General features: G+C 39.3%; 1 pseudogene; it reads right to left on the reverse strand.

Annotated features, from left to right (window-relative positions):
* Positions 1-70730: 70730 nt before the first annotated feature.
* Positions 70731-72089, reverse strand: part of LOC114023982 — a 16420-nt pseudogene continuing 15061 nt past the window's right edge.

Raw genomic sequence — 72089 nt, forward strand, 5'->3', positions numbered from 1 at the left:
GCCTACCCATAAGCAACAGATATTTTTCCAATTATTTAGATCTGACTTTGTGTGAAAAGTATTTTGTAGGGGCAGCTAGGTGGTGCAGTTAATGGAGCTCTGGCCTTGGAGTCAGGAGGACCTGAGTTCAGATCCAGTCTCAGACACATAACGCTTACTAGCTGTGTGACCCTGGGCAAGTCACTTAACCCCAATTGCCTCACCAAAAAGCAAAAAAAAAAAAAAAAAAGAAAAGAAAAGAAAAATGTTTTGTAATTGTGTTCATATAGTTCCTGGGTTTGTTTTGGCAGGTAGGCTCCCAAATATTTTATACTGTGTACAGTAACTTTAAATGGAATTTCTTTTTCTATCTCTTGCTGTTGGGCTTTGTTAGTAATATATAGAAATGCTGATGATTTATGTGTGTTTATTTTAAATCCTGCAACTTTGCTAAAGTTGTTTATTATTTCAAGTAGTTTTTTACTTGATTCTCTAAGTATATCATCATATCATCTACAAAGAGTGAAAGCTTAGTTTCTTCTTTGCCTATTCTAATTCCTTCAATTTCTTTTTCTTCTCTTATTGCTAAAGCTAATGTTTCTAGTACCATATTGAATAACAGTGGTGATAATGTACATCCTTGTTTCACTCCCCATCATTTTACATATGATGCTTGCTGATGGTTTTAGGTAGATTTATTCCTATGCTCTTTAGTGTTTTGCATAGGAATGGGTATTGTATTTTGTCAAATGCTTTTTCTGCATTTATTGAGATAATCATATGGCTTCTGTTGATTTTGTTGTTGATATGATCAATTATGCTGATAGTTTTCCTAATATCAAACCAGCCCAGCATTCCTGTTATAAATTCCATCTGATCATAGTGTATTATTCTCATGATTAGTTGCTGTAATCTTTTTGGTAATATTTTATGTAAAATTTTCATATCTATATTTATTAGGGAAATTGGTCTATAATTTTCTTTCTCTGTTTTGAGTCTTCCCGGCTTAGGTATTGATACCATATTTGTATCATTAAAAATAATTTGGTAGGACTCTTTCTTTGCCAATTTTCCCAAATAGTCTATATAAGCACTGGAATTAATTGTTCTTTAAATATTTGGTAGGATGTGCTTGTAAATCCATCTGGACCTGGAGATTTTTCCCTAGGGAGTTCATTGATGGCTTGTTCAATTCCTTTTTCTGAAATGGCTTTATTTAAGTATTATTTCCTCTTCTGTTAATCTGGGCAATTTACATTTTTGTAAATATTCATCCATTTCACCAAGATTGTCAAATTTATTGGCATATAGTTGGGCAAAATAGTTCCTGATTATTGTTTTAATTTCCTCTTCTTTAGTGGTGAATTCACTCTTTCCATTTTTGATACTAGTATTTTGGTTTTCTTCTTTCCTTTTTTTTTTAATCAAGTTGACCAAAGGTTTATCTATTTTATTGTTTTTTTTTCCATAAAACCAGCTCTTAGTTTTATTTATTAGTTCAATAGTTTTCTTAATTTCAGTTTTATTAATCTCCTTTGGTTTTCAAAATTTCTAATTTGTTATTTAATTGGGGATTTTTAATTTGTTCTTTTTCTAGCTTTTTTAGTTACATACCCAATTTACTGATCTCCTCTTTCTCTGTTTTATTCATGTAAGCATTTAGAGATATAAAATGTACTCTAAGAACCGCTTTTGCTGCATCCCATAAGTTTTGGTATGTTGTCTCTTTATGGTCATTCTCTTTTATGAAGTTATTGATTGTTTCTATGATTTGTTGTTTGACCAACCCTTTCTTTAGGATTAGATTATTTAGTTTTCAGCTAATTTTTGGCCTATGTTTCCATGGTCCTTTATTACATATAATTTTTATTGCATCATGATCTGAAAAGGATGCATTTAATATTTCTGCCTTTCTGCATTGGATTATGAGGTTTTTATGCCCTAGTACATGGTCAGTTTTTGTGTAGGTGCCATCTACCCCTGAGAGAAAGGTATATTCCTTCCTATCCCCATTCAGTTTTCTTCAGAGGTCTACCATATCTAACTTTTCTAAAATTCGATTCATCTCCTTAACTTCTTTCTCATTTATTTTGTGGTTAGATTTATCTAGTTCAGAAAGGGGGAGGTTGAGGTCCCCCACTAGTATAATTTTGCTGTTTATTTCTTCCTCTAACTGCCTTAACTTCTCCTCCAAAAATTTAGATTCTAGACCACATGGCGCATATATGTTTAGTAATGATATTACTTCATTGTCTATGGTGCCTTTTAGTAGGATATAGTTTCCTTCCTTATCTCTTTTAACTTGATCTATTTTTGCTTTTGCTTTGTCTGAGATCAGGATTGCTACCCCTGCTTTTTCTACTTCAGCTGAAGCATAATATATTCTACTCCAGCCTTTTCCCTTTACCTTGTGTGTATCTCTCTGTTTTAAATGTTTCTTGTAAACAATATATTGTAGGATTATGGTTTTTAATCCATTCTACTATCTGCTTCCATTTTATGGGACAGTTCATCCCATTCACATTCACAGTTATGATTACTATCTGTGTCTCTTTTTCCATCCTATTCCCCACCCTGGTTGTGGTTTTCTCTCTCCTTTCTCCCTTTCTCTCCTCAAAAGAGGTTTCTTTTTTGTTTGTTTGTTTGGTTTTTTTTTGGCTTTTGACCACCACCTCCCTCAATCTTCCCTCCCTCTGGCAGCCTTCTCCCTTTTCTTTCCCTTTTCCCTTACTACTTCTTCCTTCCCTTCTAACCACCTCCTCCCTTTTCTTTACCCTTTTCCCTCATACTGCCTATAAGGCAAGTTAGATTTATATACCTGAGCATGTTATTCCCTCCTTGAGCAAAATCTGATGAGAGTAAGGTTCAAATAATGCTTATCTCCCTCCCTTCTTTCCCTCTACTGTAATGTTTTTGTGCCTCTTCATCTGATGTAATTTACCCTTTTCTGCCTTCTCCTTTCCTCTTCTCCCATTACAATCCCTTTCCATCCCTTAATTAGGTTTTTTATCACAAATGTGAGCTATCCCCAAGTGTAATAGGCTGCCAAGGGAGGTTCCCCAATGCTGGGGGTCAAGCAATCGCTGCATCCCTACCTATCTGGAATGTTGGAGAGGAGATTCTTATACAAGTATGGGTTAGACTCAATTGAGTTATTGAAATGCTGTGATAAATTTCTGAAATGTTGTTGCCCTAAGTGAAAGAAGAAAATAGAAACTATTATTATAGAAATGACAATAAGAAGTTATACATATTACAAATGAAAGGGTAGAAATTGTGCAGCACATCATTGTAGGTTGCAAAAATTTAACCCCTACCAGATGCCTAGAAAGGCACAATCAACTAGCTAGAATTATACACTAGAAGTTCACTCTCCTGTAGATAACACATGACAAATCTCCACACTCCGAATATAAACTCCCAAGTCACCTTGAGAATTCAGCAAATAAGCTGTCCTGGAGCCAGAACATCATTAGAGACAAAACTCTTGACCGCAGTGGTCCACACATAATATGGACACCATTTTAAATAGATGTCACCATACCAAATACTCATCATCTCTAAACTGCATAGGCTGAAAAAGCTTTCCAAATATAGAGACCTAGTGGAAGAGATTAAAACCATGTGGATGTATATGTCATCCTATCATCTATCTCATCATCCCATTATCCCATCATCCCCTCAGGGCGCCTGTTACTGATAATATCCCAAGGATGATTTCAGTGAATCTACAGAAGATTACCTTGTATCCCTGTGCTCATTTTCCAATTACAAAAAGCAATCATTTTATTTTCTTGCACAATAGGTCACAGAACATTAAATATATGGAAATAATAGCAGAATTGTCATTTTGCCATGAATGGTTTTTATCTTTACTCCATCAAGAAAGGATCAGAAAAACTAGCTAACAGTAATAATAATTACAATAACAGTAGTTAAATATCAAAGAATAATAGCAGTATATCAAGTTGTTCTTGGTCTTTTTCTGTGTTAAGTCCATTGCAAAAGATGCAACAAATGAGATGCTAAGAATATCTGACGGCACTTTAGGTCTGCTATGTTCTTTCTGTACATCTTACTTGAGCCTCAATACTCATGGCTTTATTATCTCCACTTTACAACAGAAGAAACTGAGGCACAGAATGTTTAAGTGACTTTGCCCTAGGTCACATAACGAGTGAGAGTCAGAGCTAGAATTTCCACCCTCATCTTATTGCCTCTAAGTGCATTGCTGTATCTGTTCTGCCCATATTATGTAATTAGAAAAATTCAGGCATCCAATTGTATGTCATGCTCCAGTAATTCTACAGCAACATGAGAGGCCTCCCGCACACTTCCCAGTGCTGCCTATAGATCATATGCATGAAGCAGAGGCCTGGTCTTTACCCTAATTTGCCAGCCCCACCACAGTAGTGAAGTTATTTCAAGGCCTTGTGTAAAAGTCCAAGAAAGAAAATTTGTTGTTCAGTCATTTCAGCCATGTCTGACTCTTCATGACCCCGTTTGGGGTTTTCTTGAAAAAGGTACTGGATTGGTTTGCCATTTTCTTCTCCAGCTCACTTTACAGATGAGGAAACTGAGACAAACAGGATTAAGTGACTTGCCAGAGTTACACAGATAGTATCTGAGGCTGGATTTGAACTCACAAAGACGAGTCTTCCTGACTTCAGGCTCATAGCTCTGTCCACTGCAGCACCACCTAGCTGCCCCGAGGAAGAAAAGTCACTTCATTTTGAAAAAGAATATGCCACATGACAATTTTTTCCCCAGGAGATTTCTTTTCTTGTTTTTTATTAATTTATTTTAAACCTAAATATGTAATAAGAAAAGAAAAAGAAACATTATTAACTTAAATATTAAAATTTAAATACGAAATAATAAAAGAAAAAAAGCATTGCCACCTGAACAGCAGAACATAAGAAAGGATTGAAAATCTACAGCAATAAATTTCCAATTCAATAAAGCCTATATAATAAATACTAAACACTGTTTTCTGATCTGTCCATCTTTTCTTCCTTGTAATTTTTCTTTTGTTCTTTGCTGTACACTTTATGCTTTGTTCTTTTTTCTCCCTTCCTCCCTCCCCCCCAAAGACTACAATTAAGCATAGATATATAGATAGAGATATAGATATATACACACATACATACATATATATACATATATACACATATATATACACATACATACATATATGTATATATATACTTAGATATCTATAATCATTATCATATATAGACATATACATTCATATGGATCTGTGTAAGAGTGTGCTATATTTGTTTGCCCTCTGTTTCTCTGAGGATGGATAACATCTTTTTTAGTAAGTCCAAGTCTTTCCATATTTTTCTAAGTCCACCAACTCATTTCCTACACCTCAGCAGTATTCCATCCTTATACTGTCTAGTAGTTATTTTAAATAGTCTAAAACAATATTGATTAATATGGCTGACATATAGTGTAGTTTCCCTATTTTTCTCTTCTGATTAAATCTATTTTAAACTTTGTCTGAGATCATGATTACTGCCCCTGCTTTTTTCCTAATAAATTCTACTCCTGATCATTATTTTATGTACCTATCTTATTTCCTATCCCTCCTGATTCCTCTACTTTACTTCTACCTGACCTTGCCCTCCTGTTACTTAACCTACCCCCCCCAAAGTTCCCTCTCTTATCCTCCCATTCCCATTAATCTAAACACCCTTCTATATCCCCTTTATCCTATTCCCTCATTCTTTTATTTCTTTATAAATTAGAAGATTTTTATTCCCTTCTAAATGTATATATTGTTCTCTCTTTAACCAGATCTGTTGTGAGTAGAGTTTCCTCTGAAAATCCCTTCCTTACCTTTTCCCCCCTCCCTATCCCATTATCTTTTTCTTTCTGAATTTAGACTTTTATACCCTTCTATATATACATGTATTATTTGCTCTTTAACCCATTCCCAATGAGAGTTGGGTTCCAGAACTACCAGCCTTCCTCCCCCATCTAATTCCTCTGTGTCAGTCTTCCTCTTGCACTTCATTTATATAAGATAATTACTCTTTTTATGTTTTCCTAAATGGTTACTTTTAAAAATCACATCATATTCATGTCTACCCCAATCTTTCTTTTGAACGACCTAATTACTAATAGCAATCTTAGACATTCGTCTTACATTTCCTCATATAAAAAGTAAACATGCTGTCCTTATTGAGTCCCTTTTGATTAGTCTTTGATGGGTACCTTATATTCCTCTTGGATCTTGTACATCAAATTTTCTATTGAGTTCAGGGTTTTGTTTTATTTTTTTCTTTTCTTTTTTTTTGTAACAAAACCCTGAAATTCTAGCAATTCATTGAATGTCCTTTTTTTTCCATTCAGGAATTATGCTTAACTTTGCTGGGTATGATATTTTTGGCCACAACTCTAGTTCTTTTACTCTTTGACATATGGTGTTCCAAGACCTACAGTCTTTTAGTGTTGCTGCTGCCAGGTCTTGTGTGAGTCTAATTGTGGCTCTACCATATTTGAATTGTTTTTTCTTGTTGCTCATAATATTTTCACCTTGAGCTGAGGGTTTCAGGATTTGACTGTAATATTCCTATAGGTTTCCTTGTAGTATCTCTTTCAGGTGGTGATTGGTAGATTTTTTTTTCTATTTCTACTCTCCCCTCTTGTTCTAAAACTCCAGGACAATTTTCTTTAATTATTTCTTGTATTGTATCAAGATGCTTTTTTTTATCATGGCTTTCAGGTAGTCTGATTATTCTTATATTTTCTCTTCTTGATCTGTTCTCCAGATCAGTTGTTTTTCTTGTGAGGTGTTTCACATTCTCTTATATTTTTTCATTCTTTATAGTTTGTTTTACTATTTCTTGATCTCTTTTAACTTCACTGGCTTCCCCTTGCCTAGTTCTGATTTTCAAGGAGTCATTTTCTTCCTTAAGATTCTGGAGCTCCATTTCCAATTGGTTGACTTTCTTTTTATAATCTTCTTTTTCTTGGATTTTCTTATTTTTAAAAAAAGTTTTCCTCAATCTCACTCACTTGCCTTTTAAAGTCTTATTAAAGTTTTTATATGAATTCTTTTTGGGCAGGTCACCATTTGATGTTACTTTTTGGGGTAGGAAAGGCCTTTTTTTGTTTCAATATCCTCCTCTGAAGACAAAGTCCTGGTCTTCTCTATTCCCATAGTAACTTTCTATAGCTCAGTTTTTTCTCCCTTACCTGCTCATTTTTTTTTTTATTTGAAGCAGCTTATTATTGTAATCACCTCTAACACTAGGGTATGGGGGATGATGCCTCTGTCCTCAGATCCTCCTCTTCTCCCTTCTGGCCTGGAACTGAAACCAAGAACTCCTCCCTCCTATAAGTGCCCATAGCCAGCATCTTCCCCAACCCACTGCTGGTCCCTGCCTCCCCCCAGAGTGTGCTGGTTCCTTCTTCCCCTGGGATGCTTCTCAGCAGCTGTCTGGGCCTGGTGTCCTTTATCAGCAGGGGTTCCCTCAATCTTCACTCCCTCCCCCCACCCCAGTTTAGACACCTGACTTCCCACACTGTCTGGGAGATAAAAATTCCTGTGGCTGGGGATGAGGCTGCCTCCTAACCCAACTAGCCCCAAGGCTCACCACTTGTTGTTTCAGCAGAACTAGCCTGGAGGTGTTTACACTTCACCTGGACCATACCTCAGTCCTTGGATTTTTCTTTGCATATTCTCCCAGCTGTCCCAGGAGAACCACTGTTATGCCCTAATTCTTGTTTATTTTTACCATTCTATGTTTACCCTGAGGCACTATTTTGTCTTGTTTGTGGAGGAAATCTTGAGAGCTTGGAAATTTCTAACCTACTCCGCCATCTTCCCAGAATCCTCAGGAGATTTCACCTGATGTGATCTCAAAGCAATATAAGTGGTTAGAGATCACTGTGGGTCAGAACATTTTAAACATACCTTCCTTAGATTTTATTGCTAGCTGATCTTGACGGTTAAGAATAAATATTTCCTTTAGAAAGCAAATATCTTGTCCATAAGCACATAGTAGTGTGAATAGTAGTGAACAATTACTTTTATTATATTGCTCATACTGTGTAGTGTTAAAAAGACTTGTAATCTTCTGCACCCCAGTAAAACTTGCCTCTCCTCCAAATTTGCCAGATACTCTGGTTCGTAACTTCAGAGGCATCTTTGACTTTCCCTCTTTCTCCCAAACTCCTCTTTATCTAATCATTTGGGAGGGCATGTTGATTTTACAGTTAGATGGCCCAGCGAAGAGAGTGTTAGACCTGGAATCAGGAAGACACGAGTTCACATTCTACCTCACTGACACTTACTAGGTGTATGACCCCGGGCAGGTCATTTAATCATTACCTGCCTCAGTTTCCTCACCTGTAAAATGGGGATAATCATAACACCTTCCAGGGTTACTGTGAGCATAAAATGAAATATTTATAAAGTATTTTGCAAACTGAAGCATTCTATAAAATCTTGCTGTTATTACCCCCACAATGTCTGCCATCCTTCCCATTCTTTCTGCTCCTCACATAGCCACCACCTTAGTTCAGGCCATATCACTTCTCACCTGAATTATTGCAAGAGTCTCCTAATTGGTCTCTCCTCTCTAACTGAATCTCTGCAGAGCTGCCAAGATAAACTTCTGACATGTTTAGGTTGCCTCTAGGATATTGGTTCCTCTGCTTAGAATGTCAAGTACTTCACAATCTGGCTTCAGCCTACTTTCCAAGGCTTATTGCACATTTTCCCTTTCATATGTACTAAAGTACAGTTAAAATGGATTATTTCTTGAACTTAGCCTTCTCTATCCCGCCTTTGTGCCTTTGCAGTGCCCTCTATCCCTGAAATACAGCCTCTCCTCACATTTGCCTCGGAAATTTTAGTTTCCATGAATGCTAGTTTCATGTGTTACTTCCTACATAAAATCTTTTCTGATCACCTTAGGCATTAGTACTCTCTCCTGCCTCAAACTTTCTTATACTTACTCCTCTTTTTACAGATTTGACCCTGAAGCAGAGTATAATCTCCTTGAGGACAGGCACTTTGTTTTTCATTTTTGTCTTTGTACCCCTGGTACCCATCACATTTCTTTGCACATATGTGGGTTTTGATAGATGTTCATTTAAATTGATTGAATTGAATGATTTGCTTTTGGATACAAATTCAGATTTATCAGAAAGGAAATGTGAGCCAATTACAGGCTTCTTTTGAAGGCGTTAAGTAGCAATTTTTGGAGAAAATGTTTTATATACAATTAATCAGCTGGATATTCAAAGACATTTGAGATTGTACATTGTGTAAACATGTATTTTCACTGTATTGGGCCACCTTTTTCCTTTCTCTGGGTTTATAAGTATGGTTACTCATATTTTTCCTGCTGTTTCAGAGCAAACCACAGGCAACCTCTGCACTATTAAGCCTGAGCTCTCATCAGTAGAAAGCGGACCTTTCATTTCATTTTAATTTTTCCATTAATAAATAATCCACTAACTTGAACAGCCTCCTAATACCAGTTGAGACATCCTAAACACAGTCCATGCAAGGCACCTAATTCTAAGCTATGTACTGAGACATTCAAGTCTGCTTCCATAGTCATTAGATAATACCTGTTTCTTTTTATGCCCATGTGTGTTTTAGGGCTATTATTGAAATGCTGGTGCTAGGATGCTGACAATTATATTTTGATTGCTATCCAAAAGGCCATTTTCCATAAGTCTTATTCCAGCAGGGCTAATGTATACCTAGCTAGCTATGCAGTAGTTCTCTAATATGCTGTGTTTACAGTGTTTCCCTCTTTCGACAAAGAGCCTGGCACCCTCCAAAGTTTACTTACTGGGTACTACATCCCAAAAGCTGAGGGAGGGAAGTTTCCTTGTCTGCAGATCCATCTGTCCACTCTAATGACACATAGAGAATCAACCATATTGAACATATTGCATTAATCCCACTTCAATATTGCCCCTCAAATTAGTTGCTTTAGAATATCACCTCTCCTGGTGCTTTTTGATACTCCACAGCTATTTTTCTTGACATTGTCTTCTACTTTGTCCTTCCTAGAGAATGGGGCTGATCTTGGCTCACTTCACTCTAAATAATTGGTCTTTAATTACACCTGAGGTGGAATCATCTGTAGTAATTGCTAAGAATATGTCAGCTCTCTGATAATGGAATAAAACATTATGTAGGCTGAGCTAGGCGAGGCCTTTGTCCCCTAAGAAAAAGAGAGAAACACAGAGACAGAGATACAGTGAGAAAGTTAGAGACCCCAAACAAGAGCAAGACTTGTGGTCTAGAGTGTTCTTAGATACCTCTCACCTTCTCTTAGCAAGTTTGCAATTATTTTGAGGGCATTTTTGTCAGCTCAATTATTTTTAGAAACACAAAATCATTGTGGATTTCTGAGGAATAGGTCACCTTTCAAGCTTTTCTTAGGGAACCTGTTGCAAGACACCCAACATTTAATTGGCTTCTAGGCAATGTTGCCTCTTTTATCTCAAAGGAATCAGAATCTAATGGATATTGTTCTGAACAGGTCTAAAAGCAAATGAATAGATTCTAGCTTTTCTTTCTAATGTATTCCACCCAATTTTGACCTTGTTTTCCGCTTTTGAATCATATAGGAGAAAATGGAAAGTAGAAAATTAAGCCAGTTACAGAGATCAATTTTAATTGACTCAAAAATCATAAATTCTTAAGGATTGGAAGGGATCTCAGAGGACTAATCCAACATATACCCCCAAAAGGAGCTATTCTACTCAATTATTAATGATGCTGTGGAAAAGTAAGCAGAACCTGAGGGTTCTCTTATCTTGGTAATAAAGGGACAATAGAGTATTGGAACAATCCCTAACAGTTCTGAGTTGTCAAAAGTATTTACAAAGTTTGGGTTGGAAGGGGCCAGTTCATGTGCCTCTTTTTCAATTCAATTCAATTCAATTCAAGGCCATCCCTTCCCTCTTTTTCATGGGAAAGCCTGGTTTTAGAAGGAAAAGTATTCTTAGGGCATAAGAAAAACAGAAGTTCTCTCCCATACCTCCAAAATAGTGTTATCTGACCCTTGATTTTCCGCCACAATCCTTGATTATGATGCATATCCTTTCATTTTAGTTTCTCAAATGTCTCCCATTGTGAAGTGCATTTAGGTGTTAGCATCATTGAGTGGTGGGTGCCACTGAGACAAAAATATGTCATTTCCTTAAGACAGCATTTTCTGTGGCTTAATAGAGGCTAGGTCCTCTTTGCCATTGGGGAGGGAGTTGAGATAGTCTTTCACTATGCACAGCCTACTAGTTCCCACTTTCTTCTGTTGCACCATACCTCCAGTGTCCCTTGATATCCCAGTTCAGTGGAAATTAAAGAGGTCATATGTGTACACACATATGTATTTATATGTATATGACGGGGTAGGGACCCAAGCCGAGACCTTTGCCCCTCACCCCAGAAAGAATTAGGATCCCATTTGTCTATGGACTTTCCTTGAACTCTCCTACTAGATCAAAGAAGTCTCTAGCTTTTTCCTGAGCCTATATCCTATCAACTGCTCCCAATCTCCCGATTCTCTGTTACCCTTAATTTAGCCCAGCCCCCCATTTTCTATTACCCTGGATGGACCCTGACCACTTCCCACCCTCTAGCCTATCTAGACTCCATTCTACCTCCCAGTAACTCCCATCAAGATCCTCCCTAGACCCTTCCTCCAGTTACCCCAGCTTACTGTCCACTCCCATCAAGATACTCTTTATCCCAGACCCCTCCTCCAGTCACTCCAAACTACTTGGCCACTCCTAGATCCCTCCCACAGTCTTTCTGTATATAAGGTCCATCTTATCTCTATTAAGATGCTCAGATTCCTTATGGACCTAGCCAAGGGCTCAGGTTCTTATAATCTAGCCAATAGCTCACAAATGTTCAGATTCCTTAAGAGTCTGGCCAATATGGCGGATCTTTAATAAACCTTGTCTTTGACTGAAAGAAGGCTTGGGACGAATTCATTTGGGCAGGACCTGCATGTTGTGACTTTGGGGTCCCAGCAAACCTCAACATATATATGTGTGTATAAATATATATATGTATGTATATATACATATATATATAACCTCTTTAATTTCCATGTATTAGATGGGTAACGTTCATTTGTAATCATTCAGAAACTGTTGTTCTATATCTCATATCCATATCCCAGCATTGCCATATTTGAACAGATTTGTGATCTTATCAGAGTGGGTCTTGTCTCAAGTGATGCAGATTGTAACCCATCCATGCTTCCTCATGTGGGATATGTCCATGGCCTCTCATATATTCTCTAGACAGGGTCCACCCTACATTCTGAGGGCCTTCCTTGAGACATTCTTTAACATTGTGTTGATACCAGTAGAGCATATGGACTAGAAATTTATCACTTCTGTCACTACACAAATGGCCTGCCTCCTTTTCAGCTCATGACTTATCTCTGGTGGCATATTTTACAGTGCTTCTCCTGCCTAATGTCTCTTTGGTAGTTTATAGCACTCACACCAGATATGTGTTTCTCTATTGCCCTAGGAAAAAATAATCTCTTTTCCTAGAAATACATGAAACACTCTTTCCCATTATCAAAGATTAATGGAACCTTGCAATCTAGGTCCCAGAGTCCCTGAGGTTGGTGGTGTCTTCTATGCTGCATGGCTCATGTGTAGCCCCATTCCAATGCCTTTCTTGTCTTTTCCTGATGCTTAAGGATGTTTTCACTCATCTTGGCCAATTCTTCCTATAATTTTGCATAGTACAGCTCCAATTCTCTATTCTGAGATACATCTCTTTGCAATGCTCAATTAAATTTTCTTTTGCAGGCATAGAGAGGACAGATTGGTAAATCAGGACCTTGTATTGCCTATATGCACTAGAGTCTGATGGTCCTCTAGACCTACCAGTAGCTTCCTCTATACTGCTTGTGTTCTGCATACCAAAGGACTACCACTTTGAATTTAAAAGCCAATAAAATGCTATCTGCCCACTCCCACAATTGTTTTTCACATGTTCCCCAGCTCCAAGTACCCCCATTGAAAGTTGACCAACAACCCTCCTCAATTAGAAACACCATTCAAGAGTCACATTTGCCATGTGATCAGGTCTTCTCATGAAAATCATAGCCTTCAATGCAACTCAGATGTTGCCCTCGTCTTGAATTCTACCGACTATGCCAAGATACTCTCCATGGGATTCTATGACCAGCAAATTAGGACCCCCTTGGGCCACTGGATTATTATAAAGACTTAAACTTTCAAGTAGACGTGAAATTTTATCTACTCATGTAGCTCATGAGTATAGTCTATGTTATAGCACTGATAGCAACTGAGTCAAGTCCTCAAAGGGCGTTAATGTAACTTTGGAACCCCTCTCATCAGTAGTAGGGTATCCTAAAGTACTCTTGTTGTTCCTTCAAAGTAACCCATCAAAATCAGTATTTCTTCTCTTTGTCCCAGTATGCTATCCCATAGGAATCAAGTTTGCTATAGGTGTGTTTTTTCTTTGCTAATCAGGTCATTATCTTCATCCTATCAGCAAGCTGGTTGTTTCTTTTTCTTTTCCTTCCAGAAATTGTTCTTTGACTTCCTGTCAGTCACCTCAGTACGATGAAATATAACACCACCTAAATCACTTAACGCGATTTAATGTAATATGACTTACTACAAACTTATTACCAGTTTAATAACACTAATAGTAATAATTTCACCATAACTAATATCAACCTAATTAATAATACAAACTTATCAAAATCCTTGTATATTAGTACATTAACTCTTCATTATTCCATCCTAGTACAAGAGTGAATTATTCAAATCCTACCCGTGAAACTACCTAGCTGTGTGACCCTGGGCAAGTCACTTAATCTCTGTATGCTTCTGGTAACTCCATAAGATGGAATTACTAATCAGAGAAGGGTTGCCCTCAGCCTTAGTTGAGATAGTCCCCATACCAGGATTTTCCCATGCTGCACAGATCTTTCATTTATTTGCATATACCTATCTTCACATACTCTTCCACTTGTTTCAGTATGTTATAAACATCTTTATATCCAGTCATCGGGTTAGTGTAATACCATTTCAGAATTGTGGCATACCGTGTGTCCTCATTTCTGGAACTGGTATATCAATTCAGATCATTCAATGCATTTTTTTTCAAGTTTTAAAAAATATTTTATTTTTTCCAATTATATGCTAAAACAATTAATATTCATTTAAAATTTTTGAGTTCCAAATTCTCCCTCTGCTTCCCTCCCCTCCCCTTTCATCAAGAAGGCAAACGATTTATATATTTATATCATGCATTTGCATTCATGTAAAACATATTTCTATATTTGTCATGTAAAAGAAAATATAGACCAAAAAACCCCAAGAAAAATAAAGAAAGTTTAAAAAATATGTTTCAATCTGCATTCAGACTCTATGAGTTTTTTCTCTGGAGGTGGATAGCATTTTTCATCATATGTCCGTCAGAATTGTCTTGGATCCACTGTATTGCTGAGAAGAGCTAAATCTATCAAAGTTGGTCATCGCACAATGTTGCTGTTACTGTGTACACTGTTTTCCTGGTTCTGCTCTCTTCACTTTGCACCAGTTCATGTAAATTTCCAGCTTTTTCTGGAAGCATCCTGCTCTTCATTTCTTACAGCACAATAGTTTGATATCACAATCATAATATCACAACTTGTTTGGCCGTTACCCAATTGATGGGCATCCTCTCAATTTCCGATTCCTTGCCACTACAAAAAGGCCTGCTATAAATATACTCGTTCATATAGATCCTTTTCCTTTTGTAAATCTCTTTTGCATATATAACTAGTAATGGTATTGCTGGGTCAAAGGGTATGAACAGTTTTATAGCCCTTTGGGCATAGTTCCAAATTGCATTCTAGAATGATTGGATCAGTTCATAACTCTACCAACAGTGCTTTACTGTTCAACTCTTCCCACATCCCCTCTAATATTTGTCATTTTCCTTTTTTTTGTTATATTAGCTTATCTGGTAGGTGTGAGGTGGTACCTCAGAGATGTTTTAATTTGCACTTCTCTCATCAGTAGTGATTTTAGAGCATTTCTTCATATGACTATAGATAGCTTTGATTTCTTCTTTTGAAAACTGCCTGTTCTTAACTTTTGACCATTTATCAATTGAGGAATGACTTGTATTCTTATAAATTTGACTCAGTTCTCTATATATTTGAGAAATAAGGCCTTTATCAGAGAAGCTTGCTGTAAATTTTTTTCAGTTATGATTACTAACTGCATTCCCCTTCATCCTATTTTCCCCATTTATCCTTCCTTCTCTCTCTTTCTCCCTCTCTCCCTCCCTCCCTCTCCCTCCCTCTCTCTCTCTTTCTCTCTCAATTTTTACCCTGTCCCTCCTCAACAATGTTTTGCTTCTGACCATCACCCTCAACCTGCCTTCCCTTCTATCAGCACCCCCTTCTCTTATTCTCTTCCCCTCCTACTTCTCTGTGGAGTAGGATAGATTTTTATACCCAACTGAGTCTGTATATTATTCCCTCTGTGAGCCAATTCCAGTGAGAGTAAGGTTCACATACTCCCCCCTGAATTCCTCCATCCTCGTCTTCACTTTAAAAGCTCTTTCGTATCTCTTTTATATGGGATTATTTCCCCATTCTACCTCTCCCTTCCCCCTTCTCCCAGTGCATCCTTTTTTTCCACCCCTTAATTTTATTTTCTTTTAGATATCATCTCATCATAGTCACTTCATACCCATTCCCTTTGTCCATTTATACTCTCAACTGTCCTAAAAATGAAAAAAAGTTATTAGGAGTTACAAGTATCATCTTCCCATGCAGGAATGTAAACAGTTTAACCTTAGTGAATCCCTTATGATCCCTGTTTACTGTTACCATTTTATGCTTATCTTAAATCTTACATTTGAAAGTCAGATTTTCTACTCAACTCTAGGCTTTCATCAGGAATTCTTGAAAGTCTTCTATCTCATTGAATATTCATGTTTTCCCCTGAAGAAGTATACTCAGTTTTGCTGGGTAGATGGTTTTTAGCTATAACCCTAGCTCCTTTGTCCCCAGAATATAATATTCCAAGCCCTCCAATTCTTCATTGTAGAAGCTGCTTAATCTTGTGTTAACCTGACTGTAGCCCCACAAAATTTTAATTGTTTCTTTCTGGCTGCTTGAAGTATTTTCTCCTTGACCTGGGAGCTCTGGAAATTGACTATAACATTCCTGGGAGTTTTCATTTTGGGGTCTCTTTTAGGAGGTGATTGGTGGTTTCTTTCAATTTATCCTCTGGTTCTAGAATATCAAGACAGTTTTCCTTGATAATTCCTTAAAGGATGATGTCTAAGCAATTTTTTTGATGATGGCTTTCAGCTAGTCCAATAATTTTAAAATTATCTCTTCTGAATCTGTTCTCCAGGTCAGTTGTTTTGCCAATGAGGTATTTCATATTTTCTTCTATTTTTTTTTCATTCTTTTAATTTTGTTTCGTTGTTTCTTGATGTCTCATGGAGACTTTAGCTTCCACTTGCCCAATTCAAATTTTTAAGGAATTATTTTCTTCAGTGAGCTTTTGTACCTCTTCCCATTTGGCCAATTCTGCTTTTGAAAGAGTTCTTCCCTTCAGTGGATTTTTGTGCCTCTTTTACCATTTTGCCTATTGTGTTTTTTATGGTGTTATTTTTCTTTAGTATTTTTTTGTGTCCCTTTTATCATGTTGTTGACTCTTTTTTTATTATTTTTTTTGCATCACTCTCATTTTTCCCTACTTTTTCTTCTGCTCCTCTAATTTGATTTTTAAAAGCCTTATTGTGCTCTTTCAGGAATTCTTTTTGGGCCTGAGACCAACTTGCATTTTTCTTAGAGGTTTTGGACATAGCTGTTTTAACTTTGTTGTCTTCTTCTGAGTTTGTATTTTGATCTTCCCTGTCACGATAGTCACTTTATGTGGTCAGAATCTTTTGTTGTTGATGTTGTTGTTGTTGTTTGCTTATTTTCCCATCTTATTTCTTGACTTTTAACTTTATGTTAAAGTTGGACTCTGTTCCCAAGGCAGAGAGGGCACTGTCCCTTGCTGCTGTTTTCAGAGCTAGTTTTGAGGATCTGTAAGTTTTCAGTTCTTCCAAGCTGGTATGATCTAAGGAGAGGTGTTTTCACTGCTCTTTTGACATGTGTTCTGGTCTGCGAGAGACCACAAGCACTCTTCTCTGCCCTATAACTGTGACCACTCCTCTGTAGCTGCATTCTGTAGTGTGCTAGTGTTCCTCCTTTCCCTGGGACTATGACCTGGAACCACGTATGGGAAATGCAACAGAGTCCTGTTCCCAGTGCCAGCAAAGTGTCCTCTGCAATCTCCTTCTGACCCCTTACATCCATGGGCTGAAAGTTCTGAAAGTTGCTGCTGATGATTGAGTCACCCCCTCCCCCAAGCTTGCTGCTGACTTGCCAGCCGCTCTCACCCTTTTTCTACTGACCTTCTAAGTTGTCTTGGGCTACAAAATTGTTTCACCTCGTCCTTTTGTTGGTTCTGCTGCTTCACAGTTCATTTTGAGGCATTATTTTAAAGTTATTTTGAGGGGAATTTGGGAGAACTGAGGTGAGTCCCTGCCTTTACTCCACCATCTTGGCTCTACCTCCCCCCCCATTCTGTGCATTTTCACAAAAATTAGACCTCTTCTAGTCTACTCTTCTAACTCTCTTCTGCACTAGCAGATCACGTATCGAAGATGTGGTTGACCATCTCTCCTCTCAGGGTTCTAAGGATAACCCTGAGGGATTGAGGGTGGTGTTCTAATACTGGCACTCATGAGTCCCCAGTGGTGTTCTCCTCATTGATTATCAGTTTATATAAACTGAATATTAAGAACATTGGTACAAAACATTCCTCCCCGAAGTCTGGAATACACTCTCCCACAAGTATATTGGTGAGTGTGATATTTTCCATGGGCTTACTGCCTACCCTCTTTGTTGCTCTTTGGCTACAGGTGCATGTATTTATCCTTTCAAAGTAGTCCTGAAGGGGCAGCTAGGTGGATCAGTGGACAGAGCACCAGCCTTGGAGTCAGGAGGATTTGAGTTCAAATCCAGCCTCAGACACTTGACACTTACTAGCTGTGTGACCCTGGGCAAGTCGCTTAATCCCAAGTGCCTTGTAAAAAAAAAAAATCAAAGTCATCCTGAAGCAGTTATATATTAGAGCAAATGCTAGGCACTGGGAACTTGAAAAAGTCGAGTGGGCTGTCTTAGGAGGTTCTTACTCACAAGAGTCCTAGCAAAGGCTTTGAGACCATTTATCTGGCACATTGCAGAAGCGGATTCTTGTTGAAATGTGTTAAGAACAAAGAGAGAACGCATAGAAGTGATTCAGGTGTTATCTATATGTACTTTATATCCTTCCCCCATTGTCATTCCTCCCAGTAAAAGATGACAGAACTACAGGTCTTAACAGATTTTGGAATTCTGGTACAGTCATACAAGGCACAATATCCACAGTCTTCTGAAACGTATAGCCCTGCAGGCAGTATGGCCTTCAGAAAGAGTGTAGGTTGGATCCAGCACTTCAGGGAATGTCCAGCTGGAGTAGTGCTTCAGGGTTCCAAGGAAAGCTGATGGGCATCCGAGGGAAGGATTCATTTACCCATGCTCTAATTTCTACAGAAACACACAATGTATACTTTAAACAAAGACTTGGTTATAGGGAGCAGCTGGGACAGCTGTCCCCAGCTGCCTATTCATGGTGGATGAAAGGCACTGTCTACTTTCCGAAAGGAAGTCTTTTCAAACTGTGGGTTTCCAGATGCTAGGAGCTGATATCCATTTCCTGGGAAGGGGATGTTGCCATGATCCAGGAATTCCCAAGTGTTGGCATGTAACTGCATGGATTGTGTTCTGGCAGAAGATGCCAGCATGGGGATTGTGCCAGTTACTGTGCTTGGGGCCACTGGCTGGCTTTTGCCATAGCATTTCTGCCATTTATAACCTGTATTTCACTGCATTGACCTCAAACTGGAATCACCTACTTGAAACAGGTCTTTAGTTACCTTCTCTAGCTGCCATGACACCTTTTACCTTTGGACATTGATCCTGGTAGCTACCTCAGTCTTCATAGGTCCCTATATATATATGTGTGTGTGTGTGTGTGTGTGTGTGTGTGTGTGTGTGTGTATACATATATATGATACATATATGTACACATATGTGCACGTGTGTGCATATATATGTGCATGTGTTTATGTACACGTATGTGTATATGTATATGTATTTATATGCATGTATGTATGTGTATATATGTATGTGTATGTATTTATTTGTGTGTGTATGTATTTATATACATGTATGTATATGTATGTGTATGTATTTATTTGTGTATGTGTGTGTGTATATATATATGTATGTATGTATTTAACAATATGTTTTATCCCAGATAGCAGAAGAAACAATGTGAATTAAGACTATCCATGCAAAGGAAAGTGGAGAAATTACTAATTATCCAGCTAATTGGAGTTTAAAAAAAAAACCTGTGTCACCTAAATCTTGGTAATTGAGGCCAGAATGTACCTGAAGCCCAAGGCTTGAACCCAGGCTGTACTGACTATGTGGTTAGTTTTCTATCCCCCAGCCCCTGCCTCTTCCCTTTGTACACAGTAGATACATAATGAATGCTTGTTGAATTGTAGAAGCTTGCTCCAATCCTTTCACTTTCTCTCCTATTAGAATTCAAGCTCCTACCTCTTTGGCCCTAGGCTCTGATTAGTATTTCACCTTACCTTTCTTTGTCTTAGGCCTTGAAGATGCTTCCCATCTATCTCTATACTATCCTCCCAAATACTTCCCCCCTGAATTCCATTTCTAGCACTTGCTCACTGCCACCCCTGGAAAAATATCATACTTTCTCCCATCATCATTCTCTCAGACTTCCCTGTCCAAAACACTTCTTCCTGACCCCAACTCACCTGCACATATTGTTTTATCATATTAGCATGTAAGTCCTTGAGACTAGAGGCTGTTTTGGTTTCTTAGATCTGTGTCCCTGGTGCTTAGCTCACTGCCTGGCACGTAATTAATGCTTCATTCATTCATTCTTTTTTCGGGGGGGTGGGTTAGGCAAATGGGGTTAAGTGACTTGCCCAGGGTCACACAGCTAGTAAATGTTATGTGTCTGAGGCCGGATTTGAACTCAGGTCCTCCTGAATCCAGGGCTGATGCTCTATCCACTGCGCCACCTAGCTGCCCCATCTTTCATTCATTATTGAGGAAACTTGAAGTTATATACCCAGTGAGCTAGCAGCAGAACAAGAGATAAAATTCAAGGCTCCCAATTGCCAGTTCAGGATCTACTCCATTGCACCCCACTGGATTCCGGTCCTGGATTTCATTGCAGTTCTGCAGCGTTCTTTCCCCCCTCACATTGTATTTCATGGCCTAATGAGAGTTATTCTGAAAGGAAGAGCTCATTATGAACATATTTCATCTACTTGATCTTTTTTAATCTTATTGCCACTCGGAAGCCTTCTCTAGGCTATGTGCCAAAAGAATAATATAAAGAGCACACTTCATGTCTCCTTCATCGCCCAAGTTGGTTCCTGATCCTTGTTCAAGTAGATGCTAATTTGCTCAAAACAGTATTCGATTTGCTTTTCAAAGACCCCCATTCGTTGTGCACCTGTAGCTCTCAGGGTCCCAGAGTCTTGGATCCAGGAGGATTTTTCCATTTCCTTCCAAATGCTTCTTCCCAGCAATTGACCTCCTAAGTAGATGGAAGTGAGAGGGAGGGGAGAAAGTCCTCCAAAGTGGATGAATGTGAGAAAGAAGGTCTTGTTTCAGAGGAAATGGCCACAGGCCCTAATGTCTTATAGCTCATAACTAAAAAGAAAATCTGATATTCATTTAATGAAACACAAGCCAGACGATAAACATAAAAAGGGGACTTTAAGAAGATCTTCCTCACATATGTTGCTCTGGGGATGAAAAAAAAAAGCAACATATGTAAAGAGCTCTTTGATCCATATGTTTTGTCTTTCAATTCATTTGTATGGTTTCTCATTATAGATTGCCATATAACTCATGGAAATGCTTCTTTTTCCATTCTGGACTGCCTTTGCCTAATGAGTGGCATCATGAATACTTCCTTGTTTGAGTGGAGAATGAAGTAGTTTCTTTGAAAAAATGTAGTGAGTCGAGTAGAAGGTGTGCAGAGCTTGAAGTGGATACTGGTATGGTAGCTCTGTGGACATTCATTTTGTTTTGGCACTTCATTTCCATCTCAGAATTAGGACAGCGAACCTAGTCTGGGAGTCTAAAGTAGAGTAAGAAGAGGGTCCAGAAGTCCCTGCCATCTTCATACCAGCCCCTCACCTATAATGCAATATTCAGGAGAAAGTCAACTGCCCCCACCCCTTCTCGATAGTGCTTTGGTTTAAAGGGAGGAGAAGGACCCTTGTTCCACTTTTAGCCCTTTTCATTTCTGTCTCAAAACACTGGGACAACACCCTCGCCTTCTTCTCCCATTCTTCTTGCCTTATTTTCTCATTGCCTCTCACCTCTTTTTGTGCCATCTCACTTCTTCCCCATAAAGAGACATACGGTATGTTTGTTTTTGTGGGTGTGGGTGTGGGTGTGGGTGTGGAGGGAATGAGACAACTCCAGGCTCTCTTTGTTCCCCCAACTCAAGCCCAAAAGCTGAGCTTTCCTTTTCTTTTCCCTTGCTTTTGCCATGCCCTCACTGGTGACACTTTGTGTCCAGGCCCTTTATTCCATGTTTCAATGAATGGGATATTCGTTTCGATGCAACGATAACATGGCTCAGGCTAATCAATCCGTGGACTGATTAAGTAAATGGACATCCAGTAAAAGGATTCCATGGCTCAGTGGCCCTCTAGAAGACTCTAGGCTCCCATGGACCAGGGTTGGATCCAGGGGTCCTGCCCCTCAGCTCTATTTTTATTTCTGCCTCTGTCACCATTGGAGTAGAGCTCCGACAACATATCCCAAACACATAACTTATGTATGGTCCATGTTTCGGTTTCCCCAAATGTGGTCAACAGGGTCCCGTCCAGCAGCTGTATTCAATGTACAGTATAGGTGTCTTGTATGGGGTAGTTTTTCTTTCTTCCACCACAGTAAATCTGTAAGATACAAAGCCAATGGATAAATACAGGAAGCATCAATAATTCAAATAGCCCTTTACGATTATTATGCTGCCTCACAAGGTAAGAGCCTTATATACAGGCAGATACATCCCATTCACTTTGGTCCTACACTGCTTCAGCAACTCACAGCAATTATCCTGGTCGGTTGGCAAGGTAAAGGGCTCCTACTCAGCCACCACATGGCTTTAGTCCTTCAGCTGTGGGATTCTCCATTTGGCAGTCCTTTTCTCCAAGACGCATGCTGTTAAGGAAATCGAGGCAGCTTGTGCCTGACTCCACGTTCAGAATTTCCTATAATGTAACCCCTATGGCTGGAAATAGCCATTTCTTAGGGTCACTAATCGCTGACTTGTGCTCAGAAAAAAAATATACAAAAGAGCAGGCAGAGGCAGCCAGGAATTGGGATTTCAAAGACTTCTAGTGTCAGGCTCTCTTGGGCACACTTAGGCCATTCACTATTGCCATGTGCTCCTCTTGAAAGATTGCATTTTATGTTCCTGGTTGAGGGTGGGGAGAGGACCAGCCCTTCCTATATGTGCTACTCTCCAGTCTATAAGTCTGAGGGGAAAAAGGTAGAAAAAGATGGAGCGTTTTCATAACGCATTTTCATTGGCCACAGGGAAGGTGGTTCCTCCAAAAAGTCCATGCTTCAAGCTTCACTTACCCAGTCATCGCAAAAATGCTCCAGTCACTGAAGGCAAATCATAGGAGTTCCCCCTGTCTTCTCAGCAATGAATAGGAATGTGTGTATCTCAATAAGAGGCCAGGGTACTTATTGAGTTCTGTGGGAGGTGCCCTTTCCAGACAAATATCCAAATCTTGTTGTCTCATCAGGTTACTTGGAGGCATGAATTAGATCGATCAGAGTCTCTCTTGAGCCCCACTAGACATGAAACTGAACCTGCATGTGGACTGTTAGTTTGCAAGACGAGAACTATGCCTACTTGGAAGAATGCTATATCCTTTTTAAGTCTTTACAGGATTTTATAGAGAGAAGAATGTAGACCTCCATTAAAAAAATTAATGGCCCTATGCCTTTTAAAACTACTTAACATATACTTTTCACTTGCTATTCTGTGTAAATTTTGTGTCCCTCCCCACCTTCCCACCAAGAGAATGTAAGCTCCTTGAGGGGAGAGATTGTCCCTCTCCCACATTTTTATCCCGTGCACTTGCACATAATAGATCTAAAGCTAGGAGTGATCAAGCATTAGATGGCAGAGTCTTATATATGGGGTCCCAAAATTAACTCGGCAAGTTGGGGCAAGAAATCCAGACAGTGGTTTGTCTTACAAAGTTCTAGAGCTCAAGATGCATCAGCAATGTGTGCAAAAAAAGTTAAATCTTGGGCTGCATCAGGGAAAGGGTGGGCATCCAGGAATGAGGCTGTGACAGGCCTGCTGTCCTCTGTCCTCTTCAGATCACCAGGAGCAAATAGCAGGAAACAGATTTGAACTTGTAAGGGAAAACCTGCCAACTTTTAGAGCTGTCCATCAAGTGTGGAATGGGCTGCCTTAGAAAACAGTAGGTTAACTCTACTGGAGGTCTTCAAGCAGGGGATGGATTACCACTTGTTGGGGTGTTGTCGTAGGGATTCCTTTATAGATATGGGTTGACCTATAGATACCTATAGAAGTCCCACCTAACTCTAAAATGCTGTAGTTCTCTAAATGTTTGTGGAGTGGATCATAGGATTGAATTGCATTAAAAAATCAATAATCTTTAAAATTGTCACATGTCACATAATGAGGAGGTTCTGTCTCTGTATTTGCAACTCTGACTTTGGAGGGAAATGGAGGAAGAATTCTTATTACGATTCAGAGTTTTTTCTGGTTTCTTAAACTCTAGATAATCAAGGAAAAGAAACATTCTACTACATTTCTGACATTAAAGCCTTGTGTAATTGCTTTAGATCAGACATGGCAGAGAAACTGAGGCAACATGCCTAGGAAAAACTGTGTCCTCTAAAGAAGACCTGAATAGAAAATTGTCTAAGGCAAATAAACGCAAGGCTCTTCTTGACTATTTTTTGAAGAGCCAATTTCTGCTTGCCTCTGTGCTTTAAAAAATAATAATAACTGTCAGCCACTGTCTATACTACCAAGTGTAATGAGGGGTAAATTCTCCAGAGTGAAACCCTCTTTGTTATTGCCATCCATAGAGTCCTCAGGAGGATCCAGCTCCAGATGGGGTTTCCATCTGGAAGCTGTCCCTGCTGATAATCTTGGATAGTTTTATTGGTTTAATTCTCCAGAGACAAGTAAATTCTCCAGTTGGCTACTTAGGATGCAGTGAAAGTCAAATTCCTCAAGAGAATCTCTGTAGTGAAGACATGGGTGAACTGCCTTGAAAGCTGTGCAGAAATAGAAATTCACCATCCACAAGTAATGCTGGATCGAGTAATTACTGTTTTCTCATCCCTTTTAATAAAGGCTATAGACACAGCTTCGTGACTCACATTGTTACAATCTGAAGGGCCTGAGTAAATCACTTTGTTTTAATTATAATGTGTTTTCAAGGGAATTCTGTCAGGGGATGCTGCTTTCATCTGCTCAACTAGTACCCCTTTCCAAAGAGCAACAAATAGCTGATTAAAATGGAAGTTGCATTTCTTCCATGGGTTAGATTTGAAGCAATGAGAGGAAAAGCAAGCCTTCCACAAAGAGCTGCCAAGATGCACAATCTCCATCCCAAATAATCCTCTTGCAGTGTTAAGGCAAATCCATGGATGCCCATATGACGGTGGACAGATTGCATATGAGAAAATATAGCAGTATGTATCACTGAAATTGACAATTTCAGTACCAGAACTGGAACTCATTTTCCTCCCTGACCTTATTTGTCTATAATCTTGTTTAAAAACACTTCAGTTTTTACATATAATTGGGAAAAATGAAATATTTTTTAGAAACCCTTCAGTTTACCAAGCATATCTATTATGTTCTAAGCACTGGGGGTATAAGTACTAAAGAATGCAACAGTCCTTACCTGGATGGAGCTTATGTCCTCCTCGGAAACATTTGTTTCTGTCCTACTGGGGTTGAAGTTCCTGCCTGTCTTAATTTTAGTAGATTCCCTCACTCTGTGTAGAAAAACCATATGGTAAGTGGGAATCATGGTTCGGACCAAACATTTGGAATTAGGCCTGCTGTAGACCCAGTATGCAGCAGTGTCTACACATTTATCAAGTCTACGTTTTCCAGTGATTTCTATTATGGGGAAAATTGTTATCTGATAGACTTGGTCAAGAATTCTGTTCAGTTTGGTTGTTAAAATAATCCAACAGTACATTTATGAGGGAAAAATTGTCCAGGCTATGCTTTAAAGATGTTGATGGCCTAAATCTCTGTGGAAGGACTGAAGAATCACTGTAGCCTCTTCTTTGGGATAGGCTTCACAAGGCCAATGGGGAGAAAACATTTTGGATATTATCAGGGAAGAACTAGAAAGAAAACAGGCAACTCTCTTCCCTTGGCCATAACCATGGAGTGGCTCAATCTGGATTGCTGAAAGTGGTTGTGGTCACTTTATCTCAAGCAAAAGCTAGAGTTGGGGGATATACAGGAGATAGTGACTAAAATAATCAATGGGCTTAAGAGGTATATAAAAAAAATTGAACTCTTCATTGTGGAATGATGAAAACTATGAGGAGAGAGGGAGATCCATTTAGAATCCTTAACGTTATAAAAGTTCCTTGAGGGAAGGGACTATTTGACTTTTTTTTTATTGTATCTTCAGTATCTAGCATAGTGCCTGGTATGTAGTAGGCCCATAATAAATGGAGACTTGTTCACCAAGTTCAGAACAAGAACGTATCTTTTGAAGTTCCAGGGAACTAGTTTTATGAAAAAAAAATATGTAATTCCCCAATTGGATATTAAGTGAAAATATGGCTATTTGGAGGTACAGTCTTACCCTTTGGGGTTGGCATCATGAAGTATATCCAGGTCTACCCACAAACCATCTCTTGGTGCTCTTGCCAGAGTTAGAATGCTGGCTCTGATGAGCCACCTATCTGAATAAATATGTCGGTTTCTATGCTATTCATCCTTTATTGGAAGCGTGGGTTCATTGGCATTTTAGAACTGGAAGGGACCTTATAAATAATTTGTTTAGTCCTAGGATGATCATAAGATCATCGATTTAGAGATGGAAGGAATCTAAGGAGTCACTTAGTCCAAATCTCTCACTTTACATGCTAGGAAAATGAGGCCCTAGGGGATTATGTTTTCCCAAAGTTACACAGACAGTAAGTGTCAGAGCTCAGATTTGACCTGAAGTCCTCTTTCTCCAGGGCACCTAGGTCACATAGCGGACAGAGCTCCAGGCCTACAGTTGGGAAGACTCACGTTCATGAATTCAAATCCAGTTTCAGACACTTACTAGTTGTGTGATCCTGAGCAGGTCACTTCACCCTGTTTGCCTCAGTTTCCTCATCTGTGAAATGAGTTGGAGAAGGAAATGGCAAACCACTGCAGTATCTCTGCCAAGAAAACCCCAAATGGGGTCAGGAAAAGCTGGGCACAACCGAAAAACGACTGAACAACAACCTCTGTTCCAAATCCAGTATTCTTTTCACTCATTACTTAGTACCGTATTGCCTTGTGTAACATTTGAGAAATCTGGGACCCCAAAATATTAAGTAACTTGCCCAAGTTTATTTAGTTACTTGCAGAATTATAACTGAAACCATGGTCTCTTGGTTCTTAGGCCACTTGGGTCTCCTGTTCCCATCTCCATGCTTAACTCTTCCGTGGTACACAAAATCTTAGGATCTCAGAACTCCAGATCTATGTAGTCCAGCCTCTACCTGATCTGGAATGCCCTCTCCATTTGAATTGCTTGTCCTACTTTCGAAAAGCTAAAATTTCCCATTTCCTGATCTGTAAACATGTACTATCTTGGGTAATTTACATCATGCAAATAGTGTCAACTCTGCATTCTACCAGACGACACTTTTGTTTAAAAAATGAGGTCCTTCTGGCAGATGTGAATGCAAATCTCTTGCAGCTGGGGCAAGGAGTGGAGTTCTGTATTTGGTTCCATTCTCTGTACTGTGTTTTGGGATTAGGAATGTTTCATTTGCACACCCCGTTTAGTAACTTAAGAGCTAAATTGTTTTGCCAGTGGAGATGGGCTGAAGATGTCTTAGACTATGAATGACTGTTTGTTTCTAGAGTTGTGTATAGTTACTGTAATGCAGGCATGCTCCAGAATTTTAAAAGTTAGATTTTAAAATAGTTGTAGCATGAGGACAATATTGTTGTCCATGGACATGTTGCTATGTACATAGCAACAATCTCATTTCAAAAGAAATGTTTTGAAACTGATCTATAAAACCAGTTTATAGAAGAAGGTTTTGGTGTGTATGATTTAAAAATAAAACATAGTATCCATTTAATATAATTTTACATGGAACAATATTTGAGATTAATTCTCTAGCATTGATGCCATCTGCCCTCCCCCATACCAGATCAAACAAATCTACCACATGCCATCACCCTGAAAATGTTGAGATTAGATAACCAAAGTCCATGACCATTAACATGTATATAATACATGGCTTCTTTCCAGTTCTTAGGGCAGTCTCACCAGTGGAGAAATAAAGCAAAGGAAAGTAAAAGTAAAGGAAAATGGAAAAAAACACAACACAATTTCTGAGTCACTGAAAGTTCCTAGTATTGGAAATCATATTTTCCTTTTCATTCTCTCATCATCAACTTCATTGATAATTGTTATTTTTCAAGAAAATTTGACATTAAATATCAATCTCCACTTGAGGTTTCATATGCCAAATTTCATCTCAAAGTGCATTTTTATGAATCAAAAATCTTTTTAAAAAACCACAGAGCTTCTTATTTATAAATATATATTTTAATTACAGTCTTCCAATCATAGGGAACATCACTGTGATATTGAATTTTTCTAACATTTTTCATTAACCTTTTTTTTTTTTAAATAGCTCACAGAACCTGAAAAATACATATTTCTTGAAATTAACTCCTACTGACATCCCTCCCCAGGAATGCCGATTGGTCATGGGCATAATCTTTCTATGGAACTATTCCATATAGGGATGGTTAAATGAGAAGCAGTGATCAAAGAATGCTAGCATGCCTTCACTAAGAACAGGGCAGAAGTCATGCCAGACTAAATGCATTTTCTTTCTCAACAGTTTATTGGAAGATTCTGTAGATATTACTTCACCTTGATATTAGCAAATTATTTGACAGAGTCTATCACACTATTCTTGTGGACAAGAATATAAGTTCAGTGATAGCACAGTTAAGTGGATTTGGAACTGATTGATTGGAAAAACCCATTAGTAGATCAACGTGAACTTTGACAGCAAGTCTCTAATAGTGTCGATAAAAAGAGGCAAAGTGTTTAGAACTAGAAAGTCGACAAGTCTGTATTCTGCCCTGCTCACAACATAGAGTAGTGTGCACACTTGTGCAAGTCGTATTTTAGAAAGGACATTTATAAGCCAGAATGTGTCCCAAGGCCGAGGAGAATGGGGAAGGCCCTTGAGACCATGCCTTATGGAGATCAAATGAAACATCTGGAGAAGAGAAGAGGATTTGTAGGGGACTGGAGGTAGTGAGAGCCATCTTCAAGTACTGGAAGGGGTACTCCAAGGCCTCTGCTGTGGAAGAGAAGACACACTTCTATTTGATCCCAGTAGACAGACCTAGGACCGAACAAGTAGAAGCAGATTTTTAATTTCATGTACAGAAACCCTTGCTAACAAATAAAACTTTCCACAAGCAGCATTGACTTCCTGAGGAGGCCTGCAAGCAAAGGATGGGTGATTCCTCGTCAGCTAGATTAGAGAAAGTTATTGTTCTGGTTCTGGTGGGTGGAGAAGGCATCACCATGGAGATACCATCCAACTTTAAGATTCTGGGATTCTTTGATCCTTTTAAAAATGATAGATTTCTTACAATAAGCTATCTTAGTGCATTTGAAATCAAAACAAGTATTTCAGGAAAAAGAGAAAGAGGAGAAGGAGAAGGAAAAGGAAAAGGAGAAGCAGAATTAATTGCTGGAGCTGTACCAAGGATGCTTTCAGGGATCCTGCAGAGGATGAAGGGAAACCCTTAAGCTTTTGTTCGACTACAAAATGTAGTCATTTTTTTTTCTTTTGCTGTAATAGTCTGTAGAACATTAAATATAAAAGAATTATAGAAAAGCAACTTGCCCCAGGACTGTTCCTATCTGTTCCCCCATTGGAAGAGATGAGGACTAGATAATAAGAGCTGACATTTATAAAGTGCTTTAATCTTTTTTAGACATTAAACGTACATAGTTTCATTTGAGCCATATGAGATGGGTATTCCATGTATTACAATTCCCATTCTACAGGTATGGAAACTGAGACCCAGAGAAGTTACATAAATTGCCCAAGACTATGTAGTTCATGTATGTTAGAGGTGTTATTTGAACCTACATGTTCCTGAATCCAGGCCCAGCAATGTTGATAATTAAAAATTAAATAAGAGAAAATTATTAAAATCTTAAAACTCAACATATCTAAAACTGAAGTCATCTTTGCCCTCAAACATCCCTATTACTGTTAAGGGAACCACTATCCATCCTCCCAGCCATCCTGGCTCACAACTTAAGTGTCATCCTCTTCTCTTTAATTTCCTTCCCCCTCCCCCCAGGTAATCTGTTGTCAAGACCTTTCAATTTTACCTTAATAACATCTCTCTTCTGACACTGCCACCACCCTGGCTGTGGCCCTCATCACCTCCTCCCTAGACTATTGCAATAGCCTGCTTGTTGGCCTCCCCGCCAAAAGTCTTTCTCCTCTCCGTCCTCCACTTAGCTATCAAAGTGATCTTCCCTAAAGCACGAGTCTGACCATTTAATCCTCCTCCTCGATAATCTCCAGTGGCTCACTATCACCTCCAGGAAAAAATTTAAAATCCTTTGTTTGGCGTTCAAAGGGCTTCATAATCTGCCCCCACTGTGTACCTTTCCATTCTTCTTACACCTTACATATGCCCCACATACTGTGGTCGTCCAGTAACACTGCTATTCTTGTTGTTCCCCCAAAAAGACTCTCCGTCTTCCAAGTCCAGGCATTTTTATCGGCCATCTCTCGTGCCTGGAATTCATTCCCTTCTAATCTCTGCCTCTTGGCTTCCCTGTCTTCCTTCAATTTCCAGTTAAAATCCTACCTTCTACATGAAGACTTTCCACATCCTCCTCAATTCTAGAACCTTTCCTCTACTAGCTCAGATTTTTTCCTATGTGTTTACAGAGTTGTTTGCATGTTAAATCCGCCATTAGACTATGAATCCCTTGACAGCATGGACTTTTTTCCCTTTTTTGTATCCCTAGCACTTAGCACGGTACCTGGCACATAGTAGGTGCTATATAAATGCTTATCGCCTTCTCTTCCCTACCGGCCCCATTCCCTGTCTTTATTCCAACTAGTAAAAGAACAAAATTCACGTTGTTTTGTGTCATTAAGAATGCCAGTACTGTTAGAGCTCTTGACAGAAATATTCACATAAAATTATTCGCTAAAAGATATTTTCCAGCTTCAGGTTTTTTTTTAAGATTTGTTTGTAATTGTTTAAAAGGGATTTAGTCCTCAGACTTTTAATTTAATCATACTGTGTTAGATATTTAAAACTGTTCCATGTGCCATAAAGCAACTTAATAGAAGGTACTATTAAATTTTGTTTTGGGGGTAAAAAAGTCACTTGCAAGAAAGATGTGAAATTCTCTTATAATTGTATTAAATGTCATTTACAAAGCTGAAATAAAAGGGTATATAACCTTAATGAAGAAGTAGGCAATAAACTGCATAAAGACAACTCATACAGTTAATGAGAACATTGTTTTAAAATATGCTCAAATTTGCCGCATGCCTTCCCCCAACCTAGTTCAGTTGTAGGATGAATAGAAGAGCAGATCTTTAAGGCAAACACATTCATTAATTGTGAGGTTTGAAGTCATTTTCTTGTTTCATCTAATGAAAAATATGGAATGAATAAAGAAATGGAGTCAGAATGGTTTTGTGGTAGGTCATAGTAGCCAAGCCTGTTCTTGCAAGGTGTTCCCATTCATTCAGATTTTCATCTTAGTAGTAGTAGTGATTTTGACTTTCAGAATTTTCCTGATTCGGGTTACATGGAAAAGTAGGAAGACAAAGACAAATGCTATATATGTAGTAGGTGTAGTATATGTGTTTGGGTGTATATACATATATACTATATATAGTCTATGTGTACAGAATTTATACATATTTTATATATATATATATATATATATACACATACACAAAAGTCAGGCCTACATATATATGTGCACATACACATACATATACAAAATATATAATAGCAAGCATGTATTTGTGTAGAGTTCACATGGATCCTTTGTGCTTTCTCCAGAATTTTCTCCTCTCTCCTGAACAAGATGAGGATTTCCAGGACAAAGTGTGAATTCTCCTTGGTAAGGTTGATAATCTCCTGGTTATAAGTACTTACTGCCTCACTGGCAAGGAATTCTGGTCCTGATGCAAAGTCCCACAGCTTCAGAGTTGGCAAAGCAGTAAGGATGACCACATTGACACATCAGAAATCAGAGGCCTCACACACCTGAGCTAGTCATCTTCTAGACTTGACCTTCAAAAAAGAGAGTCAGATACAAGGAAAGGTAAAAGTAATTACACATAGATATGGAGAAGCCATGCTTTAAGTAAACCTAGAGAGGAGTTGATACAGCCACTCTGCCTCTAGAGGGTCGGCACTTAGGGGCTGGTATCATGTGTGGAGAGGAGAGGAGAAGAAAGGAGAGAAGAGTTTTGAAAGGAGATGAAATTATCAATCATTGGTGCCATCTGTTCAGGCTAAAGGGGGCAGAAAGATTAGCACACCAGGGAACAACCTAGACTATCTTTTCATTGGTATGATTGATAAGTCATGTGAATTACATAGGTAGAAAGAGAAGATAATACATACCAGAGAGAGGGTATGGTGTTTTCTGAAAAGTGTTTTTGATTGTCAAGTGACTTGGATATGAGCCAATCCCCTTCTCTCTCTCTCTCTCTCTCTGTCTCTCTCTCTCTCTCTCTCTCTCTGTCTCTCTCTCTCTCTCTCTCTGTCTGTCTGTCTCTCTCTCTCTCTCTCTCTCTCTCTCTCTCTCCATCCCTGATGAGTTGTCATTTGTCTAAAATCTCTGTAGTCTTAAATCTTTGTACAGTTTAGTGACTTTTTGTACATAATAATTCCATATTAACTTCCAGAATGTTTCTACCAATTCATCACAACTTCAAAACATAAAACTGCCCTGAGAATTTTGAAATACTCTGTATGTCAAAAAGCTGATAATTTTTGTGTTTATCTTAAATCCTGCTATTTTACTCAAGCTATATTTCAATTCATTTTTAGTTGCATCTTGGTTTCTCTAAGTAATACATCATATCCTTTACAAAAAGTGATAATTTTATTTCTTTTTTGTGTATGCTGATTCCCTCAATGGCTTTATCTTTTCTTATTGAAATAGCTTGGGTCAAGAGATTAAATAATAATAGTGACAATGGAAAGCACTGTTATTCCTGAATATGATGGAGTAGATCTGTAATATTTCTTTATTACAGGTAATGTTGGCTCTTGATTTTTGATAGATAGCCTTTGTTTGAAGAAGTTTTATTTATTCCTATGCTTTTCATTGTTTTTTAAACATAAGTGAACACTGTATTTGTCAAAAGTTTCTGCTGAATCTTGTGATACAACTACATGACTTTTATTGTTTCTGTTCCTGGGGGGCATTTTCCAGAAATGTGTAAGGAGAAGAAAATTCCAGGATCTACACAGATGTGTGCCAAATTAGTTTGGTGTAGACATGAGTGAGAAATCCACCAAAGTGATATTAGGTGAGGGTCACTGAAAAGCTCTCCTGACTCCAAATCATACTTCCTTCTGCCCAAAACCAAAGTATCTGAAATCAAAGTCATTTCAGAAAACAAAGGCATTGTGTCTTTAGAAGGCCTACTTTCCTATGGAGCACATTTACATTTTTAAAACAGCAAGCATTAGTGGTGAGCCTTGCATTATGGAGGGTCTTCCTCTCCCAGATTAATTTTTTTTTAGTAGGTACAAGAGGCCATGTTTGGTCTCATTTCTTACCTAGCCTTAATCACTAAATGGGTATTGCCTCAGACAAACTGAGAGCTGGGAAAGACCTTAGCTTAAAAAGGCAAGGTCTCCCACTGCATCTGGGACCATCTCTAGTCATCCTGATCTATATCTTGCCACTGGACCCAGATGGCTCTGGAGGAGAGAGTGAGGCTGGTGACTTTGCATAGCCCTGCCTCACTTAAATCCAATTTACTTCCAAGTCATTGCATCGCCTCCCTGATGCCATTGATCCTCTTTGAGAATGAAGGACAAATAACAACAATAGAATTACACAATCAAGAGAAGAAGATAAAGTTTGATACACTGAGGAAGAAAGTGAAGGGCCTACTTACTTAGACTTTCCAAGCCATAGATACCTTGGGATGACTTGACTTCCTGCTTCATTTCATAGAAGTTTCTCCATTACACAGTAGCCTTTGGTTTTCTTCTCTCCTGCTCTAAGGCTGGAGCCCCCACTACCTATTTGTCTGTTAGCTCCTTTGCCTTGGTTCTGATTTTTCTCATTTGCTCATTGTCTACTGATTTGTAGGCTGTAATTACAGTAAGGGGCCTACATTGCTAGGATGTTGGGCTGGATATGAGCTCCTTTTCAGTGTTCCTCTTAAAAATTTAACAAATAATAAAGAAAGGAAGATGACTTTCATGAACCATTACAGTAGATCACAAGAGCAACTCCTGGCCCCGTTTTGTGAAATGCCCCCACACCTATGATGCCTGAGCATCCTTGAGCTAATTAAAATGGAAGAAATTTGGAATTAAAGCTCCTCAGTTTATCTTAGTCATTTACTAATATTTGGAAATGGTCTCTACTGGACAGCAATTTGGAACTCCCAAAGGGCTATAAAACCATGCATACCCTTTGATCCAGCAGTACCACTAGTAGGGCTGTATCCCAAAGAGATCATAAAAAAAGAAAAAGGACCTACATGTACAAAAATATTTATAGCAGCTCTTTTTGTGGTGGCAAAGAATTGGAAATTGAGGGGATACTCACCAATTGAGGAATAGCTGAAGAAATGGTATATGGATATAATGGAATACTGTTGTGCTATAAAAAATGATGAGCAGGAGAATTTCAGAAAAATGTGGAAAGACTTACGTGGACTGATGCTGAGTGATGTGAGCAGAACCAGGAGAACATTGTACACAGTAACAGCATCCTTGTATGATGACCGACTTTGATAGACTTAGCTCTTCTCAGTAATACAATGATTTAAGACATTTCCAAAAGACTTATGACAGAAAATGCTATCCACATCCAGAGAAAGAACTGTGGAGTCTGAATGCAGATTGAAGCATACTACTTTCTCTTTTTTTTCTTTCCTTTCTCATGGTTTTTCCCTTTTGTTTTTATTCTTTCACAACATGATTAATGTGGAAATATCTTTAATGATTATACATGTATAGCCTATATCAGATTGCATGTTGTCTTGTGGCGGGGGGGGAGAGGGAGGGAAAGGGAAAATTGGAACTCAGAATCTCGTAACAGTGTATGTTGAAAACTAAAAATAGATAAATTAATTATTTTTTAAAAAATAAAGTGCTAAAAAAAAGAAAGAAGCAGTTTCTGGATAGAGGACCCTTTTTCGTAAAATATAGTGCTGATAGACCACAGCCTACACTACAGTACTCTTGCTTCAGAGAGGCTGCCTTTTCTCTTGCTCAGAGTCTTTACTCATTCTCTCTCCAATTAGTGAATTTGTTTTAGTGGCTACGTGTGTTGCCTATTTTAACTTTTCCAAGCATAACCATGCAGAATATAGACCAAACTTTATGAGCTCCTCAGAGTTGCCTTAATGAAGCGATGCTCAAGGTTAGGAAGGTAAAGCTAGGATGATTTATAAATCCTGCTAATATAATTAATACATTTCCACCCAAATACATTCCTTACCTTGACCTTGCGGCTACAGCAGACTGAGAAACAAACTTTGGATCTTTCCATCCCCCATGGGAAGGGAGAAAAATTGCATCCTTTTAGTTATACTTAAAATACATAGTATTGGGTAAATAGTGGTGACAGTAGCTAAAGGGCCAAACAGAGAATAGAGAGGAATAAATTGTCCTTTCTTTGAGGATACGATAGATATATCAGGAAATATATTTATCCGATATACCTGGGAGCCCGTCAGAATTTCTGCATCCACATTATTCCCATTAAACGATTCCATTTTGTAAAAGCAGGCTTTGTCTCATAGCAAGAGAAGGAGCTGCTCTTGTATGGTTAATGTAAAAGGCAAAGAGGTGCTCATGATGTAAGGAGAAAAGGATGATACCTGGGTAGAAAGTTCTTTTGCATTTGGTCTGTCACTACTATGAAGTGAGTATCCTGTTAGGATTGTTTGGAACTGGGACAGGAAAGAAGTAGGGGTTTCAGAGCACTGTATCAGCTCCCCATCTCTACACCTAATCCCCTTCCAAGGAAATAGAAAGCATGACCCCTCCATCAAAGTGTCCTGTGGGGTCACCTAGCACTCTCCCAACCATATTCTTCAGCCCTTTGTAACTGGGTTGAGTGAACATGGATTTTACAAAATTGCCGTGATGAGAAACAAAGATTTTGATCTCACAGAAGGGCTGGGGATACAGATCTGTAGCACCCACTTGCAGTTGACCTTTGATACCATTATTCTAATTGGTCACTGCTAATGTTGCTCTTGAGGGAGAATGTTAACCCCCATCAACCCCGGACCTATTTAATTTGTGGTTTGGGTTACTCGTCACTCCTGGGAAAACCCTGAGGGAAGTGAGGCAGGTAGTGGGGGAGAGGGAGAGAGGGATGTTAGCAGCCTCATATAGAAATAATTACTTAAGCTAGGCTCCAAAGGGAGCGAGGGATTCTAAGAGGTGCAGATGAGGAGGGAATGCATACTAGCCATTGGGGACAACCTGCGTAAAACCATGGAGACAGAAGATGAACGTTTGTAGAAAAAACAAGGAGAATAAAAATGGGGCAGGATTATAGAGTGCATTAAGGGGAGAAATGTATAGTAAGCCTAAAAAGGCAGGCTGGAAGCAGCCTGTGAAAGGCTTTAAATGCCGGAAAGAGAAGTTTCTCTTTTGACCCACAGGCAATAAGGTACCTCTGCAAACTTCTTGAAGAGAGGAGTGAATGGTCACCGCTATGCTTTAAGAATATCAATTTGGCAATTAAGTGGAGAGGGGAGAGATTAGATGCAGGCCGACCAATTAGGAGCCTTTTGCTATAGTTCAGGTGAAAGCTGATGAGAACCTGAGTTAGAGTGAGTAAAGATGGGGACAGAGCTGATAAATTATTTCGAGGTAGAATTGCCAAGACAGAGCAGGTGATTAGATGGGGGTGAGGGTAAGGGGCAGGAGAGAGAAGTGAAGAGGCAAGAATGACTCTGAGATTGAAAACCTCGGTGATTAGAACTTTGTGGTATTCTCAGTAGAAACAGAAAATTTCTGAAGAGGAGTGGGTTTGGGGGAAAGATAATGAGTTCAGTTCTGGACCAGTATGAAATGTTTAATAGGCAGCTGATGATGCAGGCCTGAAGCTCGGGGGACAGACTGGTCTTGAATATATGGATCTGTGAGTCATCTGCATGGAGATGATAATTGAACCCATGGGAATAGATGAGATCAGCGAGTCAGAGATTGAAGAGAGGAAAGAGAAGGGGGCTCAGGACAGAGCCTTGGGCTATACCCAGTTAAGAGCCGTGATGCTGAGGATGAGCCAGCGAAGGAAAAAGGGAAGGAACAGAGATATGGCTCTAAAAGGAAACAAAAACACAGAGGGCTTCATTCCTTCTGCTCAGCCAGTTGGCTTTTTTACCCTTTCTTTCCCTCAGTCTTTCAAAGTTTCGCCAGTGCTCCTCTCTCTCCCTTCTTGGGCAGCTGTGCATGAGACACAGTGCCTGAGTTAAGGACTGGTATCCATTGGTAATCAGTTTTCATTGCAGTTTTGGGAATGCATGTGTGTCTTTGCCTTGGGGTTACTGTTAGGAATGATATCTTCCGTCAATAAAAATAAGGACTGAGCTTGTAGGTTCTTTGGTATAAGAAACTTCCTGGGGAGGAAACACCTTCTTCTAATGCAGATTGCTACCTTTTCTGCAGTTGATAGTATTAGAGAGTTGCCTAGAGCAGAGGTATCAAGCATGTTGCCAGCCCACATAGTCAAAACACTCACAAGTGCTGCCTGAACCAGATTAAAAAGTAATTGGGAAATATTTAACTAAATAAATAAAAATACGACAAAACATAAATAACATTTTAAAACCAAGTCAGTATTCAGCTCCCAAGGATCCTTGTTGTTCTTTAGTCTATTAGTCATAACTGATTCTTTGCAACCCTATTTAGGGTTTTCTGGGCAAAGATACTGAAGGTTCGCCATTTCCTTCTCCAGCTCATTTTACAGATGAGGAAACTGAGGCAAACAGGGATTAAGTGACTTGCCCAAGGTCACACAGCTAGCAAGTGTCTGAGGTCAGATTAGAACTCGGGTCCTCCAAGTTCCAGGGCTGCCACTGTGGCACCTAGCTGCCCTTAAGATCCTTTTGTACAGATTAGTGGTTGTCATTTCTTTTTGAGTTTAATACCCCTGACCTAGAGCAGTGAGAAATGAAATAAGTTGATCAGTCACATGGCCAACACGTATCAGAGGGATAGCTTGGACACAAGGTCTTTACTGTTTTGAGGCTGGCTCTCTAACCACTGCCCCACACTGCCTCCCACCTTGTGCATAGGCAGTGTTTAATACGTGGTGACTGAATCATATTGGATTGTTGTGAATTTAATTGCTCCGTCTCTGAGGAACTCAGCCTTTCAGATTTCACAACATTCAGTAATTATTTAGGTATCAGTGTGCCTGCTCTGTGCCTGACACAATGCTAGTGACCATGAAATCAATAGAAAAAAGGGCACTGACCCTGTGTCTAAAGAATTCATCCCCCATTAGAAGATGCAGACTTGGGTGAAACCAGTAGCAAATAATGTAAAGCATTCAACCAACAAGCAATTATTATGTACCTGCTATGTGCTAGGCATTGTATTAGGCACAGTGGATACAAAGACAAAAGAGAAAAAAAGTTTTTGCTCTCAGGGAGCTCACAGTCTGTTTAGGAAGAAGTCTTCCTGGTCTGTAGAGTGGTATATGTGAAACACATAGAGGGCGAAGTGGAGAGCATTGGGAGAGGTCTCATGTGGATGGTGGCGCCTGAGAAACTTAAAGCGAACTAGGTATTCTGAGAGCAGAGGTGATGGGGAGCACATTCTAGGCCAGAAGATGGATTGCTGTGTATGAAGATCAGCAAGAACGCCAGAATGGCTGGACCTGTCCATTTATGGACAATGTGTAATTACGTGCTAAATTGTATGGTATGGATTTTGAGTGCCTTTTTCCAAGTAGGGAGAAATCAGTGTGGCTAGAGGAAGGGAACAAAGTATACTAAGTGCTTCCTATGCCCCAGGCATCACGTGAAGCGCTTTACTAATCTTATTTGACTTCATTCTCACAACAACTCTGGGAGGTAGGTGTTACTGTTATTCTCATTTTATAGATGAGGAAACAGAGGCAGACAGGTTCAGTGACTTGTCCAAGGTCACACAGCTCATAAGTGGTCTGAGGCTGCATTTAAACTCATGGCTTCCTGCCTCTAGGGCCACTGCTCTGTCCACTGTGGTGTGGTGAAGGAAGCCTTCATGGAAGACCTGGGACTTGAGGTGGGTCTTAAATGGTTGACAGAATATGGCTAGGTAGAGAGAAGGTACATGTGAAGTCTCATATGAGCTAACTTATTGAGTGTAGCTTAACAAAAGGGAGAATAGAAACTAGCGATTGTTAAGAAGAGAGATGCAAGTTTGCAGGTTGCATTGTGAACCTTGGGTCAGTTTCTTTTGCCCAATGGCCAAGGTTCATTTATGAGTTCTTTTGGTGCAGTGGTTAGAACGTCAGGCCTAGAGTCAGGAAGAGTTGAGTTCAAATCTGGCCTCAGACACTGACTAGCTGTGTGGCCCTGGGCAAGTCACTTAACCCTGTTTGTCTCAGTTTCCTCATCTGTCAAATGAGCTGGAGAAGGAAATGGCAAACCACTCCAGTATCTCTGCCAAAAAAACCCCAAATGGGGTCACGAAGTGTCAGACATAACTGAACAACAATAAACATGTCCCTGGTTCAGATGCCACTGGGGACATTGGTATCTAGCACTACCCCGCCTCCCAATGCAGCCAGCTTCCCTTAGCAGCACACACGTTTTCTTTTGTTTGTTTTTATTTTTTATTTTCAGGCAATTGGGTTAAGTGACTTGCCCAGGGTCACCCAGCTAGTAAGTATCAAGTGTTTGGTCTGAAGCCTCATTTGAACTCAGGTCCTCCTGACTTCAGGACCGGTGTTCTATCCACTGTGCCACTTAGCTGCCCCAACACACACGTTTTCAAGCCTCAAAACATAACGCAGCTTTATTTTCAAAGGAACAGTTGCAGAAAAGCTCACAGACACTGCGCTGGAAGGGGCCTCAGAGCTCATCTAGTTCAACGTCTTTATTTGACAGAGGTGGAAATTGGAAGTTAAGTCCCACAGGTCACATGTGGCCCCACTAGAATGCGAGCCCAGGTCATCGGACTCCAAATCTGGCCTGCTTCCCACTTGAACTGAGCCTCTAGAGGTCTACAACCTGTATGGCTCCCACTGGCATCAGAATGTCCCACAAAGCTTTGCGGTTCCAAGAGGCTACTTTGGTTTTCTCCATGCTCGTCTTCTGCCTCTGAGATAGTCAGGTCACATTATTCAAATGCATTCCCCAAAATATCTCTAGAAGGGATAGAGAAGGGCAGAAGCAGCTGCTCCCAGAGGTCCTTGAGGGCGCTGGAATTGTGCTTGGAATCAGTTGACCTAGGTTAAAATCCCAGTTCTGCCCCTATTCCATCTATGTGAACTTGGGCAAGTTACTGGCCATGGAAGGGCAGGTGACTTCACCAAGAGAGAGCGACATTCTGGGAGCCCTGCTTCCTATAACTTGATCTGATGTGTGTGTGGCAGGAAGTGGGTTGGGGTGAGTGAGATGGATAGATAGACCAAGGAAGACTCAGGCTGCCCTTGGTTTTGGCCCCTCTCATCATACACTAACTACTGCAGATACTACCTTCTATCTCTTATGCAGCTCACTGACTGTCCAGAGGCAACAAGGAGGAATGCTGTACGCTGCAACTTTTCTCCATCCTCACAGTATCACAAAGGAACAAGACATGGAGTGAGCCCAGCAGCCATTCCTCTGGCTATAGCCAGCCCTGCTGTTGTAATGTCAGCTCCATGGACATTGGCCATGCAGATTAAAAGTTAATCCAGATGCCAGACAGAGACCTTCTGTTGTGAACCAATGGGACTCAGATCTTGGAGCGTGTGCAAATCCAATGCTACGCTGCTTTGAAGTGCACACATGCTCAAGTGACAAGAGGATCTCCATCCCACGGTCCCAGGGACTTTCTCATAGGTCAACTTGTGTCCTGGGAGAAGTTGAGCTAATGGCTATACCATTTCCATTCAGCTGTTTTTCTTTTTTTTTTTCCCTTGGAGCATGGTTATTTATCTGTCATTCCTCTTTTATATTTAGTCTTCTTTTTTTCTTTTAAAGTTTGGTCTCCTGGAAACTGCTACAGCTGAAGCCTGTTGGATGATGTCTGTGAGGGATTATGGGTTGTGTGCTTCTATCACTGAGAAGCAGATGGTACTCAGGACTTGTTAACAATCCAGAGGTGTGGACAATTTCAGTCAATTTCTTCAGCCAGAAAAAAAAGGGTGGCATTCATTTAGACTGCACATCCTTCTGAGCTTGCCTTCCTATCATTTTTCTCTTCCTGAGCTTGTTCAACACACCCAATACATGTTGGCCCTCCTTCCCCTTCCTCTCTCTAGTGTGCTTTCTTCTTTCTGCTACATGAAGGCTAAGCTGAGCAGCTGGCCTCAGTCAGTTTGATGGGCTAGCCTTCACCATTAATTCCATGAGAGGATTAAACTTAGATGTATATACCACTTTAAAATTTAGAAAGCACTTGTCTCGCAACAACCCAATGAGCTTGCTAGTGTGGGAATGGTTGTCTTCATTTTACGGACGAGAAAACTGAGGTCCGGCCAATTTGTGCACACCCACCCAGCTAACTAGTGCTCGGCTGAAGGCCTCCACCACCTAGTTCTGTGTTCCATCCACTACCACGCACTACCTCTCTGATTCCCAACTTTCTCCATTTAAAAAATTCTTTCAGTAAATGGAATCAACTGTCAAAAATAGTAATCGATAACTTCCATTCCACTTCAGTACCAAATGTGTTAACAGGACGGCTTTTACAACATTCTCAATGTCTTCTTTGATTCACATATTTGACTTACTACATATGTAAATAGGAGCCAGATGCACAGAGTTCCTTGTCTTTTTTTAACCAGCATTTGCCATAGATTATGAATGGGATATCTATAGATTTCACAGTCATTTTTTTCTGACTACATCATGATGCAGGGAAAATAAATTTTGTATTTCTTTCCAAATGACTCGATCAAACTGGAATCCATATTGTTCCACTGTAATATTATGTGATCTTTCATTTTTAACAAATGTAACCAAGTGGTAAGATCCTGAATTTAATCAATACTTCCATATGGATTCTGTTTCCACTTAAGGGGAGAAACATCTTTGCTGAGGGGCTTCATTCCTTCCTTTATCATCCTTTTTCCAAATGGTATTTAACCTTAAGCCAGTCTTAATTCCCTGGGAACCCTCATTGGGATTTTTCTTAGCTTTTTTTTTTCTTTTGACAAGGATCTCAATTACACACTATAAGTAATTATATTTGTTATTTTTCCTGTGAATGAAATGTTTCGAGGTATTCTCTTTTAGTCTAGGACCTATTCCACATTTTCCTGCACTAGTGACACGGGTTTTTGATGTTGCTGTTATTATATTTTGTTCTCATCTTTTTTTTCCCAAGGGATTCAGATAGAAGTGATTCTGGGACAAGTAATTTTCTGCCTATTATTCCTTTCTAGCCAGTGTTCTTTGGAATATTGCACAAGTTGATAAAAATAATTTTTTTTTACTCAAAATATGAGGATGTACCCTCTATAGGCTTCCTGAAAGAATCCTCAGGAAAGCTCTAGTAGCAGACAGGATGATGGGGATGATATGTTCCTCTTCCTATTCCCACATGATTTTGAGATTATCTGCCAGGTTTCTACAATTGGAAAAAAATGTTCCATATATCTTGGAGATTATGAGTACTTTATATAATGACAACTATAAAAATATGATTCTTTTTTATTTTAGCATTCTTTTTTTATAGATTTTTGAGTTCCAAATTCTCTCCCTCCATCTCACTGAGAAGGTAAGCAATATGATATAAATTATAAATGTGAAGTCATGCAAAACATATTTCTATATTAGCCAGGATACAAAAATGCACATTAAAAAACACCAAGAAAAATAATGAAAATTTTTTTTAAAAAGCAGGCTTCAGTGTGCACTCAGAGTTTATCAGTTCTCTCTCTGGAGGTAGATAACATTTTTCATCATGAGTTCTTTGGAATTGTCTTGGATCACTATATTGATCAGAGTAGCTAAGTCTTTCCCCATTGATCATCATTGCAACATTGCTGTTAGTATGTAAAATGACCTCCTGTTCTGCTCACTGCATTTTACATCAGTTCATATCAGTCTTGCCGGATTTTTTCCTGAAACTATCCTGCTTGTCATTTCTTATGGCACAATAGTATTCTATCACAATCATGTGCCACAAATTGTTCAATCATTCCCCAATTGATGGGCATCCCCTCAATTTCTAATTCTTTGCACCACAAAAAGAGCTGCTATGAATATTTTTGTACATATGGGTCCTTTTTCTTTCTCTTTGATCTCTTTGTGTTACAGACCTAGTAATAATATTGCTGAGTCAAAGGTATGCACGACTTTATAGCCTTTGAGGCATAGTTCCAAATTGTTCTCCAAAATGGTTCCATCAGTACACAACTCTACCAGCAGTTGATTAGTATACCTATTTTCCCTCAACCCATCCAGCATTTGTCATTTCTGATAGTTGTGAGGTGGTAGCTCAGAGTTCTTTTAATTTGCCTCTCTCTAATCAATAGTGATTTAGAGCCTTTTTTTTCATATGACTACAGATAGCTTTGATTTCTTCTTCTGAAAACTGCCTGTTTATATCATTTGACCACTTATCAATTGAAGAATGGCTCTTATTTTTATAAATTTGGCTCAATGCTTTATATATTTGAGAAATGTGACCATATATGTATAATTCCGATAATGTAATTCTAGTAATATAATTCTAGCCACCAGATCATATCTTGTTAGATATTTAGTAGATGCTATTTTTGTATAGCCTGTAGTGATATGTTGTTCTTTCTCTGCATAAATGATTAAGTTCCTTAAGTTCCTTAAGGATAAGCCTCCTTTAGTTTCTAATGTCAGGAACCTATTCCTGAATTGCCAGAATAAACCCCTCTGTTTCACAGTAACAAATCCACATAACTCAGCCATCTGTTTGATGCTTCATGGTTGACGTATTGTTGGCTGAGTTTGATTGGCTCTTGCAAATGGATGGCCTTTGGATTACGTTCTTGAAACTTGGTCATTTCATAGGCACCATACAGAGGTAAGCTACTTTTGGTTACCTTTGAAAAATCCAGTGGCTTGTACCCATTAGCAACCTTTACTATTGCTAAGTGAGCAATTTCTGCTTATTCCTAAAGAATTTCTATAAGTTATGGAACTGCTCTACAAATGTCAATAAGTTATATTCTGCTTTTATGGTGTGGAAGTGTTAATCTTTTTATAGTTGCTTTAGGGTACTAAACTCTACGTTTTCTTAATATTTTATAAGTTTTTGTTAGCGTACTTCCCAAATCTATTATGGCCCATTTTATATCTGAAAGTATACATTGAGACTGGTATCACATAGATGTTAATTTTTTAACATGTTCTTTCCATCCAACTTTGATTTCAGAATCCCATTTTTCAGCCATTGCCTTCCCTTTGATATCTGTACGTTCTATGTGTCTTGCCTAGAGGGGACCAAGGTATTTGTAGGTATTGCCTTCATTCTTTGGTTCTGTGTGACCTCTGAGATCAAGCTCAGCGTCTTTAGCATATGCCTTTCCTTGGCATATATTAAGAACTTTACACTTTTTGAGTCCAAAGGACATTTTGATATCATTGGGGAAAGATTCCACAAGATGTTTAATGTATGTTTTGGGGGGAGCCATGTAGCTCATAGCAAACCATCAGCCATGAAGTGGTTAATAAGATATTTTGATTCAACTTTGTAAATTTGGAAGTTTACTTAGTTCTGTTTAGGAGAGACAACGATGGAGTTAAGGCTAGAAAGAATCACAACGAGCTGGCTCCCTGAAAAACGCCACATTTAATATGAATTGTTCTTCACATAGTGCTGGTGGCATGTTTTAAACATAGAATAACTCTCCATCTGGACCTCAGATCATCTACCATTCCCACTACGCTTAGGCCAATTTTCTATGTTTGTAGTACATGAATAAGCTGTGAGTACAGAACTGGCTTTGTGATATTCAACAGAAGCAATATCAATTTTATGATGCTTTCAAGCAGCTTGTTCAATAATTACCAAATTGATAATAAGCTGCTCTTTCTTTGTGTGCTCTGAGATTTGTTCCTCCTTGCCCAATAGATTATATTCTCTTAAGTGTTTATGGACTGGTTTTGGTGATAAAAGCTGTGAATTCTTTGTATAGAGTACATAGACAGGAAATTGGCTTATATATTTGTAGGAGTCACTGATGTTCTCATCCTTTAACAATACATAATGTAATGTCAATTGTTAGTTAAGGTGAGATCAGGCTTTTGTCTCAGAGAAAGCTGGTTAAGTGTTTTAATAGGAATTCAGGTGCCACTGTGAAGCCTTTGAACCAATAATTTTGGATCTTATTCACTTTGTCACTTTCCAGGTTTACGTAGAGGCTAGAATTTCATTCACCAACCTTGACACAACTGTTCTGTCATTCCTTATATTAGTGGTTCCATAAGCTTCCTGTTTCTCTTTTGATCCAACTTGAATGGTTTTGTTAGACTTTTTGTGGCCATGTAGATGAAAAAAGCTATCTGTGTCCTCCTTTTTGATGAGTTTTGTCTTGTCCCTGATTTCATTACTACCTCTGTAGTACAGTTTTTGATAAATGTTAAATTGTTTATTTTTATTCTCTGTTCTGCTTTGACTCCTAATTTCACTTTTAACCTTTGGATCTTTGCTTCTTATAATTATTATAATTACTATCATCATCATCATCATCATCATCATCATCATGATGTTTATTCTCTTTATTCTTGTTGGAGAGAGATGTGATATAGTAGGGAAAAGTGACTTTTAGTCAAGTGAGACCTGTATTCAAATCTTGACTTTGACACTTACTAACTGTGTGACCCTAGGCAAGTCACTGAACCTCTCTGAGTCTCCGTTTCCTTATCTGCAAAGGATAAAAATAATGATAATTCTTTTCTAACCTTTTCCATGAGCTTGTGGTGAGATGGCAGTGAGATAAATATTTAAAGCCTTTTCTAACTTAGATAGCCCAATACTAGATGGTCCAATGAGGATTTATGACCTCAATGATATGGGTATTCTCTCCAATGATACAGATGACAGCGCATTCATCCTTGTGTTTCCTGTGTGTCTCTGGTTCATGTTGTCCATCTCATAAGTTTCCCACTTGAGGTCCACTAAAGATGCTGGGGGCTTTATCCTAATATGTCCGTGGTACTAGTGTTGCACATGGGACACATGAGTTATCTCTTGCTTTCTTTATGTGAACAGACCCTCTTCTTTTTTACTCATGCATTCTTAGATGTTTCTTTGAGAATATCCTTCATTCCAGTTCTTTGTAGTTACTTATTTGTTGAGGTACGGCATAATCAATGCCTACCATCAGCTTCTTCATTGCCTTCTCAGTGATAAGTCTTAAGGCTCTAAGTAAATTCAGTTATTTGTAGTAGTAGTAGTAGTAATGGTGGTGGTGGTGGTAGTGTGGTGGTAATAGTCATAGTGATAGTTGTAGTAGTAGTAATAAGAGTGGCTGGATCACTGAGCTTGGAGTCAGAAGAGACCTGACTTCCACACTGTAAATTACAGTTACTAACTCTAAGACCCTGTACAAGTCACAGAAGATTTCAGAGCCTCAGTCTCCTCAGCTATACAACTCTTCTAATAATTCTAGCACAGCCTACCTCACATGTCATTATGAGGAAAGCGCTTAAAATGTTGTGTAAGTTATAAGCTGTTATTAAGCAGAGGATGACTTTAAAAGTGTTGCTTTGTTCCTCGGGGTCACATTCACAGTCTCCAAATAATTCCCTGTTACACATCCTTTACTTTATATGATTTTGTATACATTTCGTATTCACTTGTCTGTGTTCATGTCTTCCTACCCCATAGAATGTAGATTTCTGGGGGGTGTCAACTGTTTAATTTTGTCATTATGTCCCCAGAACCCAACATAGTACCTAGAACACAGTATGCTTTTAAAAAATAAGCAAACAAACAAGGTTTGCTGAATGAATAAATAGTGATGCTTATGTGTTTCCTCTCCTTTTGAGGTATGTTCCCCTTTAATACTATCACATGCTCATACTGTTGGAACAACCATTTTTGGAATGTTGATATCAGGAAGATTATATATGAAAGTAGAGGAAATCCTGCCAGAATCAGATTATCCCCAGCACTGACTCGAAATGGTTTTTCTCTAAAGGTAAGGAAATCTCCCTGAGGAATTACTATACATTGTCACTTGCTATCTTCATTTCGAGTGAAGTTCCTTCTTAGAAGATGGTGGCTTAGAGGATTTCTTCCTGTGTTCCTCTTCATGCCAAATCCAATTAACAGAGGGAAATCTACTGTGCTCGACATCTTCTTCCTAATTTGAAACATTTCCAATGGCTTGAAGTCTTCATAGGCCAGCCATTCCTCATGCTCTACTGGGTTCCCGCCCTGAAGTCACTGTGAGGTTATCCACATGTCACTCTTCAGATCCACCAAAGTTGGAAGTACAGCAGGGCATCCAGCGCTCTGCCCTGGGCTCTGATATCACTTATACTCCTTAGATAGATAGACACAACTGAACTTAGCAACTAGTTAGCAGTTATAGCTAGTTAAAACAGAGAGTCCCAGGAGAGTTAAAAGCTTCCCTCACCAAACCACACTCTACTCTTTCACTTAGTACAGCATCCTAGTGTTTCTTTGTTCATACACACACACACACACACACACACACACACACACACACACACACATAATAACATCTTCAGGTCTCTCCTCTAATGGACCCTCATGTTCTGGTACCTCGAGTCTCACCCGTAGAGCTCTCCCCTATTGTACCATCCTCAATTCAAGTGAATTTTTCTGAAACAACAGTTTTGAGCTGCTTTTGTGCTGCTTGCCTCTGGTGCCAGAATTACTAGCCCCAGCTTGGGAGCAGGGAGGCAGGGGGCACAGCACACACCAGTGCCTGCTTCATTTGGCAGAATATTGGTCCTTAACACAGATACCTACGTTCATCATTATTACGTGAACATTTTGGATCGCAATGATCAGAAACAATCGTCCTCTTGAGAGTAAGCCTGTTGAGACTGTAGATGTTTTTCAACACTAAGATAGTGTTCCTGGCTCTGTATTTAGCTCATTAAGTAGCTCACCTCCCCTGTCATTAGCTTCTTATGTATTTGGCAGAAGCCCTGACAGAAATCATAGAAAGCTTCCCCTGAGAAGGAAGTCAATCAGCAGTTCAACCAACACTTAGTGAGCTCCCAGGAGGTATGGAGCACTATCCCAGGGCCTTTCAGGGGCTGACTTATTCGAAGTCTTCAAGGAGCACTCTATCAAAAAGGATTGATAAGAAAGACAAGTGTGCAATCACCATAAATGTGGATAGATAGCTAGATGATTAGATAGATAGGCAGATAGATAGATAGATAGATAGATAGATAGATAGATAGATAGATAAAGATATGTACAGTAATCACCACAGTCACCACCATGGATCGAAGTGAAGGACAGCCAGGATTCTGCAGGCAGGCTGGATGGCGGTAGGTGGGGAGTGATAATAGAGAAAGTCCAAGTTACAAAAAATAGTCTTTGACTTTATGAGGTTTTATACAAATGATGTAAGCAAATAAAAACTGCTCACCTGAAAAATACTTTTAGTGAAAACTGAAAATTAAAAATCTTAAAAGTTAAAGGAAAAATGTCTATTTGGGGGCTTTTCTTTAATCAACTCAATAATTCCTTTAATTTTCTGCTCTCCTTTCCTTAGTGTATATTATAGTAGCCAAGCTGTTGCATTGGCTAAAGACTGAAGTGAAAGAAGTAGGGCCTGGGCAGAACTAGCTCAGGAAGAATGGTAGCTGCTGGGACTCTTCTGCCACTCCTCCCCAATCCTTGCTTGCTTATTGGGGAGGGTGTGGTCAAATTCTAAGATTCTATTATTGGTTATCTAGTACCGGGGGCCTTTGGAGATGAGAGGAGAGAAAAGGGAAAAAACACAAACCAAGAATTAGAGCTATTGCTAAGACATAAAGGGAAGTTGGAATTCAGAGGGAAATCTTCACACTTAACTCTGTGTGTGAGGCAAAAGACACTTGGGTCCAAATTACAAGAAAGGCCTAGGGGGAAGGGGCTTTTCGGGGCATGGCAATAGGGTGATATCATAAAAGTTGGAAGGGATGATGTTTGAATGTATTATAGAGAAGGAAGGTATAATAAGAGATTTTATGTGGCTTCTGGATAGCAGGGTTGAGTTGTGAACATACAGCACTCCTACTTTCCATAAGTAAGAAGAGTTATGTAGGACAATAGAGCCTAGGTGCATCTGCAAAAAAAAAACAAAAACAAAAACAAAAACAAAAACGCAGTCTCTGCATCAGAAATGTCAAACACATAGGAGGCAGTATGCAGTAACCAAGTTTGGCCAGAATGAAATTAAAATGCAATTAAGAAATATTTAACAAGATAAAAAAATACAGCAAAACATAGGTAATGTTAAAGTATATTTTTCTATGTTAATCTATGTCCTCTGGGGATCCTTCTGTATGGTTTAGTGGCCCCTGTTGCTCTTTGAGTTTGACACCACTACTCTATTTTAACCTATGACCCCAGTCTTTACTAGATGTGATATGGGGAGGTCCCAGCAGGATTGTGGACTGCAAGGTTAATAGCATGGATCAGTTCTGAAAGAAAATAATTATGTTCATTCCAAGCTCAATGAGTAGTATCAGGTTTATCTTTCTTAGTTGCCCAGGACCTGTGACCAGCTACAGTAAGGTTTGGGGAGAGTGACACTGGAATATGGATAACAGCATGTCCAGGAGACAAAGTAGGAAGGTCAGAGCATCGTTGGGTCAGATAAACAGGAATCAAGTGGACAGTGACTCCCAAAAGAAGATCAAGGTGGGTCACCTTCTGTCTAAGAAAGCATTCAGTAACCACTAGCCTGCTAAGATTGAAGAGGCAGAGGAGGTAGAGTGAGACAGAGGTCGACCAAAGGCTAGGTAATCATTAGAAATTGAGAGCCCTGAACTAGTTAGAGGACCAGAGCAAGGTTGGTGGCTAAAGGGCTGGCCAGACCATAACAAACCAGGAGATCTGGAGTCATAGGGAGAACAGGACAAGGCGGGCAGAAATATTTGGAGGCTGGCCATTCCTCATGTTCTACTGGCTTACTGCCCTGAAGTCACTCTGAGGCTATCCACAGGTCATTCTTCAGATTGACCAAAGTTGGAACTAGGGCAGGGCAATCATGGCAGAGCCCTGGTGATGTTACTGACAAAAAGGACCACAGTCAGTAACTGATGTTCTGACCTAAACTGTCCTGGTGAAATCTGTACATTTGGCCCGGTAATGTTTTGATAACAATAACTAGGAACAATTGATTTGAAAAGTAAATGTAGAGATGGGGAGAAGACCCAGATCCCTTTATTAGAGCCGCTTCTTAGCAGGGTTTATCATCTTCTCTTTTACAGGGCTGAAGCCAATAGAAGGTAAACCTTGGCTAGGTCACATACCTAATGGGATGGTGGCCACGAGAGTCATCAAGTCTGTCTCCTTCCCTATTGATGGAATATTATAGCCGTTCAGGTGCTCTGATTCTAATAGTTAACACAATCAGTTGGCATCTTACCCTCTTGCCTCAAAAGGAAGTGTTTATGCATTGTGTATGTTAGGGGAGAGGTGTTCCCCCTATAGATTTGGAGTTAGAATAGAAGTTATAGCAGTTCTATACCTCCACAGAGTTGGAGTGTTTAAATTTGAGGGCTGCTGCCAAGATCACTTGAATGCCAGTAGAAAGACTATTCAGTATCTGCTACCAAGATGGCAGGCTCTGCCCAGTAATAGTTTGCCACCTTCCTAATTCAGTGATGAAGTATGGGCCGTATCCTAGATGTGCTCTCCCTTTAGGTGTAAATGACTGAAACAAAAACTTCTATTTTGAGAAAGAATTCTTTCCTACTTTTCTTCTGTCCTTCTCACTACCAACTCCCTTGATAGCAGTCTTAATGATAATGAAGAGTTTAATAAAATAGAAAGAGCTTCGTGGGGAGTTAGGGAGCTAGATAAAAGCACATCAAGATAATTTGTAAATACCTCTCTTTTAACTGATTCATTTCGAAGAAGAAATTCTATTTAAGAAACAATTGCATGGAATATTCAGAAGAGTAATACCATTTAAACAAAATTCATCACAAAGTCATTAATAGAAATCAGTCTAATCACAATGTACAAATAGAGGAAACACTGGGTAGTATCACATTTGTCAGAGTAATACAGTTTGAAATAAACACGTTCTTCTTGCAATGGATTCAAAATGATTTTCTTTTTTTTAAGTTTCACTCTTTTCCACCCCTTCTCACGGGGAGAATTGTAAAAGCCATAGGCAGCAGCAAATGGAGCATATACTAGGAAACCTTGAATATGGAAAGTAGGTTATGGCTACTGTGATGCTGCCAGGGCTAATTAGGAAAAGATTCCCCTTCCCCACTCCGCAGAGAGCATCTCTACAGTAGCATCTCTAACCAAACTGGTGATCCAGCCCACTCCATCAGGCATTTAGTGAGGGCAAGGACAAGGAGACATCAACAAAACCCAGAGAGTTCCTTTCCTCACAGAGGTTGCATTCTACTGGAATTGGGGGTATGACAGTATCAGTTGCAAACAGATAAGTGTGTATATGAATAATCAGAGGAGGGGGAGGACATTGACAACTTGAGGAATCAACAAAAGCTTCCCATAGAAAGGGGTATGGGAGCTGAGCCTGGAAGGGAGGCAGGCATTCTAAGAGGCAGAGGTGAGGAGGGTGTGCATTCCAAGTATGGTAACCAGTCTGTCCAAAGCACAGAGGCGGGAGGTGAGAAGCCGGTTTGAGAAATAGCAAGAAGGGAGAATACAAGAAGAGCAGCAGTGGAAACTAAGGCTGGAAAGGTAGTCTGGGGTCAGACGGTTTGAAATGCCAATGCCGTCCCAGAGGCAATAGAGAGCCACCCTTGAGCAAGGGAGTGACACGATCAGACATGCTTGAAGGAGATGATTTTGGCAGCTGTGTGAGGGACAGACGAGAGGGGAAAGAGTCTTAGAAGTTTCAGTGAGGATCGACCTACTTAGAGCAGATCACTAGGCCTCCATATCCCCTCTCTACATACACACATCTACCCACTCAGGACTTTACCCGCACCATGAATGAACCTCCCAGGCTCAGGGCCCCCATCTCCGAACCAGTGCTCTTTACACTGACCAATTTCTGTGTGAATGAGGAAAGATATAAAATGGAACGTTGACTTTGGGAGCCATCTCAGTACAAATGGGTTAGGTTTTCCCGTGGGGGCAACAGGAAATGTGGATCTCGTTAGTGACATAATCAGAAGGTTTTTTAAGATGTCAATAAATGAAATATGCATGCTTGAGAGCATGGAGCGGGGTGGGAATGCTAAATGATAAAATATCTGAGAAAGAAGGGCATATGTTCCTGCCATTTGGCAAGCTGTTGGAAAGGTTTAACCTGTCTTTTCTCCCAAGTCCTTTTGATGCAGTAATAGTTACAGTAATGCTTTATTGATTCAGAATAATTTGTGTCTCCCAAATTCTTGGGAATTTTCACAGGCTTTCTGCAAACAAGGCCATAGATTGGCAACATTTCTCAGTGTTTGGGGCATAGGCTGTTGTCAGAGTTGAAATGTGGATGTAGAAGCCATCACTTCCATTTTCTCATAAATCAAAATGGTTATATTAAAACAAATAGTGTGCATTTCCCCAAACAGAAATGTATAGTGTAACACATTTCAGACGCATAAAGTGGCATATGTTGTAGATGAAAATCTCCCTCTTATTTTTATGGTCTGCTTTTGTAAATGAAGTTCAGTTTGGTTGAATGTAATAGGAAGAAAGAAAACACCTTACTGGAAATCTAGGCACATAGAAATGAACATTTGCTGGGAAGACTTTGCTTTGTACCATTAAGGTACCCAGTTACTTAGCTTTTTGCATCCTTCCTTAAGTGTGTAACCACATATTGTCTTGAACGAGACCATGTAAATAACTTAAAAGCCAAGGTCAAAAGGCCCCAGTGAGTTATGTCATCATTATGAAAGAACATTTTTCAGAAACTTTTTTGAGGCATTATGGTCTTACTAGTTGAACAGAAATGTCCCTGAACATTAATGAAGGAGAAGTGGAATGTAAATTTATAACTTTCCAGAAATACCAAAGTTTGAAATTTGTCAAAAGATTCATTAAGAATGGCCTCTTGCTAGTACTGCCGCTCCTGCAAATAACAGAGTGACAGGAGCCATTGGGCCACAGTGGTCATATCTTGAAAATAACCAAGGCTGAACAGAAGCATTTCCCGCAAGTTGTACTAGGCAGCACACCCTCTGTAATTGCCGGCACCATCCCAAAGCTAACAGTAATAGTGTCTGGCACACTTTGGCAACTGCTGAGGAAGTCCATGTGATGATTGAAGATATAACTAAGTAAGGAGAGGAAGGGTTTCTCTCTCCATGGTCAGTATCCCTTGCCAGAAGGCCATTGTGAAATTATATTTGCAAATCTCACGACCCAAGTTGTATTCAAGAGGCCAGGGATGACCCCTTCAACTTCAACTAGTTGTTATCATGCAGAACTTAATGTCATTGGTGGAGGAAAAATACGGACGTTCCTCTCTGGGTTTGATGAGTGATCTGTTTCATCATTTTCCACAGATAGGATTCTATTCTTTAGTGAACATTTTATAGAAGGAGAGTCTTTGGTTTTCCAAGGAAAAAGGGAACTATTGTAATCCAGGGTGGAAAATGCCATCCCTACACCAACAGGGGAAGGTGGGCCATATGAGAAGGAGAGCTAGAGTGACTGATGGATAGCCATGTGTATTGCCTTTGGGATAAAAGGGTTTCCTGTTGAATCATTCATTCATTCATTTATTAATTTATCAATTTATCTGTTTTTGGCTAGCATTTACATAGCACTCTTAAGTTGTACAAAATGCCTTACAAATATTATCTCATTTGATCCTCACAACAACCCTGGGAAATAGGTGCTATGATTATCCTCATTTTAGATGAGGAAACTGAGGCAGACAGAGGTCACTTAGCCAGGTCATGCCTGATGCTGGATTTGAATTCAGGTCTTCCTTACCCCTCATCCACCACTGTCTCCAGCATTTCCAGTTCCAATTATCCAGGTTGTCTCTTCTCTCTTCCCTCTCCTCCCATCTAAAAAGCTAACAATTCTGATTGATTTTATCTTACCTCCTTCTCCTTTCTACCCACATGGATATTACCTTGGTCCATGGCATCACTACCTCTTGCCTAAGCTGTTCCCAACTAGACTTCTGTGTTCCCATCTCTCCCCTCTCCAGATATATCCCAATGCCAAACACCAGCCTGATTATGCCACTCTTCTGCCTCACAGCCTTCTGTGACTTTGCTCTAGGATAAGATATATCCCAGATATAGCTTATGGATACATAGCCTTCATTGATTGGCATTGAAAGCCTTTCACTATCTGAATCCAGCTTACTTTCCAGGCTCATTTTACATTGCTCACCTCATGTTCTCTTTCTTCTGGACAAACTGGCCTTGCCCTCCAGACCTTAAGGACCACCATGTGCTCTATAACAGACCTTTTCTAGGTGTCATCTCCACTGGGAAGCAGGAACTGGCTAGTTTTTCTATCTATTTTGCCAGCAGTTAGCACGATGCTTGATATATTGAACATGTTTCATAATTTTTTCAATTCCTTTCTATCCCCCATCGCTAAAGCTCAGATGCTACCTCCTACGTGAATCCTTTTCTGCTCACTGCTAGTTGTTAGGGTTTGTGCTCTCCTCCTCAAATGTATGTAGTATGTGTATATATACATATATATATATATATACATATATGTGTGTGTATATACACATGTATATATGAGCTAAGAAGAGTTTTCACATTTTAAAACAAAGCCAGATTTGGCCCATGAGCAATAGCTTCCTGGATTAGATGGTCATCAAGGATTGATCTGGTCGAAGAACTCAGCCTGGTACTGAGTGTCTTTGGACACTCTGTGTTTGTCCCTCTGACAACAGGCATGCCATCCGTTAACAAGGCCCTCCTTGGGAGCATATGCCAGATTTTCACTCTACTGGCATGGCCAGAAGTCAGGGTCACCTCATAAGCACGTTTTTCTGGTGTACACTGTCATCATATTCAATTTTGGACTTCTTATAGATGTCATTAGACAGAATTGAAAAAGGTGAAAAGATTGTTCTTCTTGCTGACATCTTGCTCTCAATCGAAATCGAACCCTTCTTTAGAGTTTGAGCCAACAGGTCTTTTAGAGCATGATTCATGATCACTGAGACTCACTTAGCTGTTAGCCTGTTTTCCATGTAAAATAGTAGCTCAAGAGCTGACCTGGGAGCCAGGAGGACCTGAATTCAAGCTCTGCTTCTTACAGATACTGGTTGCATGATCCTAGAAAAGTCACTTAACCTTTCTGTGCTCTGGCCTGCTTTCTAAGACAATGAGTTGCAAAAAAGGTGCTGACCTGCATTAGTAGGAATTTGCTCACCTAGGAGTTCCCTCTACCATTGAAATCTCAGGTCCACTTTTTATCCCCTACAGAGGGTGTCTCAAAAGGCATAGTGTGGTTTTAAGTTTAAAGCTTAAAACCACCATGAGACTTTTGGCCCACTGGTATATGTTGGCAGAAAAGTTCCTGCCCCCCCCCCAATATCCCAGCTCTGACTTTTGGTAAATTTAGCCTGTGTAATACTTGTATTTCTTCCTCTTCAGACACATCCTTTTAAGCAGCAGAAAAATCCTGCTCGTGTACTCTGAATTATTATTTTTCAAAGCCTTCTCCCTATTTCTCTAAAAACTTACTTTTGTTCCCACTCTTTTATTCTCTCATAACTACTTACACTGGGTGAAGTTGTCAATTGATTCAAAGTCGCCGTGGCTGTCTTCTTTGATACCAACTTTAAAATTAACTATTTTTCTGAATTCAAAAGGAAATGATTCACAGAAACACTTCGCTAGATGAGAGAGGCAGACCTGACATTTATCAATTGCACTTCATAAGTCCTAGGAAGTTGATCAAACAATGTAGAACTATAAACTTGTTCCCTTCCTAATGCCACTACAAAATCATAACAGAGAGACCAGCTACTTGTGAAAAGAATCCATTGCAATAGCTGAATTGAGAGACATCTTGTCCCTTTCAAATAGCAGTTTCTAGCCCTAAGAGACAAAGAGGTTGGAGGATGGGGGTTATTCTTCTTTAAAATGAAAACACCTGAAGGGAAACATCTTGTATTTTTACATCTGACTCATAGAATCATAGACGTTCAGAACTCATAGTCATCTTATTCCCTGTTGTTGAGGAAACTGAGCACAGGAAGAGGAAATGACTGTCCCAAGTTCTTCACTCTGACTTAAATTTGCTTTTTTTCTGATTTTACATTATATTCAATGTATTTAATTTCAGTCATTCTTGTTAACATATCAAAATGAAAGCCAATCTCTCCGTCATGGCTCTGTCTACATGCCCAAAACAAGTAACCAGTTGATGGGATCGTTTTGGTTATTGAGGTACACTAGTTGGTCAATCAATGTTCAGTCAGTCGTGTTGATGGTAGAAATATTGTTCATCCTGATTTAATTTCATCACATAAACAGGCCTCTGAGTCTGTCTCATGAAACAGGTGTTTTCAGTTTTTATATTTGTTTGCTTTTAGATTAAGCATATTATATGTGTAATGTAGTGGAAAGTGTTTTGGACTTGGAATCAGGAGGTTCTGGGTTTGGACCCTACCTCTGACACTTACCTGCTTCAAGTCCATCCTTCACTCAGTTCTCACTGTGATCTTCATTAAGTGCAGGTCTGACCATGTCGTCTCCTCCACTGGCTCCCTAACATCTTCAAGATCACCTAGAAAATCCTCTATTAAAGCTCATCTTCATAACTTGAGCCCCCCTTCCTGCCTTTCCAGTCTTCTTCTACTTTATACCACCCTCCCCCATGTGTTCTGTGATCCAGTGACACTAATGCTCTTGCTGTTCTTCTCACATGACCCTCCATCTGTCTCTTGGATACCAACTCTAAAATTAACTATAAATTATAGACCAATTTCCCTAATGAATATCAATGCAAAAAATTAAATAAAATATTAGCAAAGAGATTACAGCCATTTATCACCAGGATAATACACTACTACCAGATAGGATTTATATCAGGAATGCAAGGCTGGTTTAGTATTAGGAAAACTATTAGCATCACTGACCATATCAATAACAAAATTATCTATTGAGATAATCATATGATTTCTGTTAGTTTAGTTTTTCTTTTCTTTTCCTTGTTTTGGCTCTTCCTAGTTTAGGTATCAGCGCCATATTTGTGTCATTAAAGGAATTTGGTAGGACTTATTCTTCACCTATTCTCCCAAATCCTTTATATATTATTGGAATTAATTGTTCTTTAACTGTTTGGTAGCATTCACTTGTAAATCCATCTGGCCCTGGATATTTTTTTTTAGGGAGTTCATTGGTGGCTTGTTCAATTTCTTTTTCTAAAATGGGGTTTAGTTAAGTATTTTATTTCCTCTTCTGTTAATCTAGGCAATTTATATTTTTGTAAATATACATTCATTTCACTTAGATTGTCAGATTTATTGGCATTCAGTTGGGAAAAATAGCTCTTAACTATTGCTTTAATCACCTCTTCCTTGTTGGTGAATTCACCCTTTTCATTTTTGATAATAAAAATTTGGTTTTCTTCTTTCTTTTTTAAAAGTCAAATTAACTAAAGGTTTATCTATTTTAATAGTTTTTTTTCATAAAATCAGCTCTAATTTTTATTTATTTGTTTGATAGGTTTCTTACTTTCAATTTCATTAATCTCTTCTTTGAATTTCAGAATTTCTAATTTGGTGTTTAATTGAGGATTTTTAATTGTTTTTTCTAGTTTTTTTAGATTGTATGCCAATTTCATTGATCTGCTCTTTCTCTATTTTATTCATGTAAGCATTTAGAAATATAAAATTTCCCCTAAGTACTGCTTTGACCACATCCCATAAATTTTGGTATGTTGTCTCATTATTGTCATTCTCTTTGATGAAATTATTGATTATTTCTATGATTTGTTGTTTGACTCACTCATTCTTTAGGATTATTTAGTTTCCAATTAGTTTTTAGTCTATCTTTCCATTGTCCTTTATTACATATAATTTTTATCGCATCATGATCTGAAAAGGATACACTTAATATCTGCCTTTCTGCATTTGATTGTAAGGTTTTTATACCCTAATACATGGTCAGTTTTTGTGTAGGTGCCATGTACCACCGAGGAAAAGGTATATTCCTTCCTATCCCCATTCAATTTTCTCCAGAGGTTTATCAAATCTAACTTTTCTAAAATTCTATTCACCTCCTTCTTTCTTGTTTATTTTGTTGTTAGATTTATCTAGCTCTGAGAGGGGGAGGTTGAGGTCCCCTACTAGTGCAGTTTTGCTCTCTATCTCTTCCTGCAACTGATGCTATACCACTTGGTGCATATATGTTTAGTATTGATATTACTTCATTGTCTATGGTACATTTTAGAAGGATGTAGTTTCCCTCCTTATCTCTTTTAATTAGATCTATTTTTCCTTTTGCTTTGTCTGAGATCAGTATTGCTACTCCTGCTTTTTTTTTTTTTACTTCAGCTGAAGCATAATATATTCTGCTTCATCCTTTTACCTTTACTCTGTGTTTGTCTCTCTGCTTCAAATGTGTTTCTTGTAAACAATGTGTTGTAGGAGTCTGGTTTTTGATCCACTTTGCTGTACGTTTCTGTTTTATGGGAGGAGTCATCCCATTCACATTCATGATTACTGTGTATTTCCTTCCATCCTATTTTTCCCATTTATACTTTTCTCTCTCCTTTTACTTTCTCCTGTCTTTTCTCATCAGTGTTTTGCTTTTTACCACTGCATCCTTCAATCTGTCCTCTCTTCTATCAGTCCCTCCCCTTTTCTTTTCCTCTTCCCCTCCTACTTCCCTATAGGGTAAGATAGATATTTTTTACCCAACTGAGTGTGTATATTATTCTGTCAGAGCCAAATCCAATGAGAGTAAGATTCAAACAATGCTTACCCCCTTCCCTCTTTCCTTCTACTGTAATAGGTCTTTCATGCCTCTTCATGTGATATAACTTAATCTTATTCTGCCTCCCCCTTTCCTCTTCTTCCAGTACAATTCTTTTCTCACCCCTTAATTAATTTTTATCATCACATGAAAGTCAATTTATACCTACACCCTCTAAGTATATTCCTTCTAACTTCCCTAATCGAAATACAGTTCTTAAGAGTTACAAGTATCATCTTCCTATACAGGGATGTAAACAGTTTTACCTTATTGAATACCATGTTTTTCTTCTTTCCTGGTTACCCTTTTTATGCTCCTCTTGAGCCTCATATTTGAAGATCAAATTTTCTGTTCAGCTCTGATCTTCTCATCAGGAAATTTGGAAAGTCCTGTATTTTATTGAATATCCATCTTTTCCCTTGAAAGATTATCCTCAATTTTGCTGGGTAGTTGATTCTTGGTTACAATCCAGGCTCCTTTGCCTTCCAGAATATCATATTCCAAACCCTCTGATTCCTTAATGTAGAAGCTGCTAAGTCCTGTGTAATCCTAACTGTGGCTCCACGATATTTGAATTGTTTCTTTCTGGCTGCTTACAGTATTTCCTCCTTTGCCTGATAGTTCTGGAATTTGGCCACAATATCCCTTGGAGTTTTCATTTGGGGATCTCTTTCCTGAGGTGATCAGTGAATTTTTTCAATGACCATTTTATGCTCTGGTTCTATCTAGGATATCAGGGCATTTTTCCTTGATAATTCCTTGATAGATGCTGTCCAGACTCTTTTTTTTTTATCATGGCTTTCAGATAGCCTGATAATTCTTAAATTATCCTTCCTGGATCTATTTTCCAGGTTAGTTGTTTTGCAATGAGGTATTTTACATTTTCTTCTATTTTTTCATTCTTTTGATTTTGTTTGACTGATTCTTGATATCTCATAGAGTCATTAGTTTCCACCTGCCCTATCCTAATTTTTAAGGAATTATTTTCTTCAGGTAGCTTTTGTGCCTCCTTTTCCATTTGGTCAATTCTACTTTTAAAGGAGTTATTTTCTTCAGTGGATTTTTTTCATCCATTTGACCAATTCTATTTTGTAAGGAGTTTTTTCCTTCAGTCAATTTTTTGCTTCCTTTTCTACGCTGTTAACTCTTTTTTTCATAATTCTCTTGCATAACTCTCATTTCTTTTCCCAGTTTTTCTTCTGCCTCTCTTACTTGGTTTTTTAAATTCTTTTGGAGCTCTTCCAAGAGGACTTTTTGATATTCCCCTTTGAGGCTTTGCATGTAGGCATTTTGACGTTGTTGTCCTCTTCTGAATTTGTGTTTTGGTTGTCCCTGTCACCATAGTGGCTTTCTATGGTCAGGGATCTTATTGTTTGGTTGCTCATTTCTTAAAGTTGAGCGCTGCTCCTAGGGTACAGGGGGCACTGTTCCAAGCTTCTTGCAGTGGGGGCCAGGGATCTGGTCACTGGCTTTTAGCTCCAGGGCCTCTGGGGCTGGTGGCTTGCCCACTGCACTAAGGTGGTCCAGCCTAGTCATGCCTGTTGTGCCCTGGGTTCCAGGGCTAGCAGTTTGCCTGCTGCACTAGGGCTGGAGGCCTCACAGCTGGCCTACTTTGCCACTGGCCTACTGAGCCTGAACCCCAGGGCCTTGGTTGCTGATCTGTACTGTGGCTAAGAGTCTCCTACTGACTTGCCTGGACACCACCTGTGCTGGGCTGCACTCCCCCTTTACCCAAGTGTGACAGACCTTTCCTGCAGTCTTTCTAGGTTATGCTGGGTTTGAAGATAGTTTTGCTTTGTCTTTTTGTGGATTCTTTTGCTCCAGAATTCTTTTAGAGGCTTGATTTAATATTGTTTCTGAGGGAAACTAAGGAGAGCTCAGGCAACTTCCTGGCATCTCTCCACCATCTTGGCTCCACTCCCGAAAATAGGTTTCAATGTATGTCTTTTATAGCAATTCAACATTGGATAGAGACGAGAAAACTTTTTTTTAGAAAGGCTTAAAATTTGGGAAGTGTTTTCATAAAATGCTAATTGTCTGAATTTTGGAACAGTAAAACTGACCAAGCAACACTTCAGTTTGGTTATGATAGGATACCCTCTATAGGAGGCAAATTGATCAGATATGCCATTGGCCAGATGTGATCATTTATCATAGTAGAACCTTTGCGATACGTGAATCCTTATTATTCAATGTCCTTCACAAATACTAATTAAAATCCTCTTGAGCCCATTGGCTCATGTGAAATCCATGTTATGTTTCTAGGAACTTGAGAGTTTAAAATGAAAAACAAAAATGTTTTGTACTTAAAAGAGGTTATTTTCAGAGGAGGAAAGAGTTGAAAAATGAAGTCAAGAAAAAGACTACATGCCAGATTGAAAGAACTTTGGGGAATTTTAAAAGCACTTTCCAAGCAGTTTGATCCTGGCATCCTCCTGAGTACCTGTGTGCTGTTGAAACAATAATAACATCTACCTCTGTTATTACTGTTTATTTTTGTTAGAGATGCTAACATCAAGAAACAAATGGGGATATTTCCCAGCAGCCTGATGCTATTAAATACCACTTTAGTTGTCTTAGCAGCAGTGGGCAAAGCCGAGTATGTCATTTCAGTTCTCAAATTCACTGATTGGTTTTTTTTTTTTCCTGAGCTCTCTTTATACAAGATTAACTTTGTTATCCATTCATACATCACCTTCTTTATTAGGTCACTATCAAGAAAACCGGATTGAGAATGGAAAAGAAGCCCAGCTGGGTTTGTCAAGATCTATGGATCAGGTATTAGTAGCTTTTACACTGTGGCTAGTACCATGGCGGCTCTAGGAATTCTCATTGTTCTCTGACTTTTATAAAAATTTGGACTGGAGCTAATTTTAATGTCATCATATAATCAACTGACCCTGCCATGGGTGCAGTAAGTAATAAATATTTCTTAATGAAATATCAATAAATCCTGGAAAACAGATTGGAACTGTAAGGAATTAAACTGTGCATAACCTTTGACCCAGCTTCCCACTTTTGTGCTTGGTGTTGTTCAGCCATGTCTGACTCTCGGTGGCCCCATTTGCACTTTCTTGGCAGAGATACTGCAGTGGTTTGCTATTTCCTTCTCCAGCTCATTTTACAAATGAGGAAACTGAGGCAAACAGGGATTAAGTGACTTACCCAGGTCACACAGCTAGTAAATGCCTAAGGCTGGATTTGAACTAAGGTCTTCCTGACTCTAGGCCTGGTTCTCTATCCACCGTGCCATCCAGCCTCCCAATATGGGGGCTATACTCTAAAGAGGTCAAAGAAAAAGGAAAAGGACTCAAATGTACAAATATATTTTATAACAGCTCTTTTTGTGGCAGTTAAAAATTGGAAACTAAGGGAATGTCTGCCTACTAAGGCATGCCTAAACAAATTGTCATATATGAATGTAATGGAATATTATTGTCCCATAAAAATAACGCATGTGAAAATGGACATTTTCAGGGGAAATCAGCAAAGTGGGCACAACTAGGAGAAAAATTTATACAATGATAACATTATAGAGAAAAACAACTTTGAAAGACTTTAGAACTCTGAATATGATGATAAACCACAAGTCCAAAAAAGTACAGATAAAATGCCCCATTCACCTTCTGTCAAAGAAATAGATTACTTAAGATGCATAAATAAACATACATTTTCAGATATGACCGATTGATCATACTGAAACTATGCATGTACATAATGACATCTTTATTTTCCCTTTCCTTTTATTTTTTTTTATTTGCTCAATGGTGGGGAGAGATAGTAAGAGTCACTGTTTATTTAAAGAAAAAAATATATAGTCCAGAAGAAAAAGAAAACAAAGAAGGAAAAGGTGATTGTAAATTATTATACACATGCCTTTGAACATCAGTTATTAACAACTTGTTTTTATTCATAGAAAAAAAAATAAAAATCATTTGTCCCTGGCCTAATAAAAACCATCTATTTACTCTTTGACTTTGAAACAAATACTTTCAAACAATATTCCATTGTTCGTACCTTCCAAACCATGGTTATTTAACTTCCTCTGTGACAATGGGAAAGTCACTCGTGGGTCTCATTTTCTTTCTTTGTTAAATGAAGGGATTGGACTAGAAGATTTCTAAGGTTCCTTCCAATTTTACATCCTATAAACCTACTGCCCTTGAATTGCTGCTGGGCAATGGGGGTGAGGGAGTATCAGAAGAAAAACTCTATGGCTAAAGATCTAGGTTGTAAGTTCTAAGTAACAAATTCTATTTTTCTAATTAACAAAGAGTGGAGGAGGGGTGGTTACTGTCATGTTTTTGGAGTTCTAGTTCCTAGCATTCAAATTCAGCCACTGGAGAGCCCTTGTCTTTTCTCTCTCCAAATACCATTATGTAACAACTTAGATTTATACATGGAATTAAGGATGGGAAAGTATTTTTTTTTTCACAGCGGCTCTGTATATTATTACCACCATTTAACCAATGTGAAACTGAGGCTCAGAGTAGTTAAATGTCTTGCCTGTGATTACTATTATCTCTTCTACATTGTGACTTTCCCCATTGTGGTTTCAATATATCATGGGTCGGTATAAGAAATACAATGGGGATTTTTGGTAAGTTTTGCGGAAGCCGCAGATGAAACATGAAGGTCAGCGCACAATACAGAAAAAGTTCAGAAACTGAGAAATGCATAAAATGTATGTATAGTATTGTGTAATATCAACAAATTTTATCTTTTAATACCATAATAATTCAGACGTCTCTGGTATGAAGGGAGGGCCAAAAAAATTGTGCAGATTTTCTAGATGGGGAGGAAGGGGGGGGGCACCACAGTCCTATCACTACCCCAACACCCCCCCTTCCCCCCCCCCCCGTGGAAGGGATAACTGTACAACAATAAAGATCAGAACTGAGATTTGTACTTTGCTTTCTTGACTTCTAAGGTAATAACTTTCTCTACTAGGTTCACTTTGTCTCTGTTATTTTTATCTCTATGGAGCTACAGAGGATATTGCAAGACTCATATCCTGACGGAGTGTGATCTTGATCAAGTTTAACTGACACCCAGTTAGGAACCTGTTATATGGACAAGTCTGTTCAAGGTACCAAAGAAAGATACTATGGAGAAAGAACTTCCATTTCCCTCTTTAATCAATTTTCTCTTCCCCCCAACTAATTGCTTTCTTTTTTTTTAATTTTTAATTTTTAGGCAGTTGGGGTTAAGTGACTTGCCAAGGGTCACACAGCTAGCGTCAAGTGTTTGGTCTGAGGCCGAATTTGAACTCAGCTCCTCCTGACTCCAGAGCCGGTGATCTATCCACTGCGCCACCTAGCTGCCCCACTTAATTGCTTTCTTAAATAATGAGTTTGCTATTTTGCATGTACTAGGAAATTAGGTAGGGCTGATATTCTGGAGCACGTAGTTTTCTTCTGGGGTGCAAATGCAGCAGCCTACCAAGCTGGGCCCAGGATGCTGGAGGCACCCTCTCCCACTAAGAGGCCTGTGTTCACAAAGACAGGCTTCAGTCCTGGCTGAGTCTACCCTCCAAAGACAAGAATCAGACTTTTTTTCTCACTGTCTTCGGCTTTTTCTGCCCCTCGTCTGGGAAAGTCATATCAAGTTTAAATATGACTGAAGTCTAGGGTATCCTTAAAAGGGATGAGAAAGGTACTCAATATACAATGTAAATCAGGTATACAGCCCTTATTTATGTAGTGCTTGCAAAAGAAATGCTTCAGTCACAACAGGTACCTAAGTGCATATTGACACAGACTTAACATATGAAACAGTAACCATTCATTCCTATTACGTTCTGCTGATACCTAGAACATTGAACAGAAGTATAAGGATAGACTTGATTGAGTAAATCACTCAAGACACCAAATAAATGACAAGAGACTTTGATCCCTTAAGAAGCAAGAACAACCTCAGTCCATCAATCAAACAGGAGATTAAGTGCAAAATGTGAATGAACAGGTGTGGTCTGGCCGGAAGAGAGAGAGAGAGTCAGAGACAGAGACAGAGAGAGAGACTGTGTGTGTGTGTGTGTGTGTGTTAACTAAGAAAATGTAGTCAAGCCCTGTAGGTCATCTATAAAATAGAAGCCCAGGTCAGAACCCCCAAAATTGTGATGTTTGACACACATTTGGATTCCAGTGAGGGGTAAATGAAGGAGAAATGTTCCAGCTGAGCCCCCTGAAGGAATGGGGGTAGGGAGAACATTTCAGCTTTAGCCTTGGTCTATTCCTTGCATTCCCTGCCCCCCTCTCCACTCTTGGTCAGGGAACAATCTTGTAAACTTCAAAGAACACGGATTTGAGACTTCCATTTTTCCCATCAGTATTATAATATGCTTACGTGGGACCTCCTGAGAACTCCATGAAGGAGAGAGAAGGACTTCAGCTCCCAGAAGCTGTGGGCTACCTTTTTACCACATGTTCTTTCTAAGCTTGAGCCCACTTTCCCCTTGACTCTGTAAGTACTTTTTAGGAGGACATGCTATTGACTTGGGGGGCAGGCAGAGTTTTGTACTAATTCTTCTTACTCCATCACCTTAGTAAATACTCCATTTCCAAATCCTACTTAAGTATGATTGGGGACATTGATTTTCAACTGATAATCTTAGGAGGAAGTAGACGTAAGTATGTATGGAGTGGGAGGGTAGCTTGTGAATTATATAGCTCTAGAAAAAAATACCTTCTCCCACCCTGTTGGGGCTATCCCTAGAGCCCTGAGGGGATGTAGTAGCTACACTGAGGACCCAACCCATTCAGGAGACTGGGAGTTGGGCTAAGTGCCTCAGACTATACACATACTGAGTATCTCCCTCAAGGACCAGGTCTTCTGATAAGCTAGAGAAGCCATCTTAGATGCAGCTGTAGAAAACTTCTGCAGCCCATCAGATCCGACTGTAGAACTCAGAACACCTGAACTCCTTATGTAGTCACTCCCAGAAGTCTCTCTTGACCGATGCTCAGCCATCTGTGTTTAGGAAAGAAACACAAGCAGAAGAGCAGCCAGGAGCCTGAGGCCCGGGCTGTAGCTCACCGAGGTAACACACGTACCCACTGCCATGCATCAATAGACACTGTGCCTTTCAGGGTGGAGAGGAGGTCCTCTCCTCCCTCCCCACCATACACTATAAATTCAAGAGAGAGGCTGGCATGATACTCAAGTGAAGAAGAGAGTGCCAGGGGGTAGAATAACTCTTTTTAAGATCCACTGGATTGGCCACTTTTCCTGGGCAATTTGATGACCCCCCCCTTCCCACAACACAATCACACATCATAAGGACCAAGAGGTCAATTAAGGGATTTCTTGGTGATCCCAAACTGGAAGTCCTTCAGAGCTGGGCCAGAGAGCTCAACACCTGCTCCATAGGCTGTGTTCCAATCCAGCCTTTGCTGCCTAAATCAATCCTAACTTGTCTCAGATGCCCAATGGGTTCAAACTGATTGTTCCGACCTGGGATCAAGCTCCAAATGAGCACCTAGAAGAAGGAAACATAAATCTTTTTTTAATCCTTTTCAAACACATCTTCTCATACATGAAATTAAAAAAAAAAACCTATAAAAGAAACAAACAGGTGCCTGGTAGCCATTTGTAAATCACTTACTTGCAGAGCTAGGGAGTTTTCTCCCTGACAGGCAGGATACAGTGTAGAAACAGAATTGTTGATTATTTTAGGTAGTTTGGCAATAATTAATATGTCAATAAAGCAAAATAATAAAAGCTAAAATTAATGTAGTGATACAATGTTTGAAAAGTTCATTGTATCTACTATGTGGGGCACCTTGTGAGCCTCAGTTTCTCATTTGCAACATGAGAATGGACCAGGTGATCTCTAAGTTTGCTTCTAATTCTAACATTTGATTCTGTGATTACAAGCACTAGCTAAAGGAATAGTACAGGCTAAGCATATGTTTGATGGGAGAAGAGAGAAGTCAGGCACTCACCTTTGTGATGATTTTATCCTATTAAACTGACATACTGGTATGCATGTGTATATGTATATGTATATATACATACACACACACACACAATCACTAGTAGTGATAGATACAGAGACAAATAGATAAGTAGATATAATTGCTGGTGATTATTATGGCTATTACAGTTTTTTTTTTACCTGAAATTTACATATTTGATTTTTTTTCCTAAAAAAGGTGCAAGCCCAGAAACAGAGTTCTGGCACAGGACTAGCTTTAATAAGAGGGTCACTAAAGAGATGCTAGGTGAATTTTTTTAGAGAACCTTAGAGGTGAAAAGGACCTCAGAGGTAATCTAGTCCAGCATGTACCTAAATGAGAATTCCCTCAGCCCTGTCCAGATGTGACTACATGAAACTTGCCCCACCTCCCCTCCCCCCATCCCATACCTGTAGCCAATCAGGAGTCCTGAGAAAAGTAGCAGTGCTAGCCTGCCCCATCACCAGCCCTACTTCTTGCCTGGCCCCACAGCCATCATCTAGGACAGCAGCTGTTTTAGAGAAGGGGCCCAAGCACCACCCTCTGCTGATCAAGTGCCACACAGAGGCAGGTAAGCCTACGGACCCCCACAGCCATGATCCAGCATGCAGGTGCTGCAGCCATGAAGCCCTTAGCCTCCATAGCCTTTCCTGCTGAAAACCTGGAAAAGAAAGTTCTTGCCACCAGAGTCTTTGACACTGGCAAGTGGCTCAACTTTAAAAAAAGGACACGATTTTATGGGTCTAAATGACTGGCAGCTGAAACCTCCTCTGTCCATATTGTCTTCCCTTAGTCAAATGTGAGCTCCTTGACAGCGGGAAGTGTTTTACTTTTGTATGTGTATCCCCAGGGCTCAGCCCAGGGGTGGGGAACCTGTGGCCTTCTAGGTCCTTGGGGGCGACCTTCTGACTGAGCCCAAGTTTTACAGAACAAATCCTTTTCTTAAGGGGATCTCTTCTGTGAAGTTTGGATTCAGTCATTCTTCTACCCAGCCCCAGCTGTAGGCCTCATACTCTGAAGGCTCAGCATGCCAGGAGGCTCTTACCAGGCCCTACTCTCCACTCCCAGTTATTTCCAATGACTGCCCCTCCCACACTGGGCTCTGACAGGGGAGCTTTCATCTTATCTTGCCCAGAACCATACTTCTCTATCATTTCTCTGACTTTCCTAAACCGTGCAGTAGCAAGGGGATCTGATGATCCCCTTTCCAGTTCCCCTTTATGTCTTATCTTCCCCCATTGGAATATAAACTCCTTGAAGATAGAGGTTGTTTTGCTTGCTAGTATTTGTATCCCCAGCCTGAAAAATAGCCTGACACACAGTAAGCATTTAATAAATACCCTTTCATTCATTCACTCACTTCTACTCCAAACCGTGGTCCTGAGTGTGCCATAGGGTTGCTATTGGGTCACGGATCACCACCCCCACCATTAAAGTTACTCATATTCCTTCTATCCTAGAATAACATATCTTGCAAAGCTGAGGATACAATACTACCTGTAAAACAAACAAAGAAAAAGCAAGGAATTTTAACAGGATCGATGATTTTGAAGCATACGTGTTGAGAAAACCAAACATGGGCAGAATCTTCGAAAAGCAAATGAAATGGACCTAAAATAAACCCTCATCACTTTTATTTGCAGATAGAATATTTTATTTAAAGAACCTCAGAAATTCAATGAAAAACTTTATTAAAACAATAGCTTAAGTAAAATGTCCTGCTATAGAACAAAACCACAAAAGTAATTTTTCTTTGTATTATTTAAAAAGATGAGTAGGTAAAATTAGAAATTATATTCAGAGCAAATCATAAAATGCATAAAATATATACGACTTAACATACCAATACACACTCAAGATTTACTTTAAGTAGGACTTAAATAGTTGGAAAGATTCCTTGATCTTGGCAAGACCGTACCAATTATAATAAAAACGCCAATACTACCTAAATTAATTTGGGAATTTAATGCCATACTGATTAAACTACTAAAGGGAATGATTACTTTGTGGAACCAGACTAAATGACCATAAAATTTGTCTGGGGGAACAAAATATCCAGAATTTTAAGGATAATAATGAAAAAAAATAAGAATGAAAAGGGGCCTCATCATATTCCAAGTGATTTTACAAAACAGTCATCACTAAAATTATTTGGTGAGCTTGCTTTTTTTTTTTTTTTTGGTGATTTTTGAAAAATAGAAAAATAGAGCGGTATAAAAGAGGGCAGTAAAACCATCATTTAAATGAACATAATACCCCAAGAACACAAAAATATTTAAGGAAGGATCACCCATTTGACAAGAATTTCTGGGAGAGAGGGTTGGACTTGGCATCAGGAAGGCATGGATCTGATTCCCGTCTCAGAGATTAACTGGTTGACCCTGAGTACGTCTTTTACTTCTCCAAGTCTGTTTCCTCAGCTATAAAGCAGAAGTCATAGTACCTATTGCACACCATCAAATCAAATGGAATCATTGAAAAACATTTCAGAAACTTAACGATGCTATAGCAATGTCAGCTGTTACTACTTTAACTTTACATATAGAAATCCCAACACAGTTTTGTGGTTCCAGAGTACATAAGGTAACCAGACACTGGTAAATAGCAAATCTGAATTGATAGTTTTCAAAGGTACTAGATTCAATTCTCCTTTTCTTGACTTAGGTATAGCCTTTGCCAATCCCACAGGCTTAACTGAGATCACCCTTCCCTCCCACCTCCCTCCTACCCCCAAGTTTATTCTATCAGTCACTACCTAACATAAAACATAACCCTTTGTAAACATTTCATTAACAACAATTCCATCAGAATATACTTTTAGCAGAAGAGATGTCTTATTTTACTTCATTCAAAACTTAGTTATTTAATCTGTTCAAATGACTTTACCAGATGAATGGATCTGATGGAACAGGACCATTTACAAGTGGCAATTTCCCTAAGTTCTGTCACTAAGAACAAACCTTCATACTTAAAAGATTCACAACAAGGCTAGAATTAAGCAAAAATCTGTTGCCATAACCACAGTATTTATTTATTTGGCCCATTTTTCCTCTGGCTTATCCCTAGACCTGGAGGATGCACCATGGGTAACATGAATCTGTGTCTAGTTCACAGATGTTTCCTCCTAAGACAGCATGTGAACAAATCTACCCATTTCCTTCTAGCAGGGATGCACATCAATTATATCTGATAAAGGAATGATGTTTCTTATTTGCATGCCGCCAGAACATCTGTTGACACGTTTCCAGAAACAATGAATGGCTTTTCCCACATTTATAATGTATATTCTTTTGACCTTTAAAGCAGATGCTGCTGCTCTTGGTGACCCTTTGGTGGATGCTCCTGGAAACCAGGAAGGTCTCAATTTTCTTTTTCTTAATGTCTGAAATTAACACCAAGACTAAATGTCAAAATATGCTAATTTATACGTCTCATTAATGCTAATAATGTCTAATATTTGTTAATATACCATTTTAAGTATTATATATATAAATCTAATAACAATACATCAACAAATATGTCAAATGCTCAAATAGTTGGAAATTGTGGCAGCTGAGGTTCTTATTGACTAGCAAGATAAAATTTCATTCAATATGGCTAAACATTGCAGTTTACAATATTGCCAATTCAGTGTTATACTTCAACAAAAGAGCAAAACAATTCAATGAGTGTCATGTCGATCTGCAGTCGGTATACTTGTGCAGCAACCGATATCTTGCCCAGCAGGTGGTCCCTTCACAGTCCTTTGGGTTGTTTTTGGCATCAACTGCTTCTTATCAGTGAGTTCCCCTGGCCTTCTTGCCACAACCCTTCCTGGAAGGCAGCTTTACAGTTCCTCCTCCTGGGGGGAGCTTGCAGAGACATCCATGGCAATACTGATCTATCCTTCTTCCATCTCCTCCCTGATTTCAGTTGACAGATCGCTGCTTTTCTGCTGGGCCTCTAAGTAGAAGATGATATCTTGTAGTTGCCCCTGGATCTCGGTAATCTGCCTGTCTATGTGTTTGCAGGTTTCCTTCAGAACTTTCTCCTCCTCCTTCAGCTGGTTTTGTAGGAGAACTTGGCTGGCTATTAGGCACTTGTTTCTATTTTGTTCGTCTTTGAACTCAGTGAAGAGTTTGGAGACTTTTGTGTTCAGATGAGTGCACTTTTCTTCTACAGCTTGCTTTTCTTTTAGTAAGTTATTTAAGTCATGTTTCAGCTTACTACATTTCTCAATTGTTGAGGCAAGTTTAGTTTTCATGTTGTTCATTTTCTCATTGGACTCCTTCTGTAGTTGGATTATCTTCTGTTCCCAAAAGATTTGCTGAGATTCAAGCTGGCTTGACAGTAAATATGTGTACCCAAGTTCTACAGCACCACTTTTCTGTTCATTTGCCTGTCTCGAATATTGTCCTATATTGCTAGAGCTGTGGCATATGGCTGACTTGACATACTTATCTTCAATATAGTCCCAGACTTTGTGGTCATACAGTTGCATCCCATACGCATGCTTTGTTTCATCAAAGTGCTTGTCAGCATGCCCTCTCATGTCTCGTCCACATGTGACAAAGCCACAAATCAAACAAATATGGAGGCTGTACATGATGCCACATTCCAAACACCTGGGGTCTTCTTGCTCTCCCACCTGGCAGTAAGTACACACAGGGCACTCTGTGGCCTTTTGGCTCTGCTGACTCTGGCCCTCAAAGCTTTGGTCACATAACCAGGTGAACGTGCTTCTCAGGGATTCACCGGTTCTCTCTAGACATGTGGTGCACCGAGGAAGTTCTACAAGGTTTTTCATTGTAAAGCTGGCCCTACCTCTTGAATTTTGCACTTCAAACCTCCCTACATGAACCAGCTGACATGCCTCACTGTCCTTTTGGTTAAAGGAGCAACCATTGTATACCATGTAGAAGGTATCAGCAATATCCTCAGCATTAAATCTGATCAGTGCCATATACCGGCTAGGAGTATTCTCTTTAATAATTTTTACCTCATCAATGGCTTCCTGAAATGGTGCCAAAAAATCGCGTAGGTTAATTCGTGTCACCATGCTTGGAATGTTGAGGATACCCAACATGGAACTGTGCTTCACCTTATCTTTACTTGCTGCCTTTCTGTAAGTCTTGTACAGGTGCAGAAGGCCATAGATTTCCTCCTCCTCTGGCCATGACTGGGCAGCGGCAATGTCGGCCTGCACACCTAGGGCCGCCAAAGTCTTGCTCCCGCTTTCACTCTCACTCCCGTTCTCAGT

This window comes from Vombatus ursinus, unplaced genomic scaffold, assembly GCF_900497805.2.
Source record: "Vombatus ursinus unplaced genomic scaffold, bare-nosed wombat genome assembly UNPS02004457.1, whole genome shotgun sequence".
NCBI classification, from domain to species: Eukaryota; Metazoa; Chordata; class Mammalia; order Diprotodontia; family Vombatidae; genus Vombatus; species Vombatus ursinus.